At 35.0% G+C, this 71083-nt stretch overlaps 9 protein-coding genes and 1 pseudogene across 12 annotated transcripts; 7 read left to right on the top strand and 3 right to left on the bottom strand.

The window, feature by feature from the left end:
• The first annotated feature begins 9750 nt into the window (after positions 1-9750).
• On the top strand, positions 9751-11701 carry LOC141692066 (PTI1-like tyrosine-protein kinase At3g15890). The gene is made up of 4 exons (XM_074496808.1): positions 9751-9797; positions 10203-10347; positions 10431-10693; positions 10999-11701. Exons 1-4 carry the CDS (start codon positions 9751-9753, stop codon positions 11699-11701), a joined length of 1158 nt encoding a protein of 385 aa, XP_074352909.1.
• Positions 11702-23230: 11529 nt separating this feature from the next.
• On the top strand, positions 23231-24685 carry LOC141692527 (zinc finger protein CONSTANS-LIKE 5). The gene is made up of 2 exons (XM_074497397.1): positions 23231-24019; positions 24108-24685. The coding sequence occupies exons 1-2, from the start codon at positions 23285-23287 to the stop codon at positions 24471-24473; spliced, it is 1101 nt and encodes a 366-aa protein (XP_074353498.1). The 5' UTR covers positions 23231-23284; the 3' UTR covers positions 24474-24685.
• Positions 24686-25767: 1082 nt separating this feature from the next.
• Positions 25768-29133, bottom strand: LOC141689344 (putative receptor-like serine/threonine-protein kinase At5g57670). Its single transcript, XM_074493620.1, has 9 exons — positions 28703-29133; positions 28500-28609; positions 28257-28375; positions 28052-28173; positions 27636-27974; positions 27132-27544; positions 26822-27037; positions 26594-26743; positions 25768-26337 (listed from the first exon to the last, which is right to left on the bottom strand). Exons 1-9 carry the CDS (start codon positions 28833-28835, stop codon positions 26191-26193), a joined length of 1749 nt encoding a protein of 582 aa, XP_074349721.1. The 5' UTR covers positions 28836-29133; the 3' UTR covers positions 25768-26190.
• Positions 29134-30392: 1259 nt separating this feature from the next.
• LOC141693313 (sinalpyl alcohol oxidase Nec3-like) lies at positions 30393-31994 on the top strand (annotated as a pseudogene).
• Positions 31995-47531: 15537 nt separating this feature from the next.
• LOC141688974 (anthocyanidin 3-O-galactosyltransferase F3GT1-like) lies at positions 47532-49941 on the top strand. The gene is made up of 2 exons (XM_074493128.1): positions 47532-48274; positions 48799-49941. The coding sequence occupies exons 1-2, from the start codon at positions 47680-47682 to the stop codon at positions 49689-49691; spliced, it is 1488 nt and encodes a 495-aa protein (XP_074349229.1). The 5' UTR covers positions 47532-47679; the 3' UTR covers positions 49692-49941.
• Positions 49942-50621: 680 nt separating this feature from the next.
• On the top strand, positions 50622-52696 carry LOC141692065 (sinalpyl alcohol oxidase Nec3-like). Its single transcript, XM_074496807.1, has 4 exons — positions 50622-50676; positions 50879-51544; positions 51632-52484; positions 52582-52696. Exons 1-4 carry the CDS (start codon positions 50622-50624, stop codon positions 52625-52627), a joined length of 1620 nt encoding a protein of 539 aa, XP_074352908.1. The 3' UTR covers positions 52628-52696.
• Positions 52697-53966: 1270 nt separating this feature from the next.
• Positions 53967-54470, bottom strand: LOC141692064 (pathogenesis-related protein PR-1-like). Its single transcript, XM_074496806.1, has one exon. It carries the CDS (start codon positions 54468-54470, stop codon positions 53967-53969), a length of 504 nt encoding a protein of 167 aa, XP_074352907.1.
• Positions 54471-54768: 298 nt separating this feature from the next.
• Positions 54769-57142, top strand: LOC141692063 (cytochrome P450 71A1-like). Its single transcript, XM_074496805.1, has 2 exons — positions 54769-54786; positions 56645-57142. The coding sequence occupies exons 1-2, from the start codon at positions 54769-54771 to the stop codon at positions 57140-57142; spliced, it is 516 nt and encodes a 171-aa protein (XP_074352906.1).
• Positions 57143-58762: 1620 nt separating this feature from the next.
• Positions 58763-60654, top strand: LOC141693746 (anthocyanidin 3-O-galactosyltransferase F3GT1-like). Its single transcript, XM_074498907.1, has 2 exons — positions 58763-59428; positions 59629-60654. Exons 1-2 carry the CDS (start codon positions 58942-58944, stop codon positions 60501-60503), a joined length of 1362 nt encoding a protein of 453 aa, XP_074355008.1. The 5' UTR covers positions 58763-58941; the 3' UTR covers positions 60504-60654.
• A 510-nt stretch (positions 60655-61164) lies between these two features.
• LOC141692725 (calmodulin-binding protein 60 C-like) lies at positions 61165-70293 on the bottom strand. 4 transcript variants are annotated; one of them, XM_074497652.1, is made up of 9 exons: positions 70206-70293; positions 69840-69950; positions 68557-68632; positions 67617-67681; positions 64336-64829; positions 64079-64239; positions 63799-64002; positions 63314-63539; positions 61165-62045 (listed from the first exon to the last, which is right to left on the bottom strand). In XM_074497652.1, the coding sequence occupies exons 2-9, from the start codon at positions 69944-69946 to the stop codon at positions 61465-61467; spliced, it is 1914 nt and encodes a 637-aa protein (XP_074353753.1). In that variant the 5' UTR covers positions 69947-69950; positions 70206-70293; the 3' UTR covers positions 61165-61464. The 4 variants fall into 4 exon arrangements, with proteins under 4 accessions (XP_074353753.1, XP_074353754.1, XP_074353751.1 ...); XM_074497653.1 differs by lacking the exon at positions 70206-70293 and having other exon boundaries at positions 63937-64002; positions 69840-70196; XM_074497650.1 differs by lacking the exon at positions 70206-70293 and having other exon boundaries at positions 69840-70195.
• Positions 70294-71083: the final 790 nt, after the last annotated feature.

Genomic DNA, 71083 nt, shown 5'->3' with positions numbered 1-71083 from the left:
ACCCGCAAGGTATCTTTTATAACTGACTTTGGTGTCTTTTATTATCTTGTTATGGCTTTTGGACTAAAGAATGCAGAAGCCACGTATCAAATATTGAAGAATAAGATATTCGCTCATCTAATTGGGAAAACCATGGAGGTCTATGTCGACCACAAGATGATGTTAAACCCCACCAAGTATGCTTTTGGTGTTGGGTCTGGAAAATTTTTAGGTCACATGGTCTCTAAGTGGGGAATAGAGGCCAACCCCGACAAGATCAAAGCCATCCTGGACTTGGAGCCACCACGCTCCATCAAGGAAGCCCAACAGCTGACAGGAAGAATCGCAGCTCTGGGGAGGTTCATCTCCATGTCTGGAGATAAATGCCTGCCCTTTTTCAGAACCCTTAAGAAGGTGAAGAATTTTGAATAGGCAACTGAGAACCAAGAGGCCTTTGAACAGCTAAAAAAGTACATGACTGGAGCCCCGTTGCTGGCCAAACGAAGTCCGGAGGACACCCTTTATTTGTACTTAGCGGTGTCAGAACAAGCCGTGAGTGCAGTCCTCATAAAATAAGAACAAAAACTCCAGAAACATGTATACTATGTAAGCAAGGTGCTCCATAGAGCAGAGTTGAATTACTCCGCTACAGAGAAGTTCACGCTTGCTTTCATTACAGCCTCGAGGAAGTTCAGACCGTACTTCCAGGATCACGAAGTTGAAGTCTTGACAGACCAACCCTTGAGGAACATTCTTCATAGTCTGAAGTCCAGTGGAAGGCTCATCAAGTAGGAAATTGAGTTAGGATAATTTGACATCAAGTACAAGTCTCGAACGGCCATCAAGGCTCAAGCCTTAGCAGAATTTGTGGTCGAATGCACCATTAACAACCAAGAAGTCGGGGGGCAAGATATAGTAACCACAGAAGGAGGAGAGAAAGAGAAGGATAAAGAAACTACCCTAAAAGAGTATTGGGTTCTCCAATTTTGACGGATCGTCCAAAACAAAATCTACTGGTGCGGACCTAGTCTTGCAAAGCCCTGATGGGTTCATGATTGAGTATGCTTTGAAGAACTTCCCAACTACAAAAAATGAAGCAGAATACAAAGCATTGATAGACGGCTTAGGCTTGGCTAGAGCCGCGAGGGCAAAAAATATGAAGGTCTGTAGAGACTCAAGGCTTGTAGTTGTTCCAGTTGATGGAGAATTTGAGACCAAAGATGATACTATGGCCATGTACCTGAGAGTCTTGAAGGAATACTGACTCAATTTGATGAATGGTATGCAGAGAATGTTCCGAGAGGGGAGAACACTATGGCGGATGCCCTATCTAAGTTCTCCTCATCAAAGGTCGAGAACTATTCGAGAGGTATCTACCTCCCAGTCCCGATGACATATATCATACACGTCATAAACTTGATAGCACCATTTGGAATAGAAAGTTGTTGGATCGAACCTATCAAGGCTAACCTTGATACCGAATGGCTTCTCGATGATGCCTAGGAGGCACGCAGGTTATCGGTGAGAGCGCTGAGATACTCCTTGTCAAAGGCCTTTTGTATGAAAGGTCATTCATTATTCCCTACTTGAAGTGTTTGAAACCTCTTGAGGCAGAGAAGACACTTGACGAAGCCCGTATAGGGACTTTTAGACATCACTTGGGGGGCAGGGTACTCAATAACAAGATAATCCGATTAGATTCTACTGGCCAATAATGATGGCCGATGCAAAAGCCTATGTCAAGAAGTGTGAGATGCCAGAGGCACGCTCCCATAGTTCTACAACCCCCAGAGAGGCTTACGTCTATCAGCTCACCTATCCTTTTTGGTTTGTGGGTAATGGATAAACTTGGACCATTTCATATGGCATTGGGACAGAGGAAGTTCATTGTGGTAGCCATAGACTACTTCACAAAGTGGATTGAGGCTAATGCACTAGCCAAAATAACCACCAAGCAAATCGCCCAATTCTTCTGGGAGAATGTGATATGCCGATTTGGGTTCCCACGCATCCTTGTCGTGGATAATGGGCGATAATTTGATAATACAAAATTCAGAGAGTACTGCGATGATAACAGCATGGAGCTTCGCTTCACCTCGGTTTCTCACCCACAAGCAAATGGGTAGACGAAAGTTGCTAATAGAATCATCCTTGATGGACTTAAGAAAAGGGTTGAATAGTCAAAGAACACTTGTGCAGACGAGTCGCTGCCTATACTATGGGCATATCACACCACCTGCAAAGTGACGACTGAAGCTACCCCATTTATGCTGGCTTTCGGAGCCGAGACTGTGGTGCCCTTTGAGGTCGCCCATGGATCGCCTAGGGTCGAAGCTTATAAACCAAAATACCAACAAAGAAGGCGTGAGGCTCGCTCTCGATCTCATTGACGAGGTCAAAGATGAGGCCAATGCCCGCAATGCAGAGTATCAACGAATAGCCTCCCTCTATTATAATAGAAGGGTTAAAGAAAGGTTCTTTTAGCAAGGAGACTTGGTCTTTAGAAAGATTGAGGCATCAGGAGTTGAAGAGAAAGGAAAGGTAACCCTTAACAGGGAAAGGCCGTATAAAGTCGATAAAATATTAGGACGAGGATCCTACAAGCTGAAAACCCTGTGCGGTGACGAAGTGCCTCATACCTGGAACATTTTGAACCTGAAGGTTTATTATATTTAGGACATGAAAGACATGTTCCTAGTACTTAGATTTAGATGGAGGAATAAGGTTGAGCAGTGTACGAACATCTAATAAATGAAAGTCCCGAAGGACCAAAGTACCGAAAATAAAAGATGAATATGAAATCAAACTACAAATGCAGGATATCATGAAGGATCATAAATCAAGTCACGATGGACAATCAGGTTACACACCGAAAGTGTTCAAGTCCATGAAGGACCGTAAATAGATAAACGCTGATTAAAAGCCACACACGGCAAACAAAGCCATACAAGGCCTAAACACTGAAGGATAATTTATAGTCCAAAATCAGATGATTGGCCAATAGTGGCAACCTCAAAAACTGCCCAAAGGCTAGGAAAGCCTCACGAATTTACCATATCCGGGTAAGAGCTATAATCGGAGCCAATGGACTGTGAACATAACACATCTCATCATCATGGGTGTCCATCATCTTGAAAAAGTCATATGTTGATAAACGCCAAGAGAGCTCTAGAATCCTGATCTTGAAACTTTATCCCAAGTTTCTTCATCAATGCCCCCAAGGCAATATGCTCACTCCTTTATTTTGCACACTTAGTGAAAGAAGATGTGAAGTAGGCGTTGACCTAATAAGAAAGAGATATTAGAAACTAACTTCACGAAATGTATTTGGTCGACTGGAGTCTACACTACAGACTTCAGCCTACCAAAGAAGGCCGATCAGCCTCCAAAGAAGGCCCTTGACCGACTAGATATCCCTCGGAAAGGGCTCTAGCCGATCGATCTCCAAGGGAGGCCTTAAGCCAACCAGGCTTTTCCTTAAATTTGAATTATTGAAAGTTCTAAAAAGAAGAGACGTACCTGATATAAGGCATGAGCCCCGCACATCTCCGCTTCAAGAAGCTGTTCGCCTAATAAGAACAAATTTAACCAAAGGTAAATTAGAAAGAATATAGGTACCCTCAACAGAGAAGCCTCTAGGGCCGGATTCAACAAGCTTCTTTTGAATTGAGAAGACCCATCACGAACATGAACATGATAGTTTATGTTCGAGACCCGTCACGAACGTGACCGAGACATGTTGTCCAAGAAAGCAAAAATTGATTCCCCTGACCGACCACAGGGGTCATGAATGGACCCCTTGGCCGACCAGAGGAGGCTGAGTTGCCATCCATGAAGGTCTTCGGCCGTCTAAAGGGTCCTCAGATGAGGCCCCCACCCGGTAAGGCACTTCTCAGATAAAAAAGAGAGAAGAAAGTCTAAGGTATAAGTCTTAATCCAAGACTGATTACACTAATTGTAATGATTAGTAAAAGTATTATGATAAGAGCAAAATTTAGCTCTTAAACCAAAACTTATGGTCGTCTATAACCACGACTTGATATTGAGAAGATTGAAGTTCAAGAACTTCCACGAAACAAGGTCCCGAAGGGCCAAGAAGCTCTAGACATTGAGCTCCCGGTTGACCAGGGCCTCAAGGGCTTGGTCTCCATGGTCGACCAAGAGTCCTTGAAGCCGAAACCTCCACATAGAGGGGTTAGGCCGACTAGGACGTCCTCGAAAGAACATTTACAAACGTCTGGAACTTATAGGGATGGCCCCCAAGTGAAGGTTCTAAAAAAACCATGAACTAGAGCCAAGGGATGCTCTTGGTGAAGACAAGAACGTCCACGGAAAGAAGTTTCATTAAGAACGGAACATTCACGTGAACAAGTTTCATGAAGAGTAGGATGCTCGCGAAGGTGAGATTCTGGCCTACCAAAAGTCAGTGACGCCTAGTCCTCCACAAGGTAGAATTAGGCCGACTAGAACCCTCACGGATATAAATAAGTTTCGTGAAAAGTAGAAAATTCATGAGAACAAGTACAGAACGCTTACTAGAAAAATGGTAGAATGTCCACCAAAAAGGAGTAGGATGTTCACCGTAGCAAGTTCGAAGAACGTCAGCCCCCCGGTCGACCAGGACCACCATGAAGGTGGTTCCATTACCGACCAAGAGCAGGATTGGCCAGACATGCCACATGAAGGCCTTATGGCCGACCAGAACCCCTTTAGGGTTGATCCAGACCCTCTTGAAGGTTTTCCGGTGGAACTCCTGTGAAATTTCTTGAGAATTATTGAAAAATTAAACGTCCACGAGAACAAGTTTTGCGAAGGCTAAAGAGTCCATAAGAACAAATTTCGTGAAGACTAGAACGTCAGCGAAAACAAATTTTATGAAGAGCAGAACGTTCGCTAGAAAACAATGAGAGAAGCCTGGTTGAGGCTAAACACAAGTCGCTAGTCTTAGCCAAGGGTTGATTACACTAATCACCATGATTAGAGCAAGATTAGCTTTTCAGCTGAACAAATTTCGTGAAGACCAGAATCGAGGTCGAAATCCAGGTCGTAGATTCTGTTCGAATTACTTCGAATAGAAGTCTGAAAATGGACCTTGGAAACGACCAGAATCGAGGTCGAAATCCAGGTCGTGGATTCTGTTCGAACTATTACGACTAGAGGCCTGAATGTGGATCGTACCTTCGACCTGAATCGAGGTCGAAATCCAGGTCGTGGATCCTGGTCGAAATTAGCAGAAAATTTGAAAAAATTCCTGAAAAATTAAGGAATTAAAAGTGTAATTCATGAAAATTAGCGAGACCTCCGAAGTCCTTTTCAGAAAATAGTTTGAAGCCTCGAGAATGGTAAATCGTTGTAAACGTGTAAGTCGCTCCACACTTTACGATAAAAACGATACCCTGCAAGGGCAAAATGACAACTTAACTTCTACGAAATCTTATATATTTTCCGAGAAGTTGAGGGGCAAATGATAAGGGATAAAAATAATCCTAACTGCGTAATAAATAAGCGCATTAATTATGCCTGATTTGGTCAAAGATGAAGCCCAGTTATTAAGGCCCAATAATTAGTATGTCATTAATTGGGCTCAAAGGGCCCGCAAACCAAGGATTTATTATTAAAATTGGTAGGCCTGGTATCAGCCCAAGTTGTGATTAAGAAAACAAGTTCAAATCAGAATCAAACTGTCAAAAGGGTAGTCCTCAAGTCACACGGTCCTATAAGGAAGAAAATCCTTACATTTTAGGACTTCAAAGTCTATTCTAAATATGAGACTTGTCCACCAAGTCTCCTAACCCTACTCCACTTCAAGACATCATATGCCTATATAAGGGGCCTCACCCCACAAATCAGAACTATATTTTGGCTTGATTCTCTAAATATACAGAGATACGTAGGCATCTTGTAAGAGCAGTTTTTAGCCACGAAATACAAGCGCAACCATTAAAGGCCTTGAGTTTACGAACCCTAGAGTTAAATACGCGTAATAAATATAACTTAGTTTTTTTATCCATAACACTTGTCTTAGTCTGCCTTCATACAAAATATATTCAAAAAATATTATAATAAAGGTTGATTATTCAATTTTATAAATCAATTTGTAAAATTAGAAATAAATTTTTAACTTATTGGACAAAATTAGGTAAATGTCACTTGAAAAAGTCAAAGTGACACAAAATAATGACTAGCAGGAGTATTAAAAGCTTTATAGAATTTAAGAGCAAGGATATCGTAGTCGAACATGTGTATGTTTGTATGTGTATATATATATAATTTAGTATTAAAAAATAGGTGCGTGGATGTCTTTTTTCTCTAGAAACTTCTCGATTCGTCAATATCATTCTAGTTCATGAATAATATATATATATATGTATATGTATATATATAATTTAATATAAAAGATATATGTGTGGATGTCTTTTTTTTCTAGAACCTTCTCGATTCATCTATATCATTCAGAGTTCATGTATAAAAGATAGTTGATCATTCCGATCTCCTTCATTAAATAAATCTTGTATTTCTTTTTCAATATACTTATCTTATATCATCACATATTTTTTTTTGGGCAGCTCAATATCATCTATATCTTCCATCCTCCTCACCGGCTCAACATTTTATATCCTTTCTCGCCCTCATCCTAATCATATATCAGCTTATATCGCCATTGTTTTTCGTTATATCATTTAACTAATATCTCTACTCCAAAAACTATTGCTTATTTGATCATTTATTCTATAGACCCCTGTCCGACACTTTTTCTATATCATTTATTCTATTTAGTAAGAACGTTTACTTCACAATCTTTGGATTACATCATCAATAATACAATCGCTATAATTTGGTAAATGAAATTCACTTTCAAATCAAAGTATTGTATTGTTCACGCCTCATGTCTGATGGACAATTTTCATCTTAATTCCCCTTCCATCATGTTTAGCCGGTAAGAAATCTCCTTTCAATTATTAGGATACTCATATATTTGTATCATTCTTTTTTTTTAAATTGAATATATATTTGTATCATTCTTTAATCATTGTTGTATTCTCTTTTTTTAAAAAAAAAAAAATTAGACATTTTTTTACAGTAAACAATAAAGAAATTGCTCCAGAAATCTATGTGTCGATAACATTTACAGGTGATATTCTTTTATATTTACTTCATTATATCCGTTTTACATGCAATGATTACCGATATCTAGATATTATTGAAAACGCTACAAGGTAAATGATGTGGAACGAAAATGAAAAATTAATATGTAATTTTCTATTTATTTTATTTGTGCAATTATGAATTTATTAATTATGTCGCTTATTTATAATAAAATCCAATTCTTGACTGACATTAGATATTATTATTAAGGTTTCTATTCAATAGGTGATTTAATAAATTCTAAAACATTTATATAATAAATATTATTATTAAGATTTCTATAATTCACTCTATATATAGGTGATTCAATAAATTCTGAAAAATTTGTTTTGTGTATAGAGGTATTAATAATATATAAGTATTATTAGTAAGTCTAGGAAGTAGAATGGTATGTAAATTAGCATTTTTGATTTGTTATATAGTTTATGAATATTATTGGAGATAAATTATGATATTGCAGAATTAATGTTAGATAAAATGTGATATTTTGTAGACTGAAAAAGGGAAGATACTGAAAGAAAAAGATGGATAATCCCAATCATGAAGACAACGTAGTTCCTAATGCCGGCAAGCATGTAACCACGAATTCTCAAGCCAAGAATCCTTAAGCCACGAATTCCAAAATTTGTGTTTTTTAAACTAACTTGAGTGCCAAACATGTAGGGTGGTTAAAACAGGCAAATTCCAGTAATGTGATTCAAGTGCACATTCTTCAAAATTGACTCGCAATCCCCGTCTGTGCAAGATTCACCGAAGATCAAGAGATGGAACTTAAGAACGCCGAGGAGACCATGATTTAAATGACATTGTACAAAGAACTAACGAGTAGTGACAATATTAGAAACATTTTAACTCAGGGCATTGTTAGCGCTCACAAATTGTCTTTCTTGTTATTTGATTATTCATGGTGTAGTAGTACATCCTAGATAGTATTATTAGTTATGTCAAATTCCTTGAACAAGTCATACGTCTTGTTTTCAGGTGTATTCATTTCAGATTTTAAAGCATTGATAATAATTCATGATTTTGGAAGATTTTCGTTGATTTTAACTGTTGGTGAATTTTAACATTTGATGAAAAAATCTTGCAAAATCTTGCTGATTTGTGAAATTTTCCACAAATCTTTCAAAATCTCATGTATTTTAAAGAGATTTCAAAAGATTAAATATGAAGTAGCAAATCCATTAAAATCCACAACTTTTTTAAATAATAAAAAATTCACGGATTTTTGAATACCATCAGATTTTGATTTTAAAAATTCAAATTGTATATGTCAATTTCAGTAGACTTTTTAAAATCTAAATTGAATACACTTAAATTTTAAAAGACTTTTTCTAATCTATATTGAATACCATCATATTTTTAAGAATTTTATTAAATTCAATGGAATACCTCTTGATTTTAAAAATTTTTAAAAATCTTTTATAATACACCTATTAGATTCGCGGAGACTAGGGTTTGAGATCGTAGAAAGTTTTAGAATAAATCCATTTCATTTTTCTAACTGATCAAATTTAGGGATCTTGATTTCTTCTCCTTCTCCGTGTCAATGTCATGTATATGTGTTTATCTCTTATTTGTTTATGCTGAAATTCGAATGTGACGGTCTGTAATTTGGTTGTGTTATTAGTTCTTATTAAATTGGAAATGGCTAGGGTGTATTAAAGCAGGTTTTTAATGAATTATATATGATTTTGATTTTACGTAGATTCTAGATATAATGTCGCAGACACAATCCTTCAAAACCTCGTAAATTATGATGGGATTTCAAAAACTATAAAATACATTAAATAATCCCACAAAATTCATCATTTTATGAATTCCAAAAAAATCTATCATGTGAATATCATCGAATTTTAATGGATTTTAAATAATCTCAGTTGAATACTATAGATTTTTAAGTATAATTTAAAATCGTGATTGAATAGCACTATTTTGTATCATAATTTAAAATTTTAGTTGAATATCATAAAATTCTGATAAATTTTTAAAATCACAGTTAAATACATCTAGATTTCACAATGAAAAAAAATATTTTAAAATCTCAATTCAATACACCCCTTAGTTCATCATAAACACTGTGAAAAGATCATTTCTTTAGTTATAACTTTTGTCACGGTCAATATTTCGAAATTATGATATAACTGTACTGAAAAAAGAAAAAAAAAATGGAATCTCAACCTTTCTAAATAGCCAATGGGTGTATTGGCAGCTAGTTACTGAATCAAAAACAGCTACACATGAAGAACTGCAAAATTGACTAACTAGTTCTAAGTAATTATCCAACCCACAAAGAAAAGTACTTAACTAATGTTTTATTTTTAATTAGCTAAAAAACCAGTGTTTTAATTTTAGCAAGCACCAGTACACTTTGACATTTATTGTAACAGGACTGTTACATGGATACACTTGTACTATAATCACCAAATCTCACTTATTTTATTATTTTAACAACTTGTCTTTCGTATTATGTACAGTATATTCCAGCCGGCCGGCCAAGGTCGGCAGTGTCTTGCGTATGAAACGTACAATATATACTTCATTACTTGAGTTCTTGTTCAAACAGAATACTATAATTATGTTCCGAAGCTAAAGCAAGCTTTTGAGGATTGTAGAAAATTAAGCATGGGTTCTTCTTTTAGTTGCTGCGCTAATCAACAAGTTGAAGAAGGGTATGTGTTCTGTTATCTCTCTTTGTCAAATACGCACACACGTCAAGATGGTAGAGAAATGCTCAAACATGATCTTTTACTCTTTAATACAATAACAAGGTGTCGTTTGTATCGTGGAAATTCAACTCAGTCAATGAGAACGAGAATAAGATTTCAATACAGACGTTTATAAAAAATTTATTCACATTTTCAGTAACCAGGTTGGAATCACGTGATACAAACGGCCCCGAGGTTTTTCCTGCTTTATATCAATTTTGTATTAGCAATGCTAGAACTTTGTATGAGTGTTCTAGACATATTTATCAAATCAAGTACCAAACGATGACTTGAGCATTTTCTATTTCTTATAGCATTTTTGTATGTGTTGACGTGTTGTAAATCAAATTGGTCTTAAAATTTGTGTAGGCTCTCATCATCAAGTGACGCTTCATGGAGAATCTTCACCTACAAAGAATTACACACCGCAACTAATGGCTTTAGCGACGAAAAGAAACTTGGAGAAGGAGGATTTGGAAGTGTTTATTTCGGAAAAACATCTGATGGTCTTCAGGTAATCATTTTGATGATCCTTTACAAGAACCAGTATGTAGTTTAAATGGTGCAATACTAAAATTCTTTCTGTTTCTGATGCAGATAGCGGTGAAGAAACTGAAATCTATGAATTCGAAAGCAGAGATGGAATTTGCAGTGGAAGTTGAAGTACTGGGAAGGGTACGACACCAAAATTTATTAGGACTGAGGGGATATTGTGCAGATGCTGATCAGCGGCTAATTGTATACGATTACATGCCTAATCTCAGTTTGCTGTCTCATCTCCACGGTCAATATGCCACTGATGTTAAATTAGACTGGAAGAGGAGAATGAAGATTGCCATTGGTTCTGCTGAAGGCTTAGTGTGAGTTTTAGCACTTTTTTTGTGACAAATTTGAACCTATATATGTTCTCGTTGTAAAGAGCTTATACTCTTTAACACTCCTCTTTAATCGTACGACAACAACAAATATAACCAATAAATATTGAAATTAAGCAAATGGGGGTGGTAGGACTCGAATCCCAAAACTGAGCTCTGATAGCATGTTAAGTAATCAGTCACACTAAAATTTTAAGGTGGTAAAGGAAGGTCCGAACATGATCTTATACTCTTTAACACTCATAACTGCAAGCTAAATTATTATTTCATATCGTTGTTGTTAACTATAGGTACTTGCACCATGAAGTGTCACCACACATAATCCACAGAGATGTGAAGGCTAGTAATGTGCTACTCAATTCAAACTTCGAACCTCTGGTTGCAGATTTCGGGTTTGCCAAGCTGATTCCAGAAGGTGTAAGTCACATGACCACGCGTGTCAAAGGAACATTAGGGTACCTAGCACCAGAGTATGCAATGTGGGGAAAAGTCTCCGAGAGTTGTGACGTTTACAGCTTCGGCATTTTGCTACTAGAACTCGTAACAGGAAGAAAACCAATAGAAAGACTCCCTGGTGGTGTAAGGAGAACAATAACTGAATGGGCTGAGCCACTTATCGCGAATGGCAAGTTCAAAGACCTCGTGGATCCAAAACTTGCAGGAAATTTCGACGAAATACAGTTGAAAAGGGCTATACATGTCGCATCCTTATGCGTGCAAAGCGAGCCTGTTAGTAGGCCTAAGATGAAAGAAGTGGCTGAGCTTCTTAAAGGTTATGAAATTAAAGGAAGTGGAATAGGAAATGCAATGAAAATGAGGCTTAAAAGTGTCAAGTATGAGGAGAACTTGATGGCACTTGATCAAACTAGTGATGAAGATGAAGGCAAATATGATGAAAGCAGTGCATATGGTGTGTTTGGTGCAATAAATCTGCAGAATATGCCAGACCCTTACAAGAGGACCAATGGAGACAGAAGAGGAAAAAGAGGTTGAATGAAGGCCATGTAATATGATGATGTACTTGTTACTTGTGTTTATATTTTTTTACAAATTAAATGTTTGTGTGAGAAACCAGGATAGAATAGGTTCTCCCATGATCAAAATCACATGGAATTATTGTTTTTTTCGTTTGTTTTATTTATTTATTTCGAGTATTTTCGTTTTGGAAAGACTATTGTATGATGCAGCTAAAGGATTTTTGTTATTATTTATTTAACATATGCTTAATTAAGATGTAGGTGGTTAATACTCGACAATATTTATATAGTTCACGAATTATTTGACTCATTAACGCAAAATAGGAGTATACAGAAACTGATATCATTTTTACCAGATCTCGTCGAGCATGAAGAGAGATGAGAAGCCCATAAAAAGTGGTTTATCAAGTCAATCAAGTACATGCCCAAAGGCCGAAGCCCGGCCCATTGCCAATGGTGATGCAAAAGATACCTTGTGATTTTGGGCAATTTTATATTTTGTTAGACAATGTTTTATATTTGGAAAAACGAAAACATTTATTCATAATAAATTATTATTGGATTTATACTATAAATATCTATAACCATGTATAGTTTCATTTAAGTTGATATAATTAATAAAATATTTATAACCCAAAATATTCGAAACTAATCATGACAAACCACAAAACATGGTCCTAAAGGCAGACATTCTGAATGAAGCACATTAGATGTCACATGCATGCCCATGCTTATATGAAATAAATCTTCCTGGCAATGGATATTAATTCGTTGTAATTTGTAAATAGTTTTATGCATGTGTAAATGTCTCTACTTTATCCCCCGAATATGTCTACTTTCATCCAAAATAAATAAAAAAATTAGTTACTATAAATTGTTTTAACAATTTTGAAGGGGAGTGACCATCGCAATAAGTTTGATATTTTTTATGTTTACTTAATTATTATAGGAAAAATGTTTGATATACAGAATTATGTACAAAATTTTGTATATAATGACATGTTGTGAGTTTAATTGAAATGACTCGTGTATTCAGATCAACAAGCCCAATTAAAGCACCACATATCAATTGTCATGCCATCATACATTACAACAAAAACGGCTAAATTCAACCAACAGTATTCAGTTGAATTTAGCATAAGACCAACCGGATCCGGTTGAATTTATACTAAATTCAACCGCAATCAGTCGGTTGTAAATAAGGCCATTGAAATTAGCATTCCAGTTAAATTTATGATTATATTCAACCATTTTCGGTTGAGTTTGTTGACACTATTTTCAACCACTTTCCGTAGAAATTAACTTTACACATTTCAAAAAAAAATTAAATTTTGAATTTGAATTTCACAAAATAAATTAGTTGTATTTAGTTAAATTCGACCGTTTCTGGTCGTATTTAGCTAAATACGACCGGTTTTGAGACCGGTCGCATTCGCTCGAGTCATATTTAGTAAATCGGTGGTATTTACTAATAAATACGACTGTATGTGAATCCGACCGGCTAAATACGACCAAATGAAATCGAAATTAATTTTTCACCTAAAATTTGAAAAATTCGCCAAAAATTTTGAATTTTTGAAAAAATTAAAAACTTCCGCCTAAAATATAAATTCGACCGTATACGGTCAAAAATATGGTTCTAAATTCGACTGAATGCGGTCAAATTACGAGCACCGGATTTTAAAAAAAATTATCACCGGAACTGGAAAATTCCAGAATCCGGTGAGTTTTCCAGAATCCGTTCACATTCCGACAGTCCGATTTCGACCCTAATCGTATTTCAAGTTAGCCCCATATAAGAAAAAGTACAACCATTCAAAACAAATACTGTAAATTAATTGTATCCTCAATCAAAAAACAAACGACGCAATTATTAAACTTTATAATTTTCATTCAAAACTAAACTTCAAGTCTTAAAAACATCATGTCCAAAATAACGTAAAACTTTTCTCCACTATTCTAATTCATAGCATCCTGCAATCGAAATTTACAATATTAAACACAAATAAATAACAAATCTATACATACATGTATGTATGTATATATTTCAAGGTAACCTTAAATTTTCTCGATTTTATCCTAAATACTACAATTAAGCATGTGGTGAAATTTTCTTTTATGTTAAATAAAATATATTTATTAAAATAATCAAGATATAATAATTAAAAATTCTGAAATTTTCCGTATAACCTTTTCATTTTACCATTTTCACATCGTTACGATTAGATCATTCATAAACATTTATAAAAAAATTGAAATATCAGTACGGGACTAAATACTAGTAAGAATAATTAGTCAAACTACTGTTTGACCGTTTAAATAGAAAATCGAATACATATATTTTTTTCTAAATTGTCAATCATATCACTAAAATATATAGATCTTAACATCCGTACTGTTGGATCATTCATAAATATTTTTAAAACATTAAAATATTAATCTAGGACTAAACATTAGTAATAAGTAGTAGTCATATTATTGGCTGACTGTTAAATAGCAAAATAAATATATTTTTTTCTAATTTTTTTTAACATATCACTAAAATATATAGATCTTGACATCTGTACGGTTGGATCATTCATAATTTTTTTTAAAAAAAATCGAAACATCTATATGAGACTAAACATTATTGAGAAGTACTGGTCAAACTACTTGTTGACTGTTAAAATAGCAAAACAAACACATTTATTTTTTTCTAAATTTTTTATCATATCAATAAAATATATAGATCTTGACATCCGTACCAGTTGGATCATTCATAAATCTTTTTAAAAAATCGAAATATCTGTATGGGACTAAACACTACTGAGAAGTACTGGTCAAACTACTAGTTGACTGTTAAAATAGCAAACCAAATACATTTATTTTTTTCTAAAATTTTTATCATATCATTAAAATATATAGATCTTGACATCCTTACAGTTGGATCATTCATAAATATTTTGTAAAAAATCGAAACATAGGTATGAGACTAAACACTAGTAGAAGTACTGGTCAAACTACTAGTTGACTGATAAAATAACAAACCAAATACATTTATTTTTTTCTAAACATTTTTTCATATCATTAAAATATATAGATCTTTACATCCTTACGGTTGAATCATTCATAAACATTTTTTAAAAAATCGAAATATCGGTACGGGACTAAACACTAGTAAGAATAACTGATCAAACTACCAGTTGACTGTTAAAATAGCAAATCAAATATATTTATTTTTTTTCTATTTTTTTATCATATCACTAAAATATATAGATCTTGACATCCTTACGGTTGGATCATTCATAAATATTTTGTAAAAAATCGAAATATCAGTACGAGACTAAACACTAGTAAGAATAACAGGTCGAACTATTAGTTGACTGTTAAAATAGCAAACCAAATACATTTATTTTTTCTAAACTTTTTATCATTTCACTAAAATATATAGATCTTGACATCCTTACGGCTGGATCATTCATAAATATTTTGTAAAAAATCGAAATATCGGTACGGGACTAAACACTTGTAAGAATAACTGGTCAAACTACTAGTTGACTGTTAAAATAGTAAACCAAATAAATTTATTTTTTTCTAAACATTTTTTATATCATAAAATATATATAAATCTTAATATTTGTTTCGTGAACAACTCGGTTCGCAAATAACTTAATTAATTTATTTTAAAAAAATAAAATTCTGAAAATAATTAATATTACCGAATGCATTCATAATACATAAATACAATTGATATCTACTAAAATTACAATTTTTAAAAAAGCGGAAAATTTCCCCCACTTTTTTAATCTAAATACATATTTAAATATTAGGCATATTCAATATTAATAAGTAAAATAGTAAATGCAACACAATCCGGTTGATTTTTGTTCAAAAAATAAATTCCTCCCAAATATAAATTCAACCAATTTTTTACTAAATTCAACAAGAAACGGTTGAATTTATTCATTTTTTGTGGGAGCTTTCCCGCGAACAAAAAATTGTTTATACTAAATTCAACCGAAAATCGTTGAATATGATTTCCGTTGATTTTATGCGGTTGAATTTATTTTTGGTGGGAACTTTCCCGTCCACCCAAAAAATTGGTTATTCTAAATTCAACCGGTTTTGGTTGACTACAAAGCAGTTGAATTTATTCGGTTGAATTTAACTTTTGGTGGGATAAATTTCCCGCGCAGGGAAAAATTGGGAACACCAAATGCAATTGGTTCTGGTTGAATTTAAAACCAGTTGAATTTAATCGGTTGAATATAATTTCAGTTGAATTTGTTCGGTTGAATTTGAGCACTGGTCAAAACTCTAACAACGTTGATTTCAAATTCAAGCATATACAGTTGAGTTTAGTTCCGGTTGAATTTAACCACATTTTCTAATTGTGATATACAAATTTTTTATACAAAATTCTGTATAGGTATCACTACTCTTATATTCTAGTAATGTATCGCTAAAAAATATTAATTATATAGTGAAAACATTTCACAATTGCATTTAGATTATATGTTTAGTGAAATGATATGTTTGCAAGTGCATTTAAATATGTTGCGTGAAATGATATGTCTTAACAAGTAACAACCATACGCTCTTCACACACACACAGTCACAGACTCACACAGGTATAGTACGGTTAAAATGGCTATTTGGTCACTGTAGTCAGTAGTAACTTGCAACTGAGTCACCAAGTTAAAAAAGTTTTCAGTCAAATCATGAAGTATTTTAAAACTTACAAATTCATCATTCCTGTTAGTTCCGTTAAATTCCCTAACGGAAAAATGACGTGGCATACTCTCAACCTCATCTCAATTTTCAATTAGGTCATTAACTTTATCTCAATTTTCAATTAGATCATTAACTTTATCTCAATTTTCAATTAGGTTATCAACTAAATTTGGTTTTAAAATATATTAAATTTATGTATTTTTTATTATTAAGTCCCATTTTAAAAACCCATTTACAAATTTCTCACATTTATAATATAATTTATAATAATTTATCCATTCAAGTATACAAAAAATATGTATATTATTTATATATATATATATATGAGTTATATAAGAGTTAATGATGTGATTGCAAGTTAATTACAAGTTCATGATGCGATTGAGGACTTTTTTAATTTGACGACTCACTTGCAAATTACCAGTGACTACAGTGACCACATAGTCATTTTACCCGGTATACTATATCGTAGGTATATATTTCAATCTCTGCATGACAGGCTAGTTATATATCAACCGCACCAAGTTCTGATCCCCCAGTGACATATCTATAACCATGTATAGTTTCATTTAAGTTGATATAATTAATAAAACATTTATAACCCAAAATATTCGAAACTAATCATGACAAACCACAAAACATGGTCCTAAAGGCAGACATTCTGAATGAAGCACATTAGATGTCACATGCATGCCCATGCTTATATGAAATAAATCTTCCTGGCAATGGATATTAATTCGTTGTAATTTGTAAATAGTTTTATGCATGTGTAAATGTCTCTACTTTATCCCCCGAATATGTCTACTTTCATCCAAAATAAATAAAAAAATTAGTTACTATAAATTGTTTTAACAATTTTGAAGGGGAGTGACCATCGCAATAAGTTTGATATTTTTTATGTTTACTTAATTATTATAGGAAAAATGTTTGATATACAGAATTATGTACAAAATTTTGTATATAATGACATGTTGTGAGTTTAATTGAAATGACTCGTGTATTCAGATTAACAAGCCCAATTAAAGCACCACATATCAATTGTCATGCCATCATACATTACAACAAAAACGGCTAAATTCAACCAACAGTATTCAGTTGAATTTAGCATAAGACCAACCGGATCCGGTTGAATTTATACTAAATTCAACCGCAATCAGTCGGTTGTAAATAAGGCCATTGAAATTAGCATTCCAGTTAAATTTATGATTATATTCAACCATTTTCGGTTGAGTTTGTTGACACTATTTTCAACCACTTTCCGTTGAAATTAACTTTACACATTTCAAAAAAAAAATTAAATTTTGAATTTGAATTTCACAAAATAAAAAATCCCTCCAAAATTACTAAAAACAACCGAAAAAATTTGAATTTATTTTTTAAAACCCAATCGGTTTTGGTTGATTCATAAGCTAGTCCATTTTTTGTATATTAATTTCAACCAAATTTTGTTGAATGTAGATTTCATAAATAACAGGAAGTGGTTGATTAATTCTGATTATGTCTGTTAAATACAACCATTTCATGTTCAACTTAATGGGCAAATCTTGGAAGAAGCACTATAAGAAAAATGGTTAAATACGACCGGTCCAAAATTAGTTGTATTTAGTTAAATTCGACCGTTTCTGGTCGTATTTAGCTAAATACGACCGGTTTTGAGACCGGTCGCATTCGCTCGAGTCATATTTAGTAAATCGGTGGTATTTACTAATAAATACGACTGTATGTGAATCCGACCGGCTAAATACGACCAAATGAAATCGAAATTAATTTTTCACCTAAAATTTGAAAAATTCGCCAAAATTTTTGAATTTTTGAAAAAATTAAAAACTTCCGCCTAAAATATAAATTCGACCGTATACGGTCAAAAATATGGTTCTAAATTCGACTGAATGCGGTCAAATTACGAGCACCAGATTTTAAAAAAAAATTATCACCGGAACTGGAAAATTCCAGAATCCGGTGAGTTTTCCAGAATCCGTTCACATTCCGACAGTCCGATTTCGACCCTAATCGTATTTCAAGTTAGCCCCATATAAGAAAAAGTACAACCATTCAAACAAATACTGTAAATTAATTGTATCCTCAATCAAAAAACAAACGACGCAATTATTAAACTTTATAATTTTCATTCAAAACTAAACTTCAAGTCTTAAAAACATCATGTCCAAAATAACGTAAAACTTTTCTCCACTATTCTAATTCATAGCATCCTGCAATCGAAATTTACAATATTAAACACAAATAAATAACAAATCTATACATACATGTATGTATGTATATATTTCAAGGTAACCTTAAATTTTCACCTGCGAGCAACAGCACCGCCGGAAAACCGGCCATGTCCTCCATAAACACATGATGATTTATGTATGCGGTCGATTACCTGGAGGGACGCGACCGATGATTGAAAGGCGGCGGGATTGAGGTTGTGTTTTTTCATCGACCCATAATTGGAATTTGGAGGGGTCTGAGCGTAAGGGAAGAGAGAGATCTGGGACTTACAGTAGGGAAGGAATGAGGGAGAGAGAGAAGAGGGAGAGAGAGACGAGAGCGGGTTGTGCGGCGGCTTGAGGGGATAAACATGGGTAGTTGTGTGAAAGTGGAGGGATAGGGTTTAATTTTTTATTTTGGATTGTAGTTTTAATGGTTAAATATAATCTGTTAGATGCAACTAACATGGATCGCTGACATGGCTACTCTAAATACAACCGCAATCGGTCGAATTTAGGAGTATTCATTTATATATTTTTTGTATTATTTTTTATATTTCTAGGACATAAATATTATGATTAATTAATATTTTTCTTACAAATATAACAATATTCTAAATTTTAAAATTAATTTTGACACCTCATTATTTTAATAAAAGTTTGAAATCATGAATTTTCTCGATTTTATCCTAAATACTACAATTAAGCATGTGGTGAAATTTTCTTTTATGTTAAATAAACTATATTTATTAAAATAATCAAGATATAATAATTAAAAATTCTGAAATTTTGCGTATAACCTTTTCATTTTACCATTTTCACATCCTTACGATTAGATCATTCATAAACATTTATAAAAAAATTGAAATATCAGTACGGGACTAAATACTAGTAAGAATAATTAGTCAAACTACTGTTTGACCGTTTAAATAGAAAATCAAATACATATATTTTTTTCTAAATTGTCAATCATATCACTAAAATATATAGATCTTAACATCCGTACTGTTGGATCATTCATAAATATTTTTAAAATATTAAAATATTAATATAGGACTAAACATTAGTAATAAGTACTAGTCATATTATTGGCTGACTGTTAAATAGCAAAATAAATATATTTTTTTCTAATTTTTTTTAATATATCACTAAAATATATAGATCTTGACATCTGTACGGTTGGATCATTCATAATTTTTTTTTAAAAAAATCGAAACATCTATATGAGACTAAACATTATTGAGAAGTACTGGTCAAACTACTTGTTGACTGTTAAAATAGCAAAACAAACACATTTATTTTTTTCTAAATTTTTTATCATATCAATAAAATATATAGATCTTGACATTCGTACCAGTTGGATCATTCATAAATCTTTTTAAAAAATCGAAATATCTGTATGGGACTAAACACTACTGAGAAGTACTGGTCAAACTACTGGTTGACTGTTAAAATAGCAAACCAAATACATTTATTTTTTTCTAAAATTTTTATCATATCATTAAAATATATAGATCTTGACATTCTTACGGTTGGATCATTCATAAATATTTTGTAAAAAACCGAAACATAGGTATGAGACTAAACACTAGTAGAAGTACTGGTCAAACTACTAGTTGACTGATAAAATAACAAACCAAATACATTTATTTTTTCTAAATATTTTTTCATATCATTAAAATATATAGATCTTTACATCCTTACGGTTGAATCATTCATAAACATTTTTTAAAAAATCGAAATATCGGTACGGGACTAAACACTAGTAAGAATAACTGATCAAACTACTAGTTGACTGTTAAAATAGCAAATCAAATACATTTATTTTTTTTCTATTTTTTTATCATATCACTAAAATATATAGATCTTGACATCCTTACGGTTGGATCATTCATAAATATTTTGTAAAAAATCGAAATATCAGTACGAGACTAAACACTAGTAAGAATAACAGGTCGAACTACTAGTTGACTGTTAAAATAGCAAACCAAATACATTTATTTTTTCTAAACTTTTTATCATTTCACTAAAATATATAGATCTTGACATCCTTACGGCTGGATCATTCATAAATATTTTGTAAAAAATCGAAATATCGGTACGGGACTAAACACTTGTAAGAATAACTGGTCAAACTACTAGTTGACTGTTAAAATAGTAAACCAAATAAATTTATTTTTTTCTAAACATTTTTTATATCATAAAATATATATAAATCTTAATATTTGTTTCGTGAACAACTCGGTTCGCAAATAACTTAATTAATTTATTTTAAAAAAATAAAATTCTGAAAATAATTAATATTACCGAATGCATTCATAATACATAAATACAATTGATATCTACTAAAATTACAATTTTTAAAAAAGCAGAAAATTTCCCCCACTTTTTTAATCTAAATACATATTTAAATATTAGGCATATTCAATATTAATAAGTAAAATAGTAAATGCAACACAATCCGGTTGATTTTTGTTCAGAAAATAAATTCCTCCCAAATATAAATTCAACCAATTTTTTACTAAATTCAACAAGAAACGGTTGAATTTATTCATTTTTTGTGGGAACTTTCCCGCGAACAAAAAATTGTTTATACTAAATTCAACCGAAAATCGTTGAATATGATTTCCGTTGATTTTATGCGGTTGAATTTATTTTTGGTGGGAACTTTCCCGTCCACCCAAAAAATTGGTTATTCTAAATTCAACCGGTTTTGGTTGACTACAAAGCAGTTGAATTTATTCGGTTGAATTTAACTTTTGGTGGGATAAATTTCCCGCGCAGGGAAAAATTGGGAACACCAAATGCAATTGGTTCTGGTTGAATTTAAAACCAATTGAATTTAATCGGTTGAATATAATTTCAGTTGAATTTGTTCGGTTGAATTTGAGCACTGGTCAAAACTCTAACAACGTTGATTTCAAATTCAAGCATATACAGTTGAGTTTAGTTCCGGTTGAATTTAACCACATTTTCTAATAGTGATATACAATTTTTTTATAAAAAATTCTGTATAGGTATCACTACTCTTATATTCTAGTAATGTATCGCTAAAAAATATTAATTATATAGTGAAAACATTTCACAATTGCATTTAGATTATATGTTTAGTGAAATGATATGTTTGCAAGTGCATTTAAATATGTTGCGTGAAATGATATGTCTTAACTAGTAACAACCATACGCTCTTCACACAGTCACAGACTCACACAGGTATAGTACGGTTAAAATGGCTATTTGGTCACTGTAGTCAGTAGTAACTTGCAACTGAGTCACCAAGTTAAAAAAGTTTTCAGTCAAATCATGAAGTATTTTAAAACTTACAAATTCATCATTCCTGTTAGTTCCGTTAAATTCCCTAACGGAAAAATGACGTGGCATACTCTCAACCTCATCTCAATTTTCAATTAGGTCATTAACTTTATCTCAATTTTCAATTAGATCATTAACTTTATCTCAATTTTCAATTAGGTTATCAACTAAATTTGGTTTTAAAATATATTAAATTTATGTGTTTTTTATTATTAAGTCCCATTTTAAAAACCCATTTACAAATTTCTCACATTTATAATATAATTTATAATAATTTATCCATTCAAGTAAACAAAAAATATGTATATTATTTATATATATATATGAGTTATATAAGAGTTAATGATGTGATTGATTGAGAACTTTTTTAATTTGGCGACTCACTTACAAATTACCAGTGACTACAGTGACCACATAGTCATTTTACCCGGTATAGTATATCGTAGGTATATATTTCAATCTCTGCATGACAGGCTAGTTATATATCAACCGCACCAAGTTCTGATCCCCCAGTGACATCTCCATGTGTTGTAAATTGAACTGGCATATGAATCTCGAAGGGGGGACATTTGCTAATGGCCAAGTGATTAATCAACGGCTACACACAACTCCCAGATGTTAATGTATTTGTGGCTATGGCTTCCACCTAGGGAATGAATCCAAAGCCAACCTTTTTAAGTAAACCTAAACCAATACATGTTTTAAATTGGATTCAGTTTTTTGATTGTTACAAGCCAAATGATTTTCAAATCAAACCCAAATTCATCTTAATCCATTCTCAGCCCCAAGTTTTTCAAGTATTCCATACCAGATTTCAGGTTCAGTTCAGGTGGCCTAATTGTTTTCCCGAACCTTCCATTCATGACATGAACATTGACTTTAATATTCTTCTTTTGCATAATCAAGAAGCGGAGAGATACTAATCCTGGTTCGACTTTCATTCTCGAAATTTTTGTAAATTCTTTGCTATTATTGGCGTTTCTTATTAAAAAATCTCCGAATCCCCGTCCCGAGAGAGCCATGATGGCTGGGCGGGCAGTAGCAGCAAAATATACAGTTCTGTTTTTTGTTACATGAAAAAAATGCAACAGCATGTAACAGTTAAAATAATGTAGTGCATCCTTATCCAGTAGGGCCAACGTCGGCACAGACATTTGACAGCTTCATAACCCTAAAAATATCTCAACATTTATCAAACCTTTTACTTGGCTATAATTCGTCCACGTGTGTTTATCTTACTCGACGCCAGCTTTATCTCCTCGCCAACTAGATTTTCTTACATAAATATTTCAGTATATGACTACTACATACGCATCTTATTTCATTACAAGTCTAACAAATAAACACAAATATTAGTGAAAAAAATGGGTGACCTCGCCGGAGTCAAACGTTTTCCGATGGGATGGACGGTCAAGTCAAAGCCATGCGACGCTTGCAAGACAGCAGCGGCGCTGCTGTTTTGCATCACAGACTCGAGTTACATGTGCATGGACTGTGACTCGAAAATTCACTGTAACAATGTTTACGAGCGCGTGTGGATGTGCGAGGTGTGCGAGCAAGCCCCGGCTAGTGTTACATGTAAGGCAGACGCAGCTGCGCTTTGTGTGAGATGTGATTTAGATATTCACACCGCGAATCCGCTCGCACGGAGGCACGAGCGGGTCCCGGTGGCTCCGTTTCGTCATTCTGTTGCGGTGAAGTCCACCGCAACACCAATACTAGAATTACCTGTTATACCTGAGAATATGAATTTGTTCGGGAGCCAGAATTTTAAAAGAAGTACAGGCCACGGGCACGAAGAGACTAACGATTGTAAAATGTCGGCAGCAGATATGAAATCGATTGAGTTATTATTTACGGATCCGGATAATCTGCTCGAGTTTGATTATCCGGTTCCGAATGTTTTATCTTCTTTATACTGCAATGAAAATCCCGGCGCTGACAGCGTTGTTCCGGTTCAAATCAACAGCAAGCCGCCACAGCCTCTGCTGCAATCATTTGTAGATCAATCAGCTGACAATCATTTCGAGATAGACTTCACAACTTCAAATATAGGTTCATTCGGTACAAGTTACACAGCTCAATCCATCAGCCAAAACGTAAATTAATCTCCTCTTCATTCAAATTATTATCGTGCTTTTTAAACTTGCTGATCTGATGAATAAGAATGTTTTCGAAATATTTCAGATATCATCGGATGTTGGAGTTGTGCCAGACGGGAGCTGTATGTCTGAAATATCGTATCCATTTGCGTTACAAATGAACAACAACGTAAACACAAATAGCTGCGCTAATGGAAATGTTCAGGCATCCATAGGCACGGACAGAGAAGCAAGAGTAATGAGGTACAGAGAAAAGAGGAAGAACAGAAAATTCGAGAAGACGATAAGATACGCTTCGCGAAAGGCCTATGCGGAGACGAGGCCCCGAATCAAAGGCCGGTTCGCGAAGCGGTCAGAAAATACAGAGGATGTAAGCCGGTGGTTCACTTCCAGCCAGCCGACGACAAATTTCATGGAGAATTCTAGTTACGGTGTAGTTCCGTCATTTTAGCAAAATCAAACTTACCAGGCTACATTGAAGAAAAAAAATATAAATTTTACTGGCGGAGTTAGAGCTGTAATAACATGTAACGTTTTTCTATAGTTTTTGGAAGAATAGTGTTACCTCAGAACTTAGAATTTGCACGAGCAAATGTACAACTACTGTTCTGTTCCCGTGGCTTCACGTTTGTTTTAAAAAAGTCCAATCACTTTTTACTGCTAGCTAGGGTTTTCTGTGATGTGATTCTATGTTCAAGTTCTATATTTCTGTTTTAGTTAAATTAAGCGTATATAAATTTATAGAATATCGGTGAGCGAAAATTGAACTCTAAAGATAAACTCCTATAAGCTTACAACAGTGTCATGTTAATAGGGGCAATTAGTAAAAAAACGTTTTATTTTTAAATTGTTTAAAACATAGAATATTTAAATTATTCAATCAAAATTTAAAAATTATTATAATGACATCTTGAAAACTCCAACTTACATCCCTTGCATGATAATTGATTTTCATAGAAGCATGATCTGTAATTAAATGTTCACAATTATCTATTGTATTAATTGATATGGGAACAACAGATAACCAACATATGAATAATTTTTTGATTTTGATCGACGAAAGTTAGATTTTATGAACCTATCTTTTGTTTAAGATTAATATTTTATATAAAATAGAAGACGGAGACGTTAACAATTTTAATTCCGAAAAATGAGATAGCTAGTCGGTCAGACTTGCTCTAACAAAATCCTCAAAAAATAAGAGAAGCCCTCGTTCTATTCATCTTAATTCGACTTGGCGTACATTTACATTAGAATCAAATTCTTTGACATCGTAGTCGCCATTACCCTCTTCTTTTGCAACAACTCGAGAAAAAGGTTTATAAAATGGAACCCCTATTAATTCAGATTTTTAGTGGGGATTCATGTGGACCAGTTAATAGCGAAACATAATGGGTGTCACGTGGATATGTTAGCCTTTTGTAGTTGGGTCATGTTGATGGTGGTCCAAACTTCACATGCTTCCAAGCCCAAGGCCATCTGCTCCGGGGACCATTGTCGGATTCTTTTATTTACGGTCCTACCAAGTAATTATATTATTAATCTAATTTTGTTCCTTAGCGGATCAAGATCATGAAACTGTACATTATTAAAGGCTTTGATGCATAATTGAAAATCGAATCGAGGACATTGAAATGATAAGTGATAAAGTGGGACGTACTCTTAAATAAATATCGGATTGAGTAAAAATCGAATGCATGATTTAAAATAATAAATAATAAGATACTTCTCCTCTCTTATTGGATTTTTTATATTGGAGGAAAGAGGAAATTGGGGACAGGAGGATCGATACGCATATTAAGACTCACCTACGATATGATTTTTTGAATAATTTTAAATATTTTTTTAAAAAAAAATATAATATTTAAATTTTTATATAAAAAATAAATTCTAAAAATAAAATATAAAACTATACTTTATAACCTTAAAATGAGTGCAAAAAAAGTGTAGGTAAAGAATCTGGGTGCTACGGAGGGAGTAACATTTTAATAAACTTATGTGTCAAACAGCATCAGATATATAAAGACCAAATAACGTGGATAGGTAAGTAGAGCTAGAAGAGTAGCCTAATCCTCTGTTTTCTCTTTGCCTGAAAGCTCCAAACGTCTATTATGTGTTTTAAGACATAATTAAATGATAATTCAGATGGCTCATAAGTTACAAGGCAATCACAAAATGTCCTCCAAAACTATGTCTGATGGAAGATCATAACCAAAAAGCAAAGAAGTATCATCCATCTCTTCAGCTCTAAACTTCGGCAATCTCCAGTGCTCTGCAGCCTCGGAGTCTTGACCATACATTAATAGCTGCAAAACCTGCTTCCAACAAGTGTTTAAACTAAATGATCCATTTATGTAGCCGTGTAATAAGATGTTTTGTAGTGTAACTTCTTCGTATAGGGGCATTATTCACGTTACCTTGTATATGTGAGAAATTAACAGGAATACATAATTTTTATGCACAAAACAGGGAAATAGAATGATCTAATACCATTAACGTTAAATGAGTAATGATCCGTTTAAATTTGATTAGGCATTATGGCATTAGTCTAATCTGTGAAAATAAGTGTACCTCAGCCATAGAGGGGCGCCAGATTGAAGATTGTCTTACACAATAGGAAGCTGTGAGAATTAATCTGTCCATTTGATTCATGTCATATTTACGTTCTAGACTTGGATCAGCTAGTTCATCCACGTTTCCCGATTCCATCAGTGGTTTTGCCTAAATAAAAGATCATTAAAATCAGAAGAATGTTTTGTGTAATGTGTTTGCTTCTTTGATAGGGAGGCTTCTACTTACCCAGAGGAGAATGTTCTGTTGTGATGAATCAACAGGTTTTCGACCAGTTATGATCTCTAAAAGAAGAATACCAAATGCAAACACGTCTGTTTTCTCATCAACAATACCATGCATGAAGTACTCTGGAGCCAAGTATCCAAATGTACCCTCTATTGGAATTACAGCATGGTGTGTCCATTTGCTAGGAAGCCATTTCGCAAGCCCAAAATCAGAAATCTGCACGTGGATTTTCCAAATCGATTTGAATGCATACTTAAAGGATTTGAGCAAGTCAGACAAATTGAAGGAGTGACAATTGCTTATGGCTTACCTGTGGTTCATAATCTGGAGCCAGAAGAACATTTGAGGCTTTAATGTCGCGGTGTATGATTCTGTGCTTACAACATTTGTGAAGGTAATGCAGACCCCTCGCAATTCCAAGGGCTATTTTATACCTTACTGGCCATTCTAAAGATAGAGTTTGCTTACCATGCAATGCTGATGCCAAAGTTCCATTGGGATAAAAATTGAAGATGAGATATAAACCATTTTCAACGCAGCATCCAACTAAGCTAGCTGTATTAGGATGATTAACATGTCCTAATATTCCTAACTCCATAAGGAACTCTTTTTCCTTGTTTTGGTCAGTATTATCCTTAGCTAATCTCTTCACTGCTATGGTATTTCCATCATCAAGATCGCCTCTATACACCTCCGAGTACCCTCCTATTGCTACAAGATACTCTGCAGCCAAAATGGAAGATGCAAATCATGAGACTTCACGAAACATCATTAATTTTCTTTCTAACATGAATTGTAATACGCGGAAATTTACCAGGGTGGAAAGAATTTGTAGCTTTTGCAATCTCTTCATAGCTAAAACATTTCAACAAAGGCTGTGGCTTTTCTTTGTCTACAAAAGCCTCAATCCTTTTTCTCCCACTCAAAGCAAATGGCGTGAGCAAGAAAGAGGAAATTCGCTGTAATGGTGACATTTGCTTCTTATTGCTAGGCTGCTCTTTCGACAAATGATCTTTTGACAAATGAGAAAGAGGAGATTCTGTTATGCTTGATTCACCAATGCTTGAGCTGTCTTCTTCCGTGCTTGATGATTTGTCTTCACACGAACTTAGCACTGTTTTTGGAGAAGTCTCTACTCTCCTCTCTAGCATATCTGGTGATTCCAAACTTATTAGAACATACGAAAAGAATGAACAGCATAGTATTCATATATTATTAAGTGAAACTGACCTTTGTTGTACATGAGTTTTGAGGTAACATTTTGTTGTGGCTGTTCACGTCTCCCAATCAAGACTAGTGAGCAACCTTCAGGAGTATTATCAAAACAGAATCTTCTCGTTTCTCTGAGAGTTCTATTCATCGAAAACCATTGAATTATGAGTTGAGGGCATGGAAGAATAATGAAAAATGTTACATGAGTTGAACAAATTATCACCTATTAGTTCTAGTTTTAGAGCTTCCAATCAGAATATAATCTGCTGATATGCCTTGAGCTTCTTCAATTAAACCTCTTCCAATACTAGAGCTGAAGGCCACTTTAGCCTCTAAATTTACCTGGAAAATTATGATGTTAAATGAAAATTTTAACTAGTATTACATAGTAATTAGGGTAACCTTTATGTAAATGAAAATGTAATGTACAATAAATTCAACGAGATGATACGAGAGAATTAAATACCTGCTTAGACTGGCAGGTTTGCGCAAAACCCCCTAATACTGATATAACAAAGGCTTTGGCTCTACGAGTCTGCGTTTGATATGTTTTGATAGTCTTCCTTTTCTTCATTACTGCAAGTTTGAAGTACTTTTAAGCGTACAAAATAAAAGTATTAAAATGTCAGAGTACAGGAAGTCATGAACAATGTTGATATGCATACTAACCAAGAACATGCAGGGCAATAACAGTGTCATTCGGGTGAGCTAAATGCTCAATCGCCCATGACAGTAGCTCTTCGCTATCTTCCACGTCTAAAGGAATGCCTACAACTACTTTAGTTGGAGTTGAAGGGATCATTGTCTTTCACAAGTATTCTGAGAAGAAGATAGCTGTGATTGTTTCGTTACTCGTTAACTCTTTTTCGACAAATGGAAAGGATACTGAGCTTAAGTATGCCTGCATAAATGGACCCTGACAAAAAGGATAATCTGGTGGGCTTATCATTGAGCAAGTCTTGATTGAGAAGCATCATAAAGAAGTGATTAGAGACTCAGAGTCAGGGTACATTTACACTACAAATAAGTGTTTGTGGTAGGGTGATTTGAAGGATAAGCAAAGGAGGTGGCATCATATGAATAATATCTTGTTGTGTAAGGCAAATTAAAGCCTCTAGTTCAAATAGTGGTGCCTTTTGGATTTGAGTTTGGTAGGAGAGGAGAGGAGAGGAGGCTATTAATTCTTTGTCACTCTAAATTTATTTACACACTTCTCCACTTTATCATCAATTAGACTTTGAATGAAAACTACACCATCTCCACCTTTTACCAATGCGTGTCTGGGAATATGAGAGAGAATTTTATATTTAATAAAAATAAATTCTTGTGATATAAATTTTATTTATCTAGAGCAATTCTAATAAAAACTGTTATAAAGAGAAATATAGACGTAACATGACGTAACACTTTTATGACTTGAGCTATCTCGTCGCTCACTTTAACGTTTTCATTTGGATTTATAGTGAACGATGCTAAAAGTTGAGACACATTTGACTATAAGACCTTGGCCCTGCTTAGTTACCTGTAATGGAGTCCGGTCTACAGCAAACGTATGCTGCAACATAGCATACCGCGATCTTTTTCCGTTGTACGTGTGGAATAGTGTTTCTGATGCGTAAATGGATGGGGTTCATATTTTCACGTACCGCGGACATTTACCGCATGCCCTTTATATATGCCCATTCATCCTGTTAAAGTATATGAATTTTATCCCCTTACCTAATAAACTGGATATATGTACTTGCCAGTACAGAGAATGGTATGATTCTATTCTATAGTACTAGAAAATCTGTACAGTTTGTTTTATTTTGTGATTGCAGACGTCTTAACTGGGATGTATATTGTTGGCTACCAGAATTTGTATTCAAAATATCACAAGCACAGGAATTACGTGCGTACATATGAGTTGCAATGTTAATATCAAGCTATAGTTGTGCTAAGTAGCAAATCGACCTAACAAAACTATGCAAAATGATAACATCCAGTCGACGTTTTCATCTTTTAGTTACCAGCTAATGTAACAAGCACTCATATTTAAAATCAGGAGTTGCCAATAAAAGAGGATGCACCGTGCACGGAAGAAGATCGTTATTCATCAGCAGCGTCTAGACCATTATTTTTCCGCGTCTTGCCCGAAAGAATAAGATGGTTCAAAGGGCGCCAGAGAATGCTCAATTTGGGTTTTGCTTACTCTTCCTTGGTCTCTGGATCACTCGCGCTGCTTATGCACAAGGCTAGTTAATTTTTCTTCTGATATGTAAACTGCTCGAATGCATAAGCATCATTACTTATTGGAGCCTGGAGGGGGTACAGCAGGATGTCCTTTTAGCTGCCACTTTATCGGAAAATTATACTGTCTTACTTACTGAAAGAGGTGGTGATGCTCACTCAAACTCTAACTTCATGCTCCAAAAGAACATGTTATACATTATACAATGCTTTACTAAATAATGATAAGGAGTCTCCTTCTGAATCTTTCACATCAGAGGAAGGTATACCAAATATCGAGGTCGAGTTTTAGGTGGTAGTAGCATGGTAAATTTTGGAATATAGACAAGGGGTGATGCAGACTTCTATAATCGTTCAGGTATAAATGGGGACTTTAATATGATGAAAACAGCATAGGAATGGGTTGAAGAAACTGTTTTATTTCGGAAGAATCAATTGAATCTTTGGCAGTCTTCAGCAAAAGAAGCACTTCTACAGTCAGGCCTTGCACCGGATAATGGATTCACTCTTGATCATGAAGAGGGAACCAAAATCACGGCCAGCACATTTGATACAACAGGAAGGCGATATGGCGCTGTAGAGCTTCTTAATAAAGGGAAACCGGGTAACTTACAAGTCATTGTTAATGCAACAGTGGAAAGGAATCTGTTTACTTCCAATTAAACAGGTTAACTGAATCCAATAACAGATATATCCGCAGTTGGAGTCATTTATAAGGATTCGAATGGTAGATCTTATAATGTTCAAGTCTGGAAATGGAAGTAATTTTGAGTGCTGGAGCTTTAGGCAGTCCTCAGCTTTTGCTAGGAAGTGGCATTGGCCCGGGTTCATATCTGGCATCTATGAACATCCCTGTAGTTCATCACCAGCCTTTTGTTGGTCAATTCTTGATAGATCCCCCAATGAATATGGTAAGCTTTTTATCCCCATTTCCTATTCCAGTTAAAAAAGGTTCTAGTGATCTTACAGTTGGAATCCAAAAAAAAATCGTATATCATTAGGCCGGATCTGCAGTCACACTTTTTTTCCTCCTCTTAGTAGGATATTTTTTTCCTTATCCATATGCCCACTTATATATCACTGCGCTTAATATTGCTGCTAAAACTTCAAGGCCAATGTCAAGTGGTTCACTTAAGCAAGCATCTGAACGAACTGTGAGCATTAGTCCAACAGTCCGATTCAATTATTTTGCTGACCCCAGAGATTTATCACATTGTACAAGTGGGTTGCAAACTGATGATTTTTATACTAAAAGAGCAAGAATGCAAACATGACCATACGGACAAGAAATTGGATGAACAGCTTCTAATAATAATTCATTCTTATCCCCAAAGGATGGAGGCTTAGCTGTTATATAATTAGTACAAAAGAAGATGCCAAAAGGCTTTTAAACATCCACCAACATAATTTGAAAAACAGAAACAAGGTTTAGCTAAAATGCAGAAACAGACAAAAGGAAATCAGGTGGTTCATGCAGCTATAACAAATAAAGGAGAGAAGGATGGTCTGCTGACATGGAAAATAGCAAATGGCTTTATTACTCCCCCTCAAGCGGAGCAGTTTGAACAGATGCACCAAGCTTGTTAAGAAGGTAGTGGTGTTGCTTGACAGACAATGGCTTTGTGAGGAGATCTGCAAGCTGTTCCTGTTAGTGTAGGTGTCCTAAAGACAATACATTATTCTTTTAAATCTTTATGTCAGTTGATCATTCAATAAATGTATTTATTATGACTTTAATTACTGCGATATTTTGTTAGCATAATAAATGTTCTTAGAATCATGATACACATTGTATTGTTTAAGTACATGACTTGAACTTGAGATTATATATTATATCATATTCTTAAAGGTCCCTAATCGAGTATTATTATATAGGACAATAATAATACAAAGATAGACTAGTATGTTGTTTGACAAGATAACCACATCTCATTGATTATAAGTATGAGGATACTAAAGTCAATACATATGTACATGTGAGAGTACATGGTACTGGACAGACCCACAGTGAGATTCTTCATGTTTAATAAAGTCATAAGAAAGACTCACAGTGATAATGGTGTAACGATCCTTTGAATTGAAATCATTATATTGTTATACAAGGACTAATATACTTTGACTACATAAAAAATTAGTTTTAATCGGGTGATGATAAAAGTGGACATCGGGTATATCATGAGTTGTATGAGAAATATGAATGATAGATAAAAGATTTAACCCTCCTATAATTAGGAGAGATATTATTGGCATCTTGATTGAGTGAGACTATAAAAGTATGGCCATGCTCAAATAATGATTTGTCTTGATAGTCTACTCATGGATCAAGTAAACCCGGATTAAATGTTAAAGAGGATGACTAAATACATGCCTCGAGTTTAATCTATAATATGTATGGTTAAATGGATTATATTACACGAAAAACATTAATCACGAAAGGTTTTATCTAATCATGATTTAATTATTGGTTAATTGGGTAACAATGGTGTATTACTAGATACCGCTCATTGTTTATAATTTTATTAGAGAATAAAATTATTGTCAATTAAATAATAGCCTTTAGGGTCGCACAAATAGAGCACTTAATGGAATAGTTAATTTAAATTAATTGATGATTATTCGAATTTTATTATAATTAAGTAAGACTTAATTGAGATAATATAAATTCGTACGAATCAATTTAAATTAATTGTTTTATTTCGGAAGAATCAATTGAATCTTTGGCAGTCTTCAGCAAAAGAAGCACTTCTACAGTCAGGCCTTGCACCGGATAATGGATTCACTCTTGATCATGAAGAGGGAACCAAAATCACGGCCAGCACATTTGATACAACAGGAAGGCGATATGGCGCTGTAGAGCTTCTTAATAAAGGGAAACCGGGTAACTTACAAGTCATTGTTAATGCAACAGTGGAAAGGAATCTGTTTACTTCCAATTAAACAGGTTAACTGAATCCAATAACAGATATATCCGCAGTTGGAGTCATTTATAAGGATTCGAATGGTAGATCTTATAATGTTCAAGTCTGGAAATGGAAGTAATTTTGAGTGCTGGAGCTTTAGGCAGTCCTCAGCTTTTGCTAGGAAGTGGCATTGGCCCGGGTTCATATCTGGCATCTATGAACATCCCTGTAGTTCATCACCAGCCTTTTGTTGGTCAATTCTTGATAGATCCCCCAATGAATATGGTAAGCTTTTTATCCCCATTTCCTATTCCAGTTAAAAAAGGTTCTAGTGATCTTACAGTTGGAATCCAAAAAAAAATCGTATATCATTAGGCCGGATCTGCAGTCACACTTTTTTTCCTCCTCTTAGTAGGATATTTTTTTCCTTATCCATATGCCCACTTATATATCACTGCGCTTAATATTGCTGCTAAAACTTCAAGGCCAATGTCAAGTGGTTCACTTAAGCAAGCATCTGAACGAACTGTGAGCATTAGTCCAACAGTCCGATTCAATTATTTTGCTGACCCCAGAGATTTATCACATTGTACAAGTGGGTTGCAAACTGATGATTTTTATACTAAAAGAGCAAGAATGCAAACATGACCATACGGACAAGAAATTGGATGAACAGCTTCTAATAATAATTCATTCTTATCCCCAAAGGATGGAGGCTTAGCTGTTATATAATTAGTACAAAAGAAGATGCCAAAAGGCTTTTAAACATCCACCAACATAATTTGAAAAACAGAAACAAGGTTTAGCTAAAATGCAGAAACAGACAAAAGGAAATCAGGTGGTTCATGCAGCTATAACAAATAAAGGAGAGAAGGATGGTCTGCTGACATGGAAAATAGCAAATGGCTTTATTACTCCCCCTCAAGCGGAGCAGTTTGAACAGATGCACCAAGCTTGTTAAGAAGGTAGTGGTGTTGCTTGACAGACAATGGCTTTGTGAGGAGATCTGCAAGCTGTTCCTGTTAGTGTAGGTGTCCTAAAGACAATACATTATTCTTTTAAATCTTTATGTCAGTTGATCATTCAATAAATGTATTTATTATGACTTTAATTACTGCGATATTTTGTTAGCATAATAAATGTTCTTAGAATCATGATACACATTGTATTGTTTAAGTACATGACTTGAACTTGAGATTATATATTATATCATATTCTTAAAGGTCCCTAATCGAGTATTATTATATAGGACAATAATAATACAAAGATAGACTAGTATGTTGTTTGACAAGATAACCACATCTCATTGATTATAAGTATGAGGATACTAAAGTCAATACATATGTACATGTGAGAGTACATGGTACTGGACAGACCCACAGTGAGATTCTTCATGTTTAATAAAGTCATAAGAAAGACTCACAGTGATAATGGTGTAACGATCCTTTGAATTGAAATCATTATATTGTTATACAAGGACTAATATACTTTGACTACATAAAAAATTAGTTTTAATCGGGTGATGATAAAAGTGGACATCGGGTATATCATGAGTTGTATGAGAAATATGAATGATAGATAAAAGATTTAACCCTCCTATAATTAGGAGAGATATTATTGGCATCTTGATTGAGTGAGACTATAAAAGTATGGCCATGCTCAAATAATGATTTGTCTTGATAGTCTACTCATGGATCAAGTAAACCCGGATTAAATGTTAAAGAGGATGACTAAATACATGCCTCGAGTTTAATCTATAATATGTATGGTTAAATGGATTATATTACACGAAAAACATTAATCACGAAAGGTTTTATCTAATCATGATTTAATTATTGGTTAATTGGGTAACAATGGTGTATTACTAGATACCGCTCATTGTTTATAATTTTATTAGAGAATAAAATTATTGTCAATTAAATAATAGCCTTTAGGGTCGCACAAATAGAGCACTTAATGGAATAGTTAATTTAAATTAATTGATGATTATTCGAATTTTATTATAATTAAGTAAGACTTAATTGAGATAATATAAATTCGTACGAATCAATTTAAATTAATTGTTTTATTTCGGAAGAATCAATTGAATCTTTGGCAGTCTTCAGCAAAAGAAGCACTTCTACAGTCAGGCCTTGCACCGGATAATGGATTCACTCTTGATCATGAAGAGGGAACCAAAATCACGGCCAGCACATTTGATACAACAGGAAGGCGATATGGCGCTGTAGAGCTTCTTAATAAAGGGAAACCGGGTAACTTACAAGTCATTGTTAATGCAACAGTGGAAAGGAATCTGTTTACTTCCAATTAAACAGGTTAACTGAATCCAATAACAGATATATCCGCAGTTGGAGTCATTTATAAGGATTCGAATGGTAGATCTTATAATGTTCAAGTCTGGAAATGGAAGTAATTTTGAGTGCTGGAGCTTTAGGCAGTCCTCAGCTTTTGCTAGGAAGTGGCATTGGCCCGGGTTCATATCTGGCATCTATGAACATCCCTGTAGTTCATCACCAGCCTTTTGTTGGTCAATTCTTGATAGATCCCCCAATGAATATGGTAAGCTTTTTATCCCCATTTCCTATTCCAGTTAAAAAAGGTTCTAGTGATCTTACAGTTGGAATCCAAAAAAAAATCGTATATCATTAGGCCGGATCTGCAGTCACACTTTTTTTCCTCCTCTTAGTAGGATATTTTTTTCCTTATCCATATGCCCACTTATATATCACTGCGCTTAATATTGCTGCTAAAACTTCAAGGCCAATGTCAAGTGGTTCACTTAAGCAAGCATCTGAACGAACTGTGAGCATTAGTCCAACAGTCCGATTCAATTATTTTGCTGACCCCAGAGATTTATCACATTGTACAAGTGGGTTGCAAACTGATGATTTTTATACTAAAAGAGCAAGAATGCAAACATGACCATACGGACAAGAAATTGGATGAACAGCTTCTAATAATAATTCATTCTTATCCCCAAAGGATGGAGGCTTAGCTGTTATATAATTAGTACAAAAGAAGATGCCAAAAGGCTTTTAAACATCCACCAACATAATTTGAAAAACAGAAACAAGGTTTAGCTAAAATGCAGAAACAGACAAAAGGAAATCAGGTGGTTCATGCAGCTATAACAAATAAAGGAGAGAAGGATGGTCTGCTGACATGGAAAATAGCAAATGGCTTTATTACTCCCCCTCAAGCGGAGCAGTTTGAACAGATGCACCAAGCTTGTTAAGAAGGTAGTGGTGTTGCTTGACAGACAATGGCTTTGTGAGGAGATCTGCAAGCTGTTCCTGTTAGTGTAGGTGTCCTAAAGACAATACATTATTCTTTTAAATCTTTATGTCAGTTGATCATTCAATAAATGTATTTATTATGACTTTAATTACTGCGATATTTTGTTAGCATAATAAATGTTCTTAGAATCATGATACACATTGTATTGTTTAAGTACATGACTTGAACTTGAGATTATATATTATATCATATTCTTAAAGGTCCCTAATCGAGTATTATTATATAGGACAATAATAATACAAAGATAGACTAGTATGTTGTTTGACAAGATAACCACATCTCATTGATTATAAGTATGAGGATACTAAAGTCAATACATATGTACATGTGAGAGTACATGGTACTGGACAGACCCACAGTGAGATTCTTCATGTTTAATAAAGTCATAAGAAAGACTCACAGTGATAATGGTGTAACGATCCTTTGAATTGAAATCATTATATTGTTATACAAGGACTAATATACTTTGACTACATAAAAAATTAGTTTTAATCGGGTGATGATAAAAGTGGACATCGGGTATATCATGAGTTGTATGAGAAATATGAATGATAGATAAAAGATTTAACCCTCCTATAATTAGGAGAGATATTATTGGCATCTTGATTGAGTGAGACTATAAAAGTATGGCCATGCTCAAATAATGATTTGTCTTGATAGTCTACTCATGGATCAAGTAAACCCGGATTAAATGTTAAAGAGGATGACTAAATACATGCCTCGAGTTTAATCTATAATATGTATGGTTAAATGGATTATATTACACGAAAAACATTAATCACGAAAGGTTTTATCTAATCATGATTTAATTATTGGTTAATTGGGTAACAATGGTGTATTACTAGATACCGCTCATTGTTTATAATTTTATTAGAGAATAAAATTATTGTCAATTAAATAATAGCCTTTAGGGTCGCACAAATAGAGCACTTAATGGAATAGTTAATTTAAATTAATTGATGATTATTCGAATTTTATTATAATTAAGTAAGACTTAATTGAGATAATATAAATTCGTACGAATCAATTTAAATTAATTGTTTTATTTCGGAAGAATCAATTGAATCTTTGGCAGTCTTCAGCAAAAGAAGCACTTCTACAGTCAGGCCTTGCACCGGATAATGGATTCACTCTTGATCATGAAGAGGGAACCAAAATCACGGCCAGCACATTTGATACAACAGGAAGGCGATATGGCGCTGTAGAGCTTCTTAATAAAGGGAAACCGGGTAACTTACAAGTCATTGTTAATGCAACAGTGGAAAGGAATCTGTTTACTTCCAATTAAACAGGTTAACTGAATCCAATAACAGATATATCCGCAGTTGGAGTCATTTATAAGGATTCGAATGGTAGATCTTATAATGTTCAAGTCTGGAAATGGAAGTAATTTTGAGTGCTGGAGCTTTAGGCAGTCCTCAGCTTTTGCTAGGAAGTGGCATTGGCCCGGGTTCATATCTGGCATCTATGAACATCCCTGTAGTTCATCACCAGCCTTTTGTTGGTCAATTCTTGATAGATCCCCCAATGAATATGGTAAGCTTTTTATCCCCATTTCCTATTCCAGTTAAAAAAGGTTCTAGTGATCTTACAGTTGGAATCCAAAAAAAAATCGTATATCATTAGGCCGGATCTGCAGTCACACTTTTTTTCCTCCTCTTAGTAGGATATTTTTTTCCTTATCCATATGCCCACTTATATATCACTGCGCTTAATATTGCTGCTAAAACTTCAAGGCCAATGTCAAGTGGTTCACTTAAGCAAGCATCTGAACGAACTGTGAGCATTAGTCCAACAGTCCGATTCAATTATTTTGCTGACCCCAGAGATTTATCACATTGTACAAGTGGGTTGCAAACTGATGATTTTTATACTAAAAGAGCAAGAATGCAAACATGACCATACGGACAAGAAATTGGATGAACAGCTTCTAATAATAATTCATTCTTATCCCCAAAGGATGGAGGCTTAGCTGTTATATAATTAGTACAAAAGAAGATGCCAAAAGGCTTTTAAACATCCACCAACATAATTTGAAAAACAGAAACAAGGTTTAGCTAAAATGCAGAAACAGACAAAAGGAAATCAGGTGGTTCATGCAGCTATAACAAATAAAGGAGAGAAGGATGGTCTGCTGACATGGAAAATAGCAAATGGCTTTATTACTCCCCCTCAAGCGGAGCAGTTTGAACAGATGCACCAAGCTTGTTAAGAAGGTAGTGGTGTTGCTTGACAGACAATGGCTTTGTGAGGAGATCTGCAAGCTGTTCCTGTTAGTGTAGGTGTCCTAAAGACAATACATTATTCTTTTAAATCTTTATGTCAGTTGATCATTCAATAAATGTATTTATTATGACTTTAATTACTGCGATATTTTGTTAGCATAATAAATGTTCTTAGAATCATGATACACATTGTATTGTTTAAGTACATGACTTGAACTTGAGATTATATATTATATCATATTCTTAAAGGTCCCTAATCGAGTATTATTATATAGGACAATAATAATACAAAGATAGACTAGTATGTTGTTTGACAAGATAACCACATCTCATTGATTATAAGTATGAGGATACTAAAGTCAATACATATGTACATGTGAGAGTACATGGTACTGGACAGACCCACAGTGAGATTCTTCATGTTTAATAAAGTCATAAGAAAGACTCACAGTGATAATGGTGTAACGATCCTTTGAATTGAAATCATTATATTGTTATACAAGGACTAATATACTTTGACTACATAAAAAATTAGTTTTAATCGGGTGATGATAAAAGTGGACATCGGGTATATCATGAGTTGTATGAGAAATATGAATGATAGATAAAAGATTTAACCCTCCTATAATTAGGAGAGATATTATTGGCATCTTGATTGAGTGAGACTATAAAAGTATGGCCATGCTCAAATAATGATTTGTCTTGATAGTCTACTCATGGATCAAGTAAACCCGGATTAAATGTTAAAGAGGATGACTAAATACATGCCTCGAGTTTAATCTATAATATGTATGGTTAAATGGATTATATTACACGAAAAACATTAATCACGAAAGGTTTTATCTAATCATGATTTAATTATTGGTTAATTGGGTAACAATGGTGTATTACTAGATACCGCTCATTGTTTATAATTTTATTAGAGAATAAAATTATTGTCAATTAAATAATAGCCTTTAGGGTCGCACAAATAGAGCACTTAATGGAATAGTTAATTTAAATTAATTGATGATTATTCGAATTTTATTATAATTAAGTAAGACTTAATTGAGATAATATAAATTCGTACGAATCAATTTAAATTAATTGTTTTATTTTGGAAGAATCAATTGAATCTTTGGCAGTCTTCAGCAAAAGAAGCACTTCTACAGTCAGGCCTTGCACCGGATAATGGATTCACTCTTGATCATGAAGAGGGAACCAAAATCACGGCCAGCACATTTGATACAACAGGAAGGCGATATGGCGCTGTAGAGCTTCTTAATAAAGGGAAACCGGGTAACTTACAAGTCATTGTTAATGCAACAGTGGAAAGGAATCTGTTTACTTCCAATTAAACAGGTTAACTGAATCCAATAACAGATATATCCGCAGTTGGAGTCATTTATAAGGATTCGAATGGTAGATCTTATAATGTTCAAGTCTGGAAATGGAAGTAATTTTGAGTGCTGGAGCTTTAGGCAGTCCTCAGCTTTTGCTAGGAAGTGGCATTGGCCCGGGTTCATATCTGGCATCTATGAACATCCCTGTAGTTCATCACCAGCCTTTTGTTGGTCAATTCTTGATAGATCCCCCAATGAATATGGTAAGCTTTTTATCCCCATTTCCTATTCCAGTTAAAAAAGGTTCTAGTGATCTTACAGTTGGAATCCAAAAAAAAATCGTATATCATTAGGCCGGATCTGCAGTCACACTTTTTTTCCTCCTCTTAGTAGGATATTTTTTTCCTTATCCATATGCCCACTTATATATCACTGCGCTTAATATTGCTGCTAAAACTTCAAGGCCAATGTCAAGTGGTTCACTTAAGCAAGCATCTGAACGAACTGTGAGCATTAGTCCAACAGTCCGATTCAATTATTTTGCTGACCCCAGAGATTTATCACATTGTACAAGTGGGTTGCAAACTGATGATTTTTATACTAAAAGAGCAAGAATGCAAACATGACCATACGGACAAGAAATTGGATGAACAGCTTCTAATAATAATTCATTCTTATCCCCAAAGGATGGAGGCTTAGCTGTTATATAATTAGTACAAAAGAAGATGCCAAAAGGCTTTTAAACATCCACCAACATAATTTGAAAAACAGAAACAAGGTTTAGCTAAAATGCAGAAACAGACAAAAGGAAATCAGGTGGTTCATGCAGCTATAACAAATAAAGGAGAGAAGGATGGTCTGCTGACATGGAAAATAGCAAATGGCTTTATTACTCCCCCTCAAGCGGAGCAGTTTGAACAGATGCACCAAGCTTGTTAAGAAGGTAGTGGTGTTGCTTGACAGACAATGGCTTTGTGAGGAGATCTGCAAGCTGTTCCTGTTAGTGTAGGTGTCCTAAAGACAATACATTATTCTTTTAAATCTTTATGTCAGTTGATCATTCAATAAATGTATTTATTATGACTTTAATTACTGCGATATTTTGTTAGCATAATAAATGTTCTTAGAATCATGATACACATTGTATTGTTTAAGTACATGACTTGAACTTGAGATTATATATTATATCATATTCTTAAAGGTCCCTAATCGAGTATTATTATATAGGACAATAATAATACAAAGATAGACTAGTATGTTGTTTGACAAGATAACCACATCTCATTGATTATAAGTATGAGGATACTAAAGTCAATACATATGTACATGTGAGAGTACATGGTACTGGACAGACCCACAGTGAGATTCTTCATGTTTAATAAAGTCATAAGAAAGACTCACAGTGATAATGGTGTAACGATCCTTTGAATTGAAATCATTATATTGTTATACAAGGACTAATATACTTTGACTACATAAAAAATTAGTTTTAATCGGGTGATGATAAAAGTGGACATCGGGTATATCATGAGTTGTATGAGAAATATGAATGATAGATAAAAGATTTAACCCTCCTATAATTAGGAGAGATATTATTGGCATCTTGATTGAGTGAGACTATAAAAGTATGGCCATGCTCAAATAATGATTTGTCTTGATAGTCTACTCATGGATCAAGTAAACCCGGATTAAATGTTAAAGAGGATGACTAAATACATGCCTCGAGTTTAATCTATAATATGTATGGTTAAATGGATTATATTACACGAAAAACATTAATCACGAAAGGTTTTATCTAATCATGATTTAATTATTGGTTAATTGGGTAACAATGGTGTATTACTAGATACCGCTCATTGTTTATAATTTTATTAGAGAATAAAATTATTGTCAATTAAATAATAGCCTTTAGGGTCGCACAAATAGAGCACTTAATGGAATAGTTAATTTAAATTAATTGATGATTATTCGAATTTTATTATAATTAAGTAAGACTTAATTGAGATAATATAAATTCGAATTAAAATGAATGTTTTTGCCCATAATAATTAAGTATGACTTAGTTATTAATTAAATAATAGAAATTTGTTTTTATTATTTAATCCAATACCTACTAGGGTTGGGCTTTGTTGTTATGAGCCTTTTTAATCAGCCATTATAAATAGATAATGATAGGTTAAAGAGTGGGTACGTTTTTTGAGAAAACCCTAGCAGCAAAGAGAGACAGAGGCAATTCGGATCGTCAAGAAGGAGGCTAGTACATCCATTCTGTAGTCAAGTTCGTGAGACGTTCTTGGAGGTGCTCGTGTGGATACCATAGAGGTGTTTCTCCGAGAGGTAGACACAAAGCGTGATAGTTAGGATCTCCGTTGAGTTCGTGAAAGTTAAGCTCTTGAAAGATATGATTCGTTATCTCCATAATCTGCCCATAATTATACATGGATCCTATTTTTGGGTTTCGAAATTCTTTTTGTTTTATTTACGTTTATCCGCTGCGTTTTATGCCTCGAAACACAACAGTTCCGTGGAGTGAACATGTGTAGTAGTTATAGCTCCTGACTTGATCTTTTCACGGATGAAGTAGCAATCGACTTCAATATATTTTGTGTGCTCATGAGGAACGGGATTTGCAGCTATTGATAGAGCAACTAGATTATCACATTTCAGTACTGTTGGGGGAATATGCTTGAGACCCATGTCTTTGAGATGAGCATGTAACCAGGTTACTTCACAAACAGTGAGGGCCATGGCACGATATTCGGCTTCAGCAGTGGAACGTGCAACCACAGTCTGTTTTTTAGCTTTCCAGCTGATTGGAGACTTGCCCAAGAGTATGCAGAATCATGTAGTAGATTTTCTGGTGATGGGACAGTTGGCCCAGTCGCTATCACTGTATGCTTGCAGTGAAGCGGCTGAAGATGGGGCTAGGAGGATTCCCTGTCCAGGATTAGCTACGAGATACCGTAACAGACGCTTGGCAGATTGCATATGGGCACTAGTTGGTTGATGCATATACTGGCTGAGAATGTGAACAGGGAAGGCTATATCAGGCCTTGTCACTGTTAAATATATAAGCTTCCCAATGAGTCTTTGAAAGGGATGAGGATCAGGTAAGATAGAACCTTTGGTAGGAGTTAACTTCATGTGTGTATCCATGGGTACCTTTAATGGTGCAGCATTTGCAAGACCATACTCATGAAGTAGGTCTAGAGTTTATTTCTTCTGTGAAATAAAAAAACCCCGCAGGCGAACGTGATACTTCCAACCCCAGGAAGTAATTGATTGGACCCAGATCCTTCATTTTGAACTGTTTGGACAAGAGCACTTTTATTTCCTCAATTTCTTTTACTGACTTACCACAAACAAGAATATCATCCACATAGATGAGAATGAGAGTGATTGAGCAGCTAGTTTGTTTGACAAAGAGACTGTGGTCATTCTGAGATTGAGTGTAATTCAGGCCCAACAGAATAGAAGATAACTTGCTGAACCATTGGCGATGAGTTTGCTTGAGACCGTAGAGAGACTTCAGCAACATACAAACAAGAGCAGTGACTGCAACAGCACTAGAATTTGCTGTAATTCTGGAGCCAAGGCCGTTATACCCATGTGGGAACTTCATAAAAACTTGCTCGTCTATCTCTCCGTTTAGAAAGGCATTGCTTACGTCCATTTGCAGTGTGTGCCATTCTTGAATAGCAGCAACAGCCAGCAGAGCACGAACGGTCGTCCGTTTGGCCACGAGTGCAAATGTTTCAGATTAGTCAATACCATAGACCTGTTTGCTCCCAAGAATAACTAGTCTCGACTTGTACCTCTCAATGGACCCATCAGGACTGAACTTGGTTTTGTATAACCACTTACAGCCTATTGGTTTTTTGCCTGGATGGAGGGTGGTAATTGTCCATGTTTATTTTCTTCCAAAGCTGCAAGCTCCTGGTTCATTGCATCTATCCAGTGAGTGTGTTGAATGGCTTGGTTGAATGACACAGGGTCTGGAACCGTGCCAAGATCAGCTAGAAAATAGTGAAAGGTTGGGGTGATCTCATGATCAATAACTTGGATGGCATTGGCAGCAGAGACATTGGTGGCATAATTGTCGAGCCATGCAGGTGGCCTATGAGGACGTGTAGATTTTCTTACAGGGGGTGGTGAGGTAGGGCGTTGAGGTGTGGAAACATGTGTTTGATTTGGTGAAGAGGGCACAGAGTGAGCTGGTGATACCGGTATTGACATTGTCAAAGGGAAGTTCATCATATGTAGGTGCAGAGGAGTTGTGGTTTGGTAAGGACACAGGTGTTGGATGCATGTATTTTGCAGAGCCAGAGTTGTTGAATGGAAATACTTTTTCAGAGAATGTAACATCACGAGATACAAATTCAGTGTGAGTTGTCAAGTCGAGCAGTTTATAGCCCTTTTGAGAGACTAGGTATCCAAGAAAGACACATGAGACACCTTTGGGTTTGAATTTATCAGTTGTAGCAGCAGGGTTAGACGCAAAGGCCAAGCATCCAAAGGTTCTTATCAATTCGTAATCAGGAGACTTTTGAAATAAAGTTTCATCTGGAGATTGATTACCTAATACAGGAGTTGTAAGTCGATTGAGAAGATATACTGCAGTCATGACGCAGTCCCCCCGGAATGTTAGTGATAAATCAGCTTGAAAACGAAGGCACCTTACAATATCCAAAATTGATCTATGCCTTCTTTCCACCTGCGCATTTTGTTGTGGCCTCCCAACACAAGATGTTTGATGAAGTGTGCCCTTGGCAGCATAGAATCTTTTTTCAAGTAACGCCTGCAAACTCTGGGGCATTGTCAGTCCTTAAATTCAAAATAGGTTTCTTAAAATGCATCTCCATGTATTTGTAGAACATCTGCAGCGTGCTGAGGTAATCTGACTTTTGTTGCATTAGAAATACCCAAGTAAAACGAGTGAAGTCGTCCACTATTGTCAAGAAGTATTTGTATTTGCCTCTAGTCTGAACTCTATAGGGTCCCCAGGTGTCAATATGCCCCAACTCAAATGGTGCAGCGGCACGACTTTCACTTATTTCATATTGCAGTTTAGAGAGTTTTGACATGGGGCATGTGACACACACCAGAGAAGTGGGTTTAATTTGAGATTGTAGGGCAGGAATGTGTTTGAGTTTGGCTAGGGGTGCATGGCCCATTCTATGGTGCCACAAAGAGAAAGAGTCAACAACTACAATACTAGAATTTGCAGCACCATGTGTTGAAACAGCAGTGACTTTGACATGAGTGTTTGTAAGATAATATAGGCCATTGTGTAAGTGTCATGTAGCATTAACAACTTTACTGCGAGAGTCTATAATTTCACATGTTTGAGGTTGGAAATTGACAACACATTGGTTATCTTTGGCTAGTTTGTGAATAGATATGAGGCTGTGTTTAAATTATGGGACATATAGGATTTTATAAAGTATAAGGCCATTGACAAGTTTAACATCACCAATGTGTGAGATCCTTGTAGTGTGTCTAGTGGGTAGTTTGATTATAAGATCAGGGCTGGCTGGCTTGATATTCAAAAGCTTGTCTAAGCTCGATGTCATGTGATCACTAGCCCCTAAGTCGATTATCCAAGTATCTGTGCCAACAGAATTCATGTTACATGTGACCATACCTGAGAAGCAATTTTCAAGCTCATCCTCTGTCTCATACCCTTTCACTTTAGCCAAACTTTCAGTTGGAATCAACTTCAGTAGTTGTTGTAGTTGCTGAGATGTGAAGATCACATCATAGTTGCAAGCATTGCTTTTACCAGCATCTGCGCTGACTTGAGCGTTGTTGGCTTGCTTTTAATTATGCCATCTACTAGGGCCAGGTGAACCTCTGGACACTAGTTTTTTATATTTGTGATGACAGCGTGGATAGCCAACAACTGTCCAGCATCTCTCAGAGCTATGGCCTCTCCCTCCACAAGCGGCGGCACAGGTAGATGGCTTTACATCAATTGAAGTTTTGCTAAACATTGCAGCTAATTCAACATCACTATGACCAAATACATCAGATTGAGACTCTTCTTGTTGTATTGAGGCAAAAATCATTTCAACAGCGGGTAAAGGGTTTTGCATTAGAAGTTGACTCTGTATGGCTGAATATGACTCATCCAGACCATTTAAAAACTGAAAAAGTTTGGACTCAACCTTTTGGTTTTCAAGAGTGGTTAAAAGAACAGTCACATTAGGAGCAACAGTTGTTACGGTAGGTAAAGTATTCATGGAGTCAATTTCTTCCTATAAACTACTAATTGTAGTGAAATAATCATTTACTTTCACCTTGTTTGTTTAAGCCCAAAAAGGTCCCAATTTAACTTGTACTTTCTAGACCCATTACTAAGCATAAAATGTTTTTCAAGCTGCTTCCATATGTCATGAGCAGAGTTTATAAATAAAATGGACTGTTTTATATTATCAGATACATTACTATGAAGCCACGAGATTACCAAATCATTGCAGGTATCCCATTGTGATGCTTAAGCTGCATCATCAGTGCTTCTTGTCACTGTTCCATGAACAAACCCCAATTTCCTTTTTGATGATAGTTGTATCTCAAAGGAGCGTTTTCAAGATCTAAAGTCGCCAGCTCCTTGCAGCTTTGGTACACTGATGGACAAGGGACCATCTGAAGGATGTAGAAAAAGGGGATTCTGCATATCTGCAAAGGTGATTCGACCTCCAGCTGCCATGATAGATTAGTGTTCTCAAGGATGTATTTCCTCACACTCTGTAGATCTGTCAATAAAGGCAAGATTCGCAAGACAGATTAATCAAAGAATGAATAGAAGACTGATTTATGAATCTCTATTGAAAAACAGATCTATATTTGCATTACCAGCTCTGATACCATGATGATGATATGGAGAAGAAATTGGATGAACAGCTTCTAATAATAATTCATTCTTATCCTCAAAGGATAGAGGCTTAGCTGTTATATAATCAGTACAAAAGAAGATGCCAAAAGGCTCTTAAAACATCCCACCATCATAATTTGAAAAACAAAAAAAAAGGTTTAGCTAAAATGTAGAAACAGACAAAAGGAAATCAGGTGGTCCATATAGTTATAACAAACAAGGCAAGAAGGATGATCTGCTGACATGAAAAATAGCAAATGGCTTTATTACAAACTATTGCAAAGATAATCAGAAATCCCATTATAGATCAATATAAGTTTGAGGAGAAAGATGGCAAGAAATACTATCGATTTTTGGGGCTTTCTTTACCTGGAAACATGCCTAATCCACAAGAGATGGAATCGTATAGTCGCAAATCAGTGGCTCCTTTCGACATTTGCTGATCAATGATAAAACTTTGAAAAATGGTCGGTTTTATGTTGAATCGCTATTCGCTTGCCCCTCCAAACTACCCCAGTAAACCGGGCACAGATCTTTATGTAATTATTAAAGAGTCGGCGTGGTTCAAAGTAGTCCTATAGAAATGAGGCGCTCTGCTATCTGCAACGGTCCAAATCTGTAGCTATCTGTTTTACCTACCACCAAATCACACCCACCAGCACACACATTTATGTTCTTTCTAATTATTCCTCAAAGTCACAGCATATTAAGTCACAGCCTAACATCCAATATAAAATGTACTTGTTTGCAGGTTTTCTTACTCCATCCGTTTCATTTTATCTGTCTCTTAAGTTGAAATATGCGATCAAAACACTTTAAAAATGAGTGCAGAAAAGTCAAACGACTTTTAAAAAGAAACGTAGGAAGTACACACAGTAACACAGCCTATCAATCAACACTCTTGTCAGCAATGGACACAGTGTCTCCGGAGCCTCATGTCGCTGTTCTTAGTACTGCGCTGGCATCCCACCCCAATACCCTCTTCCGCCTTGTTAAGAAGCTAGCAAAGGCGGCGCCTCACGTTAAATTCACATTTTTCAGCTCTGCCAAATACAACCTTACTTTATTTTCCAACACCTCAAGTACTCCTAGTAATATGCGTCATGACATACACGACGGCATACCTGAAAATCATGTGTTTGCTGGAGAACCAATGGAGGATATGAACTTGTTCTTCGCTGTTGCAGCTGATGAGTTCCGTCGTGCTGTCAAGCATGTCATGAAAAATTCTGATAGGAAGATAACGTGCATAATCTGTCATGCATTTTTGTGGTTTACTTGTGATTTAGCGCAAGAGATTGGTGTGCCTTGGGTGCCATATTGGACTCCCGGGGCTTCCTCGCTTACTATTTACATTTATAAGGATCTTTTCCGTCAAACACTTGGTGTTGAAGGTACGTTTTTCATGATCCTCGTCGGTTTCAATTTAAATGATTTACATTTATAAGTATCTTATCCGTCAAACGCTTGGTGTTGAAGGTAAGTTTTTCATGATCCTCGTCGGTTTCAATGTTAATGTCACATTGTAGAGATAGAATCATAGAACTAATTAATCATTACTCTTTCCATCTGGCTTTTTGCTTCTGTGTACAAAATTTCATCATATTAAACTTTCACAATTTTAGAGTCATATATTGTGACATCCCGGGAGTCAAATCCCGAGCCTTTTCAATCCCGATTCCGAATTCGAAATAAGCCGAAGTCCACTGTCCCAAATGTAGCCATAACGACTAGCCCATCACTAGCCCCAAAAGATCATGGTTTGGTGGTACAAGTAGTGGTAGTACTTTGTCTTATAAACTAAACAGAAATCTCAAATCTCGTCGATGTCGTACTGGGGTTTTACATATATTTACTACCTTCATAAAATTTTATTCTCGACCAGAAGTAATGTGTTTGATTTGAACATTTTGTGTAGGCAATGAAGGCCGGATGAATGAGAAGCTCAACTTCATTCCTGGCTTTTCTGACTACAGACTCGGTGACTTGCCTCGTGATGTGCTCTCTAATAACATAGAGTTAAAGGGGCCTTTTTACGTAATGCTGTATAAAATGCCACAAACATTAGCCCGCGGAGATGCTCTGATTGTGAACTCCTTTGAAGAGCTGGATCCTGATCTCATCAAAAATCTGAAATCAAAGTTCAAGAAAATCTTCACTATATGGCCCATTAGCCCTCCAGATTCTCCACCACAGTCATCAGTCTCCGATGAATATGGCTGCTTACCCTGGCTCCAAAAGCATCATCCTAACTCTGTAGCATATATTGCCTTTGGTACCAGGGCAATGCTGCCACCGAATGAGATAAACGCGTTGGCTGAAGCTCTAGAAGCAAGCGGTATTCCATTTCTCTGGTCTTTGAAAGATGATCTCAAGAAACATTTGCCATTAGGATTTTTAGACAGGACTAGTGAGTTTGGGAAAGTTGTGGCATTTGCACCACAGGTTCAAGTTTTATCTCATGGTGCTACCGGAGTTTTTATTACTCATAGCGGATGGCAATCGGTGATGGAGAGCCTTACAGCTGGTGTGCCAATCATTTGCAGACCCTTTTGGGGAGATCAATTGGTAAACACATGGATGGTTGAAAATGTGTACAAAATTGGTATGCGTGTAGATGGTGGCGTTTTCACGAAAAATGGAGCTATAGATGCCATTGCACAAGTTCTATTGCATGAGAAAGGGAAAATGTTTAGGGAACAAAGCACAGCATACAAGGAACTTGTAATCAAGGCTGTTGAAGCCGATGGTAGCTCAACTGAAAATTTTAAGGGCCTGCTCGAAATGATCACCGCACCGGGTAATCTTTGAATCCAGGAGTTCTTGAATCCACAAGATAACAGTTTATGTATTTCCACTTACTGTGGATGATAATTTAGCAATTAGATTGCTTAATTGTACTGATGTAGCGAATTGTGTACTTCTCTTCTAGTTGTAAACCTCTGTAGTTTGTTTTATTTTTGTGATTGCAGCTAGTTGGCTACTAAAATGTGTGTTCATGTTCTACTTTTCTTAAATAAGGTTAATTACAATTTATAAAAACAAAAACACAAGTTTAGTATTTATCATGTCTTCTACATTGACTCTAAAGTGCTTAATTCCACAATAATACGATGATATCATCTTAGGAACATCCCAAAAGACCTCATACTAATGAAGTTAACTGTCGTTTTATTAACTAGCATTGGTTACTTGTTTTAAGGTTCATAAACTGTAGTATGAATTTCGGCAAGTTGAAACAGTTCTATAGCACAATTAGGCAATCCAAAGAACAAACTGTAGTCAACATGATACGTTTTTTAAACACTAAACTTGTGTTCAGGCTGAGACTACAAAATCAATCAACTATATGACCAGTGATCCTGTTAAAGTAAAGAGAATGGTATAATTCTCTAATCTTAGAAAACCTGTATAGGTTGTTTATTTTTGTGATTGCAACCGACTTTCCTGGAGATATAGTTTTACCAGACATTTGTTTTCATAATATCACAAGCATGGTAATTACGTGTTTGCATATCAGTTGCAATGTTAAAATCAAGCTATAGAAGTGTTAAGCGGCAAACAAACTAACAAAAGTTTACGTCTTTTAGTTACCTGCTAATGTAACAAGCACTTATGTTTGATATCAGTAGTTGCCTATATAAGAGGATGTAATGAAAAAGATTATTATTCATCAGCATTCAGCAGCCATTATATTGTATGTCTGTACCGTTGTTTTTCCGCAGCTTCTGAAAGAATAAGATGGTTCAAAGGGCACCAGAGAATACTCAACTTGTTCCTTTCTTACTCTTCTTTGGTCTGTGGCTCATTCACTCTGCTCACACACAAGGCTAGTTATTTTCTCTTATTCATAAACTAATAACTAATAATACTGTAATAGTAAAACATTAGATTATGATCTTGCTTTTCATTTAAACATGCGACAGAAACTGTTTGCCTATTTGTCGACTTCTTTAATTAGTAGAAGTACTAACATGATAATTGCAAGTCAAGTGCAGACTTGAATTACCTGAAATTTGTACAAGATGCAACTACATTCTTACCTAAAGATGACCACTATGACTATATAGTGGTTGGAGGGGGTACAGCAGGATGTCCCTTAGCTGCTACTTTATCGGAAAACTACACTGTCTTACTTATTGAAAGAGGTGGGGATGCTCATGCTAATCCTAATGTCATGCGCGAAGAAAACTTGATATCCAATGCTATACAAGTAAATGACAAGGATTCGCCTTCTGAATCTTTCACATCAGAGGATGGTATACCAAATATCCGAGGACGAGTTTTAGGTGGAAGTAGCATGGTGAATTTTGGATTCTATTCAAGAGGTGATGCAGACTTCTATAATCGTTCGGGTGTGAATTGGGATTTTGACATTATGAAAACAGCATATGAATGGGTTGAAGAGACTGTTGCATTTCGAAAAGATCAGTTGAATCTTTGGCAATCGTCAGTGAAGGAAGCACTTTTGCAGTCAGACCTCAAACCAGATAATAAATTCACTCTTGATCATGAAGGGGGAACCAAAACCACGTCAAGCACATTTGACGCGACAGGAAGGCGACATGGTGCTGTAGAGCTTCTTAATAAAGGGAAACCAGGTAACTTACAAGTCATCGTTAATGCAACAGTCGAAAGGGTTCTGTTTAGCTCCAATTCACCAGGTACTTTACTTCTATTTATAACTTTAAGAGCAGCAGGTGTTTATAAACATCTAGCACTATAATTACTTAATGCATGCATGATATCAGATATATCTGCTGTTGGAGTCATTTACAAGGATTCAAACGGGAAATCTCATCAAGTTCAAGTTCGCGGAAATGGAGAAGTAATACTGAGTGCTGGGGCTTTAGGCAGTCCTCAGCTTTTGCTAGTTAGCGGAGTTGGCCCGAGTTCATATCTGGCATCTATGAAAATCCCTGTAGTTCATCACCAGCCTTTTGTCGGTCAGTTCATGGTAGATCCCCCACTGAATATGGTTAGCTTTATATCCCCATTTCCGATTCCCATTCAGGGTTCTACTGATCGTACTGTTGGAATCCAAAAAAACTCGTACATTATTGAGGCCGTATCTGCAGTTATGCCCTTTTCTTCTCCTGTTAGTCAAATATTGTTCCCCTACCCATATGCCCACTTAAACATTACTGCGCTCAGTATTGTTGCCAAAACTTCGGAGCCTGTGTCAAGTGGTTCACTTAAGCTAGCATCTAAACAAACTGTCAGCATTAGTCCAACAGTTCGATTCAATTACTTTGCTGACCCCAGAGATTTATCGCATTGTATAAGTGGGTTGCAAACTATTGCAAAGATGATTAAAACTCCCATTATGGATCAATATAAATTTCACGATAAAGATGGTAACAAATATTATCAGTTTTTGGGGCTTACTTTACCTGAAAACTTGTCTGATCGACGAGAGATGGAGTCATATTGTCGCAGAACAGTGGCTCCTATCTACCATTATCATGGTGGCTGTACAATGAAGAAGGTGACTGATACTAATTTTAAGGTCAGTGGTATAAAAGCATTACGAGTCGTTGATGGTTCCACGTTTGTCGTCTCACCAGGGACTAATCCTCAGGCTACTCTAATGATGATGGGCAGGTATTTCTAATTTTTTTTGTCAAATACAATATATCATGAAAATTACAGATTCAGATTACTTATTATCGCTGTTGAAATTCGATTAATGTTCTTGCAGGTACGTTGGTCTTAAGATGAGGGAAGAGAGAATCCGCAGTGCCTAATACAGCAAGGGAAGCTCCATAAGTGTATCAGTTCAAGAAAAAGACTGATATTTAATCAAATTGTATACTTTTCATTTCTAGCATTTGTTTTTAGTTTATATTGGAACACTTGTAACAAAGTGCCCCCAAAAATAGCTGTTGGGGCCTTAAAATAAAGAATAAGTATCAGTTTGATATACAATAACAGAAGTATTTTACAATTAGTTTAGCACTTCATTTTTTTTACGCTTTGTTTTGATGATAATGTAGCAACTGGACTATTGTTTATTAGTACTTGTTCATGTTTAAATTTGATTAATAACTTCCTTGATAAAGTATAAGCCTGTCGTGCATTTTAATAAGCTGCAATACAAGCCAACCTGCCATATGCTGCAGCTGTTACCTAAGTTCATGTAATGTGTGAGGTGTGAGTTTAATCTCAAGAAGCCCATGCCCATTAAAGGGTTAACTCAGGGGGTGTTTGGTTAATGGTTAATGTGCCCGGTTAACATGAATCGGAACCTTAAACCCAAGTGATAGTGTTTGGATTACTAATTTAATGGCGGGGAATGAGAATTTCATTCCCTCTTGATGGGTAAATTAAACCCACCATACCCCTTAAATTTTCATTTAATTTCCATTCTCATTAACCCTCATTCCCTTACTCTCCATTCTTATTACCGATTTATATTCCTATAGTGCATCCAAACGCCCACACATTATTTCTTAAAACCTAAAAGACTGTGTTTGGACCTGTCTTTAACCTGTAAAGGTATGGCTAAGAGTCTAAGACAAATTGTACCATATCTTATCTCTTATAGAATGATTCAACACCAGTATACGGATTATCTGCTACAGGCCAAATAAAATATCTTACCGCGGAGGGCAAGATTATGTACACAGGCACACAACATTATTCTAAGGAGAGACTCTTTCCGTCAAAGACCTGACATACTAGTAACCTTACTCTAACGAGAGGCTGTTTTCGTAAAAGACCCTGACATACTCCAGCTTTACACTAACAAGAGACTCTTTCCGTTAAAGACCTCGACATAGGATTCAATTTTATCATCTCATAGAAAACACAAGAACACACTGTCAATCATCTTTATAACTGATAATTTAGAAGTAGACCTTTTCACACAAAAAGTGTTCTAAACGAGTTGCATAATTGCGCATTTCTTGTGCAAAACATTTATTGCTTTACAGAGAGTACATATGCAAGCCAGTAGTAAAGTCATCATCAATATGCTATGACCAAACCTAATTACAGACCAAACTCAAAACTTTAATACAATACATTAAGATCCTCAATATACATTACATAACATATGTCACAACTAATTTACTACAGTAAAAATTAATAAGGCTTCTCACCAATGTAATTTCCAGGAGGATAGTAATTACAGGTCATAAAAACACCTTTCCCACCAGAACAATTCACCTTAGCACACCCAACTCTTCTGGTTGTCCGCCACACCACCTGCGTATAATGACCACATTCCTGGCCTCCGCCGCACGAATTCGAGCTATGATCGTACCATTTACGCTCTTCGACCCACGCCATTGCAGCCTGAGCAGGTGACCAGCCCTGGCCGCTACCCCAAAATATGTTCTCCCCATATGCACCATTGGAATGCTTCAATGCACAGTCTTTTCGACGTTGGTTAGCGTAGCGTTGCGCGTAACGGGCTAGCTTAACATCCCACCGTAACGGGCTCATTCGTAATGCGTATCGCGCGGCATTTTGCGGGCCTAAAAATTGTTGCACCTTTATCTTGTTGTGCTTGTGCTTCTTGGGATTGGCATTGACAGTGGTTGAGAGTGTGAGCAAGAGGAGGAATAATATGTAGAGGGGACTCATTTCTAGGAGAAATTTAATATGATTTTGGAGACTTTAAGGAGAGCTCACTAACATATTTACTGAAAAATTATTGAAAAAAAGAAGTTGTGCAGTAGTTGGATTTTTTTGATGATATAAAAGTCTGCAGTTCTGGGTGGCACCCATGTTCAATCATGATTAACTTATTTCTTTTAATCTTTTTTATTTCTTTGACAAAAATTTCAGCCACAACTGCTTTACTCATTTCATAATATCTCCATCTTTTGTTGCTATATACCTCAGGATAAATATAAAATCGAGCATCGAATCTTCTGTCAACATGAGCTCTGATATTAGCGTAAGTAATTATATTATCAAAAATTTTAATCAACAAGAGCGTAAATGAATTTGAAATTATATTTAAATACTGTGAAACGAGTAATATGTTTTACGCGTTTATAACTTTCATCTTATATTTTGTATTGTCGGACAAAAATACGAGAGAATGAAATGAAATTTGTACCGTATTTTTCTGTAAGGTGTTAGATATCTTATGTTACATATCAATGGTGTGAAACGAGTAATATGTTTTACGTTATGTCTGGTTCGGATAGACAAAAAATACGAGAGAATCGAATGAAATTTGTACTATTTTTCCTGGAATCTAATCATATTCGGTAGGAAAAAAATGTTGTTTGACAAGTGTAGAAAAAGGGAGGGGGAAGCATTGTATTCCAGTTGGTAGTTGCCAAACAGATGAGCAAAAAATCCAAAAGGGTTCTTTATTTTGCTACCACAAATTGAAGTAAATGGACAGCTAATAAGGGTAAGAAATGGGCCATATTAAAATTTAATCATTTCTGAGATGAAAAGTACATTTATATTGGACTTTTAAACCACCACTGCTGTGCTGGATTGCCCTTTCTGCTGTTCCTATATTTTATTTCACAAACTTACAACTGGAGAATAAATCTAAAGTTGTCCTGCATAGTCTGTATAGGAGAAAAATAGACTGGTCAGATATTATTGAATATTGCATGTTAGCTAGGCGTGTAGATCTTTAGGTAATTATTAACAGAGTAACATAGTGTATATTTTAGTTTCTAATCAATAATTAACATGTGAGTTTAGAGTACATTTTGTTTAATTAAGTTCCCTGCGGGAAGGATGAGGGTTTGTTTAAGTTAAATTTCACATGATGACCTGATGAGCATCTTGGGACTGCAACTACTTATCCTTCTAAAAAACGGAAATCGGCATTATTGGTAGAGTAATCTTTTGGTAATTAATTGGATAATCAGTGATTAATCGGATTGATTAATCGGGGCATTAATCGGATATTTTTAATAAAATAGAAAAATAATTAATTTATTAAACTAAATATATTAATTTAAGAAAGAAGTGTAATGATTAATCGGATTAAAAAAATCAAATCGACATAGTATATTTAAATGATTAATCTGGATGATTAATCGATAAAATCGGTAATTTCTAGACCGACCTACCTGTCCCGTTGTCCTAATCTCTTGTTGTCCTAATCTTGTTTAAGCCCAACAATATAAAGTAGTCCTATAGAAAGCCCAGTGTGTACCATTTCTTTAAAGGCCGGCCCAGTAAGTATCCTTTTGCTGCTCCTTAGCAGCTATTATGGGCCATCCCACTTAATTCTGTATTTGCAACTTTAATACAAACCATAAGTGTTCTGATAAGATTTAGGGTACGTTAAATATTGTTGTTGCAGACAGCAACAACACCTTTTCGCTGAAAAACAATTAAAAAACTGTTCGGTAAATTTAAAAGTTGCTTTTCGAAAATGTGTTTTTGGCCTAAAAACTGCTATTAGAGAAAGTAAGTCCCCGTACTTTTAGAAAAAACTGTTTTTCAGCTGTTGCGGGAAGCAGATGCTGGTTTCACCATTAAACCTTAATAAAAACATCAATATTTTTAATTTTTTGCATCAAAACATATACGGAGTAAAATGCACACCGTGTACCTCTAGTTTCACGATTGTACACTCTGTGTACCTGTGATTTCATATCTAGCAAACTGTGTACCTGAAGTTACCGAATTCTTGCAAAGTGTGTACTTCCGTTAGATTGAAGTTAACACCGTTAGTATGCAAAGGGCATCACAGACATTTTCAGTTTTTTACCCCCTAAACTTGACTTTACAAATGAAAAAGACAACAATTTTATACTAATGTATTGTTTTGTCAGAATGTTGTAGTTGCAGGGACAGGCACAAGTGCAGCAGCTGTGGTATGGGCCATGACTTTATTAATCAAGAACCCCACAAAAATGCAGAAGGCACAACAAGAGATTAGAGAGAGAACCGACAATAAGGGATTTATAGACGAAAACGACTTGCAAAAGCTTGTTTATCTTAAAGCGATAGTAAAGGAGGCAATGAGATTGCACCCACCTGCTCCACTTCTTGTGCCTCGAGAAACGATTGAAAAATGTGTGGTAAGTGGCTATGAAATTGAAGCTAAAACACGTGTATACATAAATGCATATGCTATAGGAAGGGATCCTGAATCTTGGGAAAGTCCAGACGAGTTTTTACCCGAAAGATTCACAGATAATAGCATTGATTTTAAAGGACAGGATTTTGAGCTGATACCTCTCGGAGCAGGCAGGAGAATGTGTCCAGGAATTTTAATGGGACTGGCACAATGCACAAGAAGAATGATCTTTGTCTTGTACCAAACATGATCAATTAAGTCTCAAATGCATCATAAAGGGTCGGATCATACAATCAGTACCGGTGTTATATGTTTGAAATATTTTTTGCATAATTTGATTTGGATGTTCTTCGTGTTGATATGTGTTGATGTCATTGGTTACAAGTAAGTTAATGTTCTTATAAGGTCCTGAAAAGTAGATTATTCAGATTCTTTGTGTGAGGTAGTTGAGAAACTTGCCTCCTATTGAATCACTTATCCTCTTGTTTTCACCCATGAGCCTGAGTGTTCACAATCACACATTTTTTGAGGTGCGTTTAAAGGGAATCGTTGCTACCTGATAGGTGGTGCAGAAAATAAATAACAATAATCTTTCTAACTAATTTCCTAAGGTTACTATAAAGTACCTTCTTTCCATTTTTTTTGGCCATTGTCAACTTAAAAAAGATACGATCTCAACTCACAAGTAATTGGACACAGCTGCATTCTAAACAGAATATCATGGAAAAAACGACAGCAGAGAACACATTCTGATATTAATTGATTGTCTAGTTTAATAGGGGTCTGGTTCTTCGGCAACATGGATTCCAAAATAGTGCATTCATTCTTATAGGTTCCACGGGATATGCATAGTTGACATGCACTTACAATCACCAATAATAAATCTAAAACCTTCTCTCATAAATATGACTGACTGCTAGCTTACTGAAACTAATATGTTTAGCTGCATTAGTTTTTGATCGCTTGAATAAAGTATGTCTTGATCGTGAGTTCATGGCCTAGGATTACAGGGGTTTAACAGAAAACAGTCTTGTATGATGGTGAAAAGTGAAAACTACTCCTTAGAGCTCCTAATGCTCAATATTTTGTCTAAAAACACATAATGTGGATAATCTTCAATGTTAAGCAGGTTTTAACTCCACTGCTGGCTTGCAGAAAATGCGAATCTGAACCTTAACATGTAAATGCTTTTGGTTTACTACAACCATTACCCCTTTTATTTCAGATTCTGCATCATGCAACAAATCATTACTTTCTTCTAGTTGTTGCATGATTGAATCCAAAGACTCTAATGCAGTAGAGAAGTGCCAAAGAAGAGTAGTAAAAAACTGGAAATGTCTGTGCTATCCTTTGCATACTAACGGTGTTAACTTCAATCTAACGGAAGTACACACTTTGCAAGAATCCGGTAACTTCAGGTACACCGTTTGCTAGATATGAAATCACAGGTACACAAAGTGCACAATCGTGAAACTAGAGGTACACGGTGTGCGTTTTACTCAACATATACGTATCAAAAAAATTACCAAATAATCATCTGATTTTTACAACAGCATTTTTTCCAGCAGCACTTTTTCTAACAGCACAACAATTTTTAACAGCAATCCCAAATAGAGCCTTAGCTAATTATGCAATTTGACTCTCTATCACCATAAGAAAGAAAGACTTTTCCGATCGTCATGAATCTGCAACGCTATGCAGCTTTTAACTCCCGATCACCATAAAAAACAAAGACTTTTTCGATCATCGTAAATTAAAGTAGGCTTAAAATCGAGTGTTCGACAAAACTGTCGGTTTTATATTTAAACCTACCCAAAAAATTAGACCGAAGTTTCCTCCGGGCTCACTCAGTTTGTTGTAGTGAGTTCTACCTACCACCAAATCTCACCCACCAGCACAAACATTTCTTCTCTTCTTTTGAAGTCCATCACCAACATTTACTCAGTAGTCTGTACATTAACATATAAAGTCACAGCCTAACATCAGAAACAAAATGTACATGCATAATTTCGCAAACACACAGCCTTTCACTCAACACTCTTCTCCACAATGGCCACATTGTCTCCGGAGCCTCATGTCGCTGTTCTTACTTTCCCGTTCGCATCGCACCCCGGTCTCCTCTTCAGCTTCGTTAAGAGCCTGGCAAAGGCAGCGCCTCAAGTTAAATTCACATTTTTCAGCTCTGCGAAATTTAACCATACTTTATTTTCCAACACCTCAAGTACTCCTAGTAATATAACACCTCATAACATACATGACGGCATACCTGAAAACTACGTGTTTGTGGGAAAGCCTATGGAGGATATAAACTTGTTCTTGGCTATTGCAGCTGATGAGCTCCGTCGTGGTGTCGAGAAAGTCACGATGAATTCCAATAGGAAGTTAACGTGCATACTATGTGATGCATTTTTGTGGTTTACTTGTGATTTAGCACAAGAGATTGGTGCGCCTTGGGTGCCGTATTGGACTGGCGGGGCTTGCTCGCTTTCCGTTCAGATTTATACTGATCTTATCCGACAAACACTTGGAGTTGAAGGTAACTTTTTCGTCATTCTCCTCCGTTTCAATTTAAATGTCACGGTCGCATCTTTTTGCTACTTGTGTTTCCGAAGTCATATTTACTACCTTCAAAAAAATTCAAATTTAATTTAATTTTTACCGAAAATAGAAGTTGCAAAAACAGAGGCTGCACGATTCGATCAGAAGTAATGTGTTCGATTCGGACAATTTGTGTAGGCAATGAAGGCCGAATGAATGAGAAGCTCAACTTCATTCCTGGCTTTTCTGACTTGAGACTCGGTGACTTGCCTGCTGGGATAATATTTGGAAACCTAGAGTGTCCTTTTTTCGTAATGCTTTATAAAATGGCACAAACATTAGCCCGCGGAGATGCTCTGATTGTGAACTCCTTTGAAGAGCTGGATCCTGATCTCATCAAAGATCTGAAATCAAAGTTCAAGAAAATCTTCACTATATGTCCCATTAGCCCTCCCGATTCTCCACCACAGGCATCAGTCTCCGATGAATATGGCTGCTTACCCTGGCTCGAAAGGCATCATCCTAACTCTGTAGCATATATTGCCTTTGGTACCAGGGCAATGCTGCCACCGAACGAGATAAACGCGTTGGCTGAAGCTCTAGAAGCACGCGGTACTCCATTTCTCTGGTCCATGAAAGATGATCTCAAGAAACATTTGCCATTAGGATTTTTGGACAGGACTAGTGAGCTTGGGAAAGTTGTGGCATGGGCACCACAGGTTCAGGTTTTATCTCATGCTGCTACCGGAGTTTTTATAACTCATTGTGGATGGGGCTCGGTGATGGAGAGCATTGCAGCTGGTGTGCCACTCATTTGCAGACCCTTTTTGGGAGATCAATCAATAAACACATGGATGATTGAAAATGTGTACAAAACTGGAGCTCGTGTAGATGGTGGCGTGTTCACGAAAAATGGAGCTATCGATGCCATCGCACAAGTGTTGTTTCAGGATACAGGGAAAATGTTCAGGGAACATAGCACAGCACACAAGGAACTTGCAATGAAGGCTGTTGGATCAGATGGTAGCTCAACTGAAAATTTTAAGGGCCTGCTCGAAATGATCTCCACCTAACTTTCAAACCCACTAAACAAAGAGTGTATTGATTAGCAATAACTGCTACTTGAAATGATTAGTCTTCCTCGGGGACAAATTTTTTTCTTAATATGCATAATTTTTTCAAAAAGGACGTGTAAAATAGACGGAGGCCGTAACTGTTTCTTAATATGCGTAATTTTTTCAAAAAGGAAGTATAGCGGAGGCAGTAACTGCTACTTGAAACTTGAAATGATTAGTCATCTTGATGGAAATAAACCTAAGTGTTCTTAAATGTAAGAACATTTCTATCATGGAATAAAATTAGTTTAATTAAGTTAGTACCAGTTGGAATTTATTTATTTTACGTAATTTTTTTCAAATATTTAAATAATTCAAAACTAAACTAAGCTGTTATTGTGAAGCTCAATCGGGAAAAAGAGAACCTAATCATCCCAACTTTGTGAACAGCCTAGCTTTCTTAAACTGTAAATATCTGCTAAAATGGAGCCCTACTTCACTACAACTAAACAGTAAATACTAAAGCACAGTTATTTCACAATTAATTTACCATAGCACAAATTTTACACAATGATAAAAAACCCCTGAAGACTAAAATCAGCTACAGCTTGATGTCTACATCACACATTTATTCTAAAAAGGTAAAGAAAAAAACTGTCGAAGATTGATGAACTACACAAAAACAAAAAGCTAATCAATACTGACCTTCATACGGAGCAGGAACTGGGCTTAAAACGCCCATATGCATAACCCAGTTCAGAACTGAGCAAAAAAATGTTTAATGTGAACACTGACTGTACATGAATTTATGTGAAATCTCAAAGACAAAGACACATGTGTGTCCTCGGTGATATCAAAGACAAAAGTTTTGCTCACTTGGAAAGCTGGATGTATCTTGGACTGTTAATAGTACCGCTACCATCAGAATAAGTAACTGCAGCAAAGATGAGTATCAGTATCGTACACCTTTTCCTGAAGACTATTCGTCATCTAATTCTACAATCTGTGCGCGCCTTTCAGCAGCTTTCTTCCTGATAAAGAAGCCCCATCTCATTACTGCCTTGATCTTCAGCCAACCCACAACAGCTTTTCCGGGACGCTTTCGTTCCTCGTCAAAACTGAAATTTTGCGATGGCGATGATGTGAATGATGGAAAAGATAAGTCATCGTCAGGGTCAGTGGTAGAGGAATGATCCTGCATGCTGAAGAGTCTAAGCAAGTGTTGCATATCTTCATTTTCTAGCATCTCGTGACTTTTAGCGCGAATTTCCTCCTGCGGCAGGAAGTGCTCAATACCCTTATCCTGATTTTGGGACCAGTCCATATGGTTAAGACTGGACTGCTGAACAGATGTGTTGAGTGTCTGAAACGACGAGGAGGATTCTGGTGGACCAAGTGCAAGACCCGTCCCATTATCATATCTATGACTTTGCATCTGGTGTGAGTTATTAGTTTGCCGGTCCTGCGGAAAGAATGAAATGCTACTATACTGAGCATGAGAATTGGAGTTATCATACTGCGTCTGTGTTGGGTATGCAGTTGTCAGGCTGTCATTAAAACCTGAGCCAATGGAAAAAACAACGTTAGCAATTAAATACTTTACACAGATAGCAAATTTTAGTATCTCAACCACAACTAAATTTGCATGCTTCAAATAGTATTCAATAGTGTTCATAAATTCAAATTTTAATCTAAACTACAAACTTAACCATAGTGTGAAGTTGGACCTGATCACCCTATATCATTGTTTACAGTTTCTCGGCAAACCAGCATTCTGAATGATGTAGAGAAATGCACACTATCAGAGCATGTGTCATGTGTTTAGATAAACTAATGAACCTAATATTACAACTACTAAGATGTTCATGTGTACGTAGTGGGACCAGATTCACAGCAAGTGATCCATATATTTCAGGCACAACCAGATAAGGTTTGGAAGACTTTGCTCTCACTTCAAATAGTTAACTAAAACTACATGACGATCAATGGAACTAACAAAAAGAACCGTTACGAGTACTAATGTTGTACCACTTAAAAGGCAAAGTATCATTTAGTTATATGTTTCTTTTTTGCTAAGTTAATTTAATTATTAACCTTCCAATGACAACTGACGTAAAGAAGTTACAGCACATTTTATCCACTATTCAATTATGTAGAAGTGTATATATATTTAAGCATAAAAACATAAGTCACACAAAATACCTGGGCCATTTTGTTTCACGCAAATTGCAATTATAATCCTTGGACTATAAGGTTATTACTAAGTCTCTAGTTTTCAGTATTTGATCCTTAGGTTTTCCTATGCACTAATTTCCACCAAATGCGAGTGTGGGAATAAATGATCGGCCAAAATTAACTAGAAAGTTATCAAACCTATTTGTAAGAATATTTTTTCTGATTTAGTATATGACAAATTGAATACCAACATTAGATTTGAAGATTGCAATATATTCACATATATAATTCTAATTATTTTTTAGATCTTGCAAGAGTCCTTCTCTTATTATATATATGGTTCTTGCTGGATATCTCCGAGGCCTTCATCTTCATTTAGCACCAAATTCTTCATTTTTATAAAAAAAAAAAAAACTTCCGTAACACCAAAACCATATATTATATTTAAAAAGTGATTAACAACCATCATGAAATAACATGTTATGTTATCTAGAAATGCAAGAACATGCAAATAAGAAGATTGAATCTGCTAGTGCACAGTCCTATCCTGTTTACAAACAGTATTCCATACATAATGAGGAATATTATACAGATTAACGGACTTGTATTAAAGCATGCTTTGAATAGCAATTAACTGAGATATATATGCTTGCCTGGCATTAACAAACTTGTATCCATTGTAGACGGTCGAGAAGGAACTGGAAAATGTTGCGGAGCCATCTGATCAAAAGCATTAGAATAATCTATTGATCCCACTGGGACTTCAATTTGAGATGAATTATTAAGTTGCTTGAAGCTCAGGAGTGATTTGCCATCATATTCTACAACTTGGCTCCAGTTGTCATATGCTTTCTTCACCAAATTATCTACATATACCTGCTAAATTCCATATTCAATATTTTTAATAGATTTAAAATTTAAAAATCCCTATACATACTTAAAGAATCACTAAAATAACGGATATTGTAGTTGACTTGTTTCATGTTAACAAAGATGTTAGCTTGTCACATGAATGATCTTGATGTCTAGATGAAAAACACTAAAAATGTAACTATATCTAAAATTTAAAATTTGACAAACTACGTATTCTAGACTTAAATTTGGAATCCTCTAGACTTGTATAAAGATCATTTTTAACCTTTTCGCTGTCAGATAGAGAATCAATTGGCTGGAAGCGTTCGCCGGTGATAAGGCCTGTCAACTCATAAATATTGTTGAAAGCAACACCAACGTTTCTTGTCTCATCAGAATAATACACATAAAGTTTCCCACTCACCACGCAAGTCTTTGCATGCTCTAAGAGAACTTCCCACATTTTATTTGACATACCACTACCAAGAATCTGCAAGCCATCATAGGATGTTAGATGACAATTATAAATTATGCACAATTTATTCATTTATAACATAAATACATACAGTTCTTAGTTTCTGTGAATCTCTGACAACATGTCTAAGAAAGTCTTCAACTGTAAATATTCCTGATTTACTAAGTCTTTTGTGGAATGACCCATCCTTTCCAATCTTCTCCAATCTCCATACCTCATCATACAAGGCAGGTGGATAGTGTTTTTTATATACTGTGAAAAAAGTAAAGAATTAAATGAATAAGTGTAAACCACGAAATCTTAACTGGACTGGTCAAGTTAATACATAATTAACAGAAAGCAGCCTACGTTCTCCTCTGTGATCTTTGACAGTGAAAGCTTCTGTCTTTGCCTCACGTATACGTATGCCCTCACAATAACCGGAAGAAACCTTCAGTCCAAGTCTGAACTTCCTGTTCCTTATCCAACTTGAGTTATCAGTAAATGTTAGATCCCCTAGGGTCCCTACTCCCTCTTTCAGGGTCACCTGTAAGTCTCCGGTTAAAAGGGGTCTCTTTCCTTCACGCTCTTTCACGACATGGCTTTCAAATTCCTCCTGGGTCCAGTCTTCATCATTTTCATTGCTAAAATCACCTTCCAGTACAACAATATCCACCTTTGCAGTTGATTCAGGTCCAATAGTAATGACATGGCCTGTGTTCGCATCAAGTAAGACAACATGAATAGCAGCACCCTGCTCCCCTTCAACTTTACCACCAGTAAACAGGGGTAAAGACAGCCTTGATCTAAAGTGCAATTGCAAAATCCTGCCATCAGGGCCTTCAAGTCGCTTAGGTGAAGACCTGAATCCAAGTTTCAAAAAATAAATAAATAATAGAAAGGAAAATAGGTAAAAGAAAGTATAATTTATGTAATTTAAGTTGTTTACACCATCATGCTCAAAAAAAGTCAAATTAAAATTTTCAGGAAAATAAATAAATATGTACCTTTAACCAATAAAAGTTTAATGTCCATATACTACACAAGTTTCTCACTAATTCGCTTGTGTGCCGAATACAAGGCATTCACTACTTTGAACAACCATACGACCAGAACTGAACTAAAACCATAAGGGCTTGATGATACCCACTCAATGGATTCAAACTGCACTAAAACCCCTTACAGAACTGAGTAACCCGAAACCCCTTACAGTTACAGATCTGAGTAACCCAAAGCAATACACAAAAAAAGGAAATGTAGAAAGTACCTAAGCAGGGAGACAAAGTGACAAACCGAACAGAAAAACAATTTTTTTTCTCAAAGCGATAACTTTCACAATATAACTGAACTTTAAAAGACTAAGAATTGAGGCCTGACGAGTTACATGAATGAATATCTAACGTAAAATAGGAATATACTTTCTAATAACATGCCCTTAAATGAAATTTCGGCTTTCACAAATTCAATTCTAGAGCAAATTCTACATTTACATTACCCCGACTAGGGTGCGGCAGAGAGACACGGTTACTGAGTTTGGATCCAAACATCATATTCCTAATTCTGAAAATATTACAACCCTTGGATATGGATCCGAACTAGGGGGCGGACACAATTACGGTGAGTCGGCAAACAATTTAACACCATAAAATTTTATATATATTCCAAACATTATATCTTACACTTTTGAAAATAATCTATTGTTATTGTTGCACAAGAGCAAATGTGTATGTTTCGTGCAAAAATCTTCCAAACCACAGAATGTGTCACACTAGCAAGTTTGGTAGGTTTAGATTTACATCAAGTAAATATGTAAAAGTAAAGGTGTTTCTTGGATCATCTTGCCTAATTAGAAGTTAAAAATATGTTTTTAGCACTTGAGGACTAAATTAAACTTTATCCAAAAAGCCGAAAGGGCTAAATATCAAATTCAGCATAAGTTGGGGGCTAAGCGGGACTTGTGTATGAAATTTTCAACACATCACTGAAAAGTTAAGAAACTCTGCGACAACTAATTTTTTTGAAAAATCATGATTTTGACATAAACGAACATAATCCTATTTGCTAGTGTAAGCAACAATTACCCAATAAGCTGCAACTCCACTAACAAGTTACTTTTCTTTTTTCTTTTTTTTTGGGGGGGGGGTAGAAGGTATATACATCACCTAAATATAAGACAAAATGATCACTCATGTTATAGTATATGTTCAGTATCCAATGCTTTCCAACGGAGATATTTACAAATTTGGTGAAAGTAACCGCACGTGTCAGAAAATCATCTCCTCATAGCAAAGCATTTTGGAAAATTTATAGACAATAATAAAAAGAATGTTTTCATGCATGTATGACACATAATTACTACTAAGCACAGATAAACATAAAACTCTCATCTTTATCACTACATAATTGTAAAAAATGTGATTAGAGATCATGTGAGACAAAAACCAGGTGAAATTTTGTATCAGAAAAAAACCAGTTCTGTCACAAATATATTCTGATATTCATAAATGGAATTTAAAATATTCTTTATAATAAAATTACCTTAATATAAACAGGTAAATACAAAACATATTTAAGTACCAACTAACGAAAAATCTACATTTACAAAGACCATATATTACGACTTTGCACAAGTGTTAAACATGAAAATTGATATTTTACGTGGACTCTATGTTTTCACCAATACATAGTCGCACGCATACCTAGAGTTGGAGAGGGAGTCTACGAATGTCAGATTATCAATTTTAAAACCAAGGATTCACTTAGATAGATATAGAATTGGCCTTGAATACGTATACTAGCATCATACAAGTATAACACGTAATATTTGATGCATTCTTGATTCTATTTTGATTTTTGGAATAGAGTTTAACTTCAACACCAGCAAATCAATTGCACCTAGATTATGAGAAAAGTATGAATAAACCTAATGAATAATATAAAACATCATTTATGATAAAAAGTTGATGAGCATTGAAACTAAGCTAGCAGATGGAGTAGTCATGAAGACTAAGTACCTAGCCAGCTAATTAGGACATGTCTCAAAAAACTAATTACACCTACAAAAGTCCTCTGAATATAACACAAATACACACACCATATTAGAGTATTGCAAAAACTTAGTTCAGTGTTGCTATCTGTAAACAAGACAGGGTAAGTCGAAAGTATAATTTAGAAAGAGAAAGTAGAGAAAATATAGCTAGACCTCATGCCTGGCACTTTAGGCCTCACGTGCAGAAGAATTAAGTTTCACATTCAAGAATTCAGAAGATCTGATTTATTCAATCTATATTCTACTACAATAGCTACTTTCATAGGCACTTGTTGTAGCCTACAAGAAAACCCGCAAAATCAGGAAACTCAAACAGAGAAACTAGTTAATTAACATAATTTTGGGATTTTCCATACTACTTTCTAAGAATCATCAAATCTTAATTTCAAAAAAAAAATCTGAGATCCTTGAAAAACTAAAACGGAAATAAATTATTCTTTTGAATTTCCCCCTTCCCCTTCTTCAGTACACTTAATCGGACCTGATAGACTTTGCACAGAGTAATTAGCACTTTCAATGCTGCCATAATAACACAGTCTAACATTATTAAGGACACAAACTTAGATGGAGAAAATATAATTTTATTAAAAAAATGGTAAACCTTCCAGTTCCATTGGTTCTAGGAGGACCATACTTTGCAAGAGCACGTTCCACCTCTTCGCTAACCTGTATAGCACAATAGCACCACAACAATTTAAGAAATTACGAAACAAGACTTGCAGCAATCATAGTTCTAGAACATGAACATGCAATAAATACTTGTAAGGTATAGTTCAATGGAGCAACAATTAGGTTCAACATGAACATCTATTTTTGTATGTGATAATCAATTACCATAAATCTCCGCGGGAATGAAAGTATTTTAACTTTAGTAATGCTAGAACCTTATTTACCCAATAATCAAGAATTAACTAAAACTAATGGGGAACAAAGATGATGAAATCAGGGTTTTGCTATTCCCAAAAACATCTCGTAAGAGAAAACCAGCTTCAACATATATAAAATTTCAAAATAGTAACATCTGATAAGTACTACATTACCCAAGGTCAATCTCAACACTATGATAAGACCGTGAAGAACTAATTTTGGAATCATCCACCAAATGGGCTTCCAAATTCTACGATAGTGTTCAATCTTAGATCCCTTTATAATATATTCCTAGGCACTCATGAACCAATTATCCTACGCTTTCACTGGGCATACATGTACCAATTATCCTCAGCTGACAAAGCTTTAGTTAATAGCTCACAAAAGGATCCAATAGAACACAAAGATAATCGCATGAGTGCCACATAGGATATTAACAATTAAAATCTACCCAAATGCTCAAACTTCTACTGGAGTAAATAGTAATATGGTCAGCCTTAATTTCATTGATGCAACAGCAACGAGAAGAATTCACATGGATTTAATGCCCTAATATAGTTCAATAAATAAAGATTAAAGAACACAATTTTTTGCTACGACAAATGGGGATAGTATTGGTCCAGTCATTATAAGAATAATAATGATAAAAACAGGTACGTAGATACTATACTTACAACTCTTCGTAGAACTGGTTCCAGCGATGAGCACAGCTTTTGAAGACTCTCAACCTTCAAAGCTTCCAAAATTACACTGCAAAAAAATAATCTTTATAAACACCGGAAACATTCTCACTGAATCATTTTTAATGCAAGATAGTGAGATATAATACATAAATGTAAACTTTGAGTAAATGAGAATTCATAGAACTTTAGAAACATACAAACAAATATATGTATACACTAGCTTATATTTGGGTTATTTTTAATATTTTTTATCTTATTAGTTGCATTTAATAGGAATATATATTAATTTTCTTTTACATTATTATTTTCTACTTTAGTATTGGGCTTCCCTCTGACGACTACACCATCCCATACCATCTTAACCCTTCTGCACTGATTATGTATAGGATATAATATAATAGTATAAATATACCAAGTAGCATTCTAGGAGTAAACCTTTTGTATAGACATCAAGAGAGTATCACTATATTTATATACGGGATAAATATATTCATCTCATTAGCCAACAACTACATTTAAAAAAATTTATTCAAATTTTAATCAGCAAATGAAAATCAAAGTTACACTACTTTTTCTTTAAAGAATCGTAAAATCACTCAAAGAAATAGTCCAAAATGATTATTTAGTGGAATCAAACTTTTTGCATTATTTTTTGGTATCAACATTTTTATTGGTTAGTATGCTACGCTAGGATCCAAGTTTATAATTGTTCAAAATTATTCTACACTAGAATCAAATTTTTGGCTTAAAATTTTAGTATTATTTATTCTGTGAAGGCAATGTTTGGTTAGTATTCTACATTATAATCAAATTTTCTGCCTTGTGAAGCATAACTATGGTTAGTTTTAAAATCATGTATGAAATATTACACTAGATTCAAAGGGTTATCCGTTGACCTCTATACTCTATATAAGAAGGTTCTTTGTGGCCCTAAGTCTAACAATGGAATATAAGCTTGGGACAAAACCTTGAATATGAAAAGAACTTCACGTAGCACAACTCATACATGAAAAAATAAATACACAAAATATGGAAAACGATTTTGATTCAGACTCACCAAACAACACTTTCTAAACCAATTTCTACAACACTACATCGTCTAGTCTATTTTTAATTAAATGTGTGCCCAAATTTTGTTAAATCACATTCAAATTCAATCTACACGCTCAATTCAAAAATTACCGCAAACACAAAAAAAAAACATCAAAACTAACACAAACTAACGCAAAATTCACAAACATTTATATTGCGCAAAAAAATAAATACATTTATACCTAGCGAAAGCCGGGCGCTTCTGTTGCGGTTGCTGCTCCGGATCATCATCGCCATTACCATCATTCTCCAAAGCCCTCTTTCCTCTCATAGAATTACTTCTTTCCATATACCTAGTATGCATTCTTAACTCAATTACACACAAAACATCCTCTATATACATTTCAACAATGTTTCTATCTATTAAGTACCACTAAAATGCCCTAATTAACTCAATTGTATACAACGTATAACAAACACGTGGATTAAATGTTATGTTATCGCATAAAATATATTTAAGTTTAATTAAATGTTAATTAAACAATTAAAAAGAAAGGAAAGATTAATAAGAGATAAAGAACTTTGTGTAAATGTGAGAAGAGAGATACGAGTTTACGCAGCGAGTTGATCGAAGAAGACAGTGTAGCTTAGGCGGCGGAGTCACTCGGGGAGTGGTGGTCCCTTTGTCATTTTTAAATTGTTTTTTAAGTTTAGTTCTAATTCTCTATAATCGGCCGATTTTTCAAAAAACACCGATAAATTACTCAAAAATCGGTTAAAAATATTTGACCGATTTGACCGATTTTCGATAAATCTCAGATAAATTATCCGACTTTTTAAAAATCATCCGATAAATCATAAATCGATACCTCAACCGAATAATTCCGACTTTTGAAATCTGTAACACTGCTAATTTTGTAATATTGAATATAAGATTCAAATTCAATTATATTAAAGTTATTTTACAATTGCTTTATCAATTACTTTAAAAAATTAAAATTATAATACAAATTTGTTTCCCGAAACTCTTTTCTTATAAATACATAAACTCCAAACTCCTCTGACATTGCTTCTTCAATTTCATCCAACTTCTCACACAAATTTCAAGCAATGGCTATAAAATCAAGGTCTCTAGATGCTCGTTCACCAAAAGCAATGGTCAAGAACAATAAAACACCAGCTTCAAGTAAAAGCAGTCATTTAATGTATCAGGTTCTGAGAAAAGTGGGGTATGATGCACTTCACAAGCCAATAAAAAAAATCATGTCAAGATAGAAGATTAAATTAAGTTCAGTTCTATTTGGTTGTTTTTGTTAAACTTATGTTTTTGTGGTCAGTAGCATACTTAATTATTTGCTGAAACTTATGTCTTGGTAAAACTTATATTTTGGTGAATCTTAAGTCAAGATTATGACAAGGTCTATGACTTGTAGTATTAAACATTTTGTGTATTATGACTGTTTGATATGCCAGTGGAATGCAAGCT

This window comes from Apium graveolens, chromosome 10 (genome assembly GCF_009905375.1).
Source record: "Apium graveolens cultivar Ventura chromosome 10, ASM990537v1, whole genome shotgun sequence".
In the NCBI taxonomy this organism is placed as follows: Eukaryota; Viridiplantae; Streptophyta; class Magnoliopsida; order Apiales; family Apiaceae; genus Apium; species Apium graveolens.
This window is presented reverse-complemented; position numbering and strand designations above follow the sequence as displayed.

Excerpts from the sequence above, each read along its gene's own strand:
- LOC141692066 (XM_074496808.1), top strand. The coding sequence starts at position 9,751 with ATGGGTTCTTCTTTTAGTTGCTGCGCTAATCAACAAGTTGAAGAAGG. Across the intron at positions 10,348-10,430 it reads AAACATCTGATGGTCTTCAG|ATAGCGGTGAAGAAACTGAA; the intron begins GTAATCATTTTG and ends TTTCTGATGCAG. Across the intron at positions 10,694-10,998 it reads GGTTCTGCTGAAGGCTTAGT|GTACTTGCACCATGAAGTGT; the intron begins GTGAGTTTTAGC and ends TGTTAACTATAG.
- LOC141692725 (XM_074497650.1), bottom strand. The coding sequence starts at position 70,000 with ATGTATATAGAGGATGTTTTGTGTGTAATTGAGTTAAGAATGCATACT. Across the intron at positions 64,240-64,335 it reads CAAAGATCACAGAGGAGAAC|TATATAAAAAACACTATCCA; the intron begins GTAGGCTGCTTT and ends CTTTTTTCACAG. Across the intron at positions 62,046-63,313 it reads TACAAGTTTGTTAATGCCAG|GTTTTAATGACAGCCTGACA; the intron begins GCAAGCATATAT and ends CCATTGGCTCAG.
- LOC141692527 (XM_074497397.1), top strand. The coding sequence starts at position 23,285 with ATGGGTGACCTCGCCGGAGTCAAACGTTTTCCGATGGGATGGACGGTC. Across the intron at positions 24,020-24,107 it reads CTCAATCCATCAGCCAAAAC|ATATCATCGGATGTTGGAGT; the intron begins GTAAATTAATCT and ends GAAATATTTCAG.
- LOC141692064 (XM_074496806.1), bottom strand. The coding sequence starts at position 54,470 with ATGAGTCCCCTCTACATATTATTCCTCCTCTTGCTCACACTCTCAACC.
- LOC141688974 (XM_074493128.1), top strand. The coding sequence starts at position 47,680 with ATGCGATCAAAACACTTTAAAAATGAGTGCAGAAAAGTCAAACGACTT. Across the intron at positions 48,275-48,798 it reads TCAAACACTTGGTGTTGAAG|GCAATGAAGGCCGGATGAAT; the intron begins GTACGTTTTTCA and ends CATTTTGTGTAG.
- LOC141692065 (XM_074496807.1), top strand. The coding sequence starts at position 50,622 with ATGGTTCAAAGGGCACCAGAGAATACTCAACTTGTTCCTTTCTTACTC. Across the intron at positions 50,677-50,878 it reads TCCTTTCTTACTCTTCTTTG|ACTTGAATTACCTGAAATTT; the intron begins GTCTGTGGCTCA and ends AGTCAAGTGCAG. Across the intron at positions 52,485-52,581 it reads ACTCTAATGATGATGGGCAG|GTACGTTGGTCTTAAGATGA; the intron begins GTATTTCTAATT and ends ATGTTCTTGCAG.
- LOC141689344 (XM_074493620.1), bottom strand. The coding sequence starts at position 28,835 with ATGATCCCTTCAACTCCAACTAAAGTAGTTGTAGGCATTCCTTTAGAC. Across the intron at positions 28,610-28,702 it reads TATTGCCCTGCATGTTCTTG|TAATGAAGAAAAGGAAGACT; the intron begins GTTAGTATGCAT and ends TCAAACTTGCAG. Across the intron at positions 27,038-27,131 it reads CTCCAGATTATGAACCACAG|ATTTCTGATTTTGGGCTTGC; the intron begins GTAAGCCATAAG and ends ATCCACGTGCAG.
- LOC141693746 (XM_074498907.1), top strand. The coding sequence starts at position 58,942 with ATGGCCACATTGTCTCCGGAGCCTCATGTCGCTGTTCTTACTTTCCCG. Across the intron at positions 59,429-59,628 it reads ACAAACACTTGGAGTTGAAG|GCAATGAAGGCCGAATGAAT; the intron begins GTAACTTTTTCG and ends CAATTTGTGTAG.